This window comes from Quercus lobata, chromosome 3, assembly GCF_001633185.2.
Source record: "Quercus lobata isolate SW786 chromosome 3, ValleyOak3.0 Primary Assembly, whole genome shotgun sequence".
NCBI classification, from domain to species: Eukaryota; Viridiplantae; Streptophyta; class Magnoliopsida; order Fagales; family Fagaceae; genus Quercus; species Quercus lobata.
Window position 1 is genome coordinate 64,752,239 of NC_044906.1, and position 68,982 is coordinate 64,821,220.

General features: G+C 32.7%; 2 protein-coding genes and 2 pseudogenes across 3 annotated transcripts; 2 read left to right on the top strand and 2 right to left on the bottom strand.

Annotated features, from left to right (window-relative positions):
* The first annotated feature begins 15,146 nt into the window (after positions 1 to 15,146).
* LOC115982751 lies at positions 15,147 to 16,349 on the top strand (annotated as a pseudogene).
* Positions 16,350 to 20,760: 4,411 nt separating this feature from the next.
* Positions 20,761 to 21,797, bottom strand: LOC115981278 (annotated as a pseudogene).
* An 11,372-nt stretch (positions 21,798 to 33,169) lies between these two features.
* LOC115981279 (uncharacterized mitochondrial protein AtMg00810-like) lies at positions 33,170 to 33,750 on the top strand. The gene is made up of 2 exons (XM_031103439.1): positions 33,170 to 33,379; positions 33,529 to 33,750. Exons 1-2 carry the CDS (start codon positions 33,170 to 33,172, stop codon positions 33,748 to 33,750), a joined length of 432 nt encoding a protein of 143 aa, XP_030959299.1.
* A 6,568-nt stretch (positions 33,751 to 40,318) lies between these two features.
* LOC115982849 (F-box/kelch-repeat protein SKIP11-like) lies at positions 40,319 to 43,058 on the bottom strand. Of its 2 annotated transcripts, XM_031105572.1 has the most exons (2): positions 42,751 to 43,058; positions 40,319 to 42,185 (listed from the first exon to the last, which is right to left on the bottom strand). In XM_031105572.1, exon 2 carries the CDS (start codon positions 42,144 to 42,146, stop codon positions 40,887 to 40,889), a length of 1,260 nt encoding a protein of 419 aa, XP_030961432.1. In that variant the 5' UTR covers positions 42,147 to 42,185; positions 42,751 to 43,058; the 3' UTR covers positions 40,319 to 40,886. The 2 variants fall into 2 exon arrangements, with proteins under 2 accessions (XP_030961432.1, XP_030961431.1); XM_031105571.1 differs by lacking the exon at positions 42,751 to 43,058 and having other exon boundaries at positions 40,319 to 42,637.
* Positions 43,059 to 68,982: the final 25,924 nt, after the last annotated feature.

Below are 68,982 nucleotides of genomic sequence, written 5' to 3' on the forward strand. Positions count from 1 at the left end.
TGTTCTAAAGAATTAATGTAGAATCTATTCATTATAAGGTATAAGTTTTAGTGTTATGTTTAATTAATATCTCTACCCTATATATTTAGGAGAGTGGGGAGAGAAATACCTTGGGGAGACTCACAAAGTAGTTTATATAACATATAGAAACATATTTAACTCAAAAGGCCTAAGCCCAATAGGTATGAGCTCAACTGTGTTATATTAACCACTCTTTCTTCTCATTAGTATCCAATGTGGGATTTCCCTACTTAACCAACTACACTACTCACACGTGAATAATCCAACAAGTTACTATGTTATCAAACAAATGCATAAATCCAATGAAAGTACAAATAATTGATTATGTAATTGAACAAATAGATAAGTCTTGAATGTGGATGGTTTCGAAATTTTAACAAGGGCAAATTACAGTAAACCTACTTATGGTTTAACCCATTTTCACTTTGCATATCCATGATTTAAAACTTAACACTTTGCCCACCTAAGATTACATTTGTTAGTCTATTGTTACCTACCTCTGTTAAAAATAATGGTAAATATGTCTTTTTGTTCAACTTTTATGTCTCTCTCCTCCTAAAAAAAAAGAAAAAAAAGAAAGAAAGAGAAATAAGAACTAATAGTGGATTTGTAAAAATTGTAAACCCAAGTTCATGAACATACTTCATCTTGGTATGAACGGTCTTGAGCCAATTAATCCAATTTTTTTTTTTCATATTCACACAGATCCAAAAAAACATTTTCAAAAATTCTGTTTTTGCGTTATTATTTCCTTCCCATATATACTAACTCATCAATTGCTTTGCGAAATAATTAAATACCTTTCATTTGGTTGCTGAGGGGAAAAAAAAAAATGCAAAGCCAACTTAGAAGTTGAATTTGGTGTTGTTGAATAAAAGTCTTGGTTTTTAGTGGTCTCAATTGTGGATAATTTATCATTCGAAAGTTTGGTTTTTTATCTTTTCCATCCTTTCTAAGTGACCAAACAGAGCGTCAATATAATCCCCTAATGGATATAATATGCATTGGATCCTTCTTGGCAAATTTTTTATGCACATAATGGTATATCAACGGCTATCTTTGCAAAGGAGAACTTATTGGATAATGTTTTGAGTGTGATTCCTCAAGAAAGTAGTAGGGAAGAGTGGCTTCAAGCCCATCCTTGGACACTAGTTGCAGGTTTTATGAAAACTGACATAGAATTTTAGTAGAAAGTTAAGCACCGGGGAGTTTGTTGTTATGTTTATAGTCTAATTTCACAAAAATCCTTTTAGCCACTCTTTCAAACATTCACAAAAATCCTACACAATTAGACCTTAAATTTCAAAACCCCTCAAACTTTTCCCTCCTCTCTCTCTCTCTCTCTCTCTCTCTCTCTCCGATCTAAACCAAACCCATACCCATGGTGGAACTTTTGTTTTGTGTTTATTGTGATTTGTGGGCTCTCTCTTCGATCTGTGTCGTGTTTGTTGTGATATGTGGGCATTTGATTTGTACTAGTTTTAATTTCAAAAATTTTGATTTGTATTGTTCATCACTATTTGTAAAAAAATTCAAACCCTAACTCTTTGATCCATTTTAAATTTGTTTTAGTCTTAAATAAATGTTTTTAACGGAGATGGGTAATGAGAGACTAACAGAGGTAATCTCAGGTGGGCAAAGTGCAAATGGGTCAACCATAGGTGGGTTTACTATAATTTACCCTTTTAACCAAAAAAAAAAAAAATGCCATCTTTGATACGCACGTGCGATAATTAGACTAATCATTACAAATAAGTTTTGACAATATAGAGTTGAGATCCACCATTTTGTTTCTGGAAGAAGAAGGATCACTAAGAAATTCCTACCTAATAGTGGTACGATGTTCAGAATTTAGAGGAGTTGATAGTGAAATCGAAACACCGGTCTCTTCCAAATGTACTTAACATTTGGTGTCAAAGCAACCTCCACCTTCTTGTCCTTTTTTTAGTGATCCTTCTCGTTTCAGAGACAGATTGACAAATTTTTATTATTTGGAGGAGATGTTATTAATAGTCTCACACTTGACTCACATTAATGACTAATCTTTTGGAAAAGTTCCTACCCTAGAAAGGTGCATACCCAGAATCAGAGAGTGATTAAGAGGCTGTTTGGATTTGTTGTTTCCATAACTCATAACTCTGTTTCTATCACTCATAACTCAAAATATGTGGGTCCCACGAAAAAAAGTTTGTTTGGTTTTTGTTTTCAGTTTTTGTTTCCATCACCCAATTCTCTAATTTTTGAGTAATGAGTTATGGAAATTGAAAAAAATTTTAGGTGTTTTCAGTTTTCGTTACTCTGTTTTCAATGGCATTTTCGTAATTAAAACTACATATTGGGACCCACGGTCGGAGCAACAGCCACAACATTTGTTTTTTTTTTTTTCACTTGGTTCGGTGAGTTTTCCTTTCACACTGGCTTCTTCTTCTTTCCATTCCTTTTCATTGGGTTTTTGGGGTTTTTTTTTCCACTTCTCACGATCTTTTCTCTAGCACACAAACACAAACCCACAAACATGTTCCTCCACACAAACCCACCAAATAGAAACAAACAAAACCCACTAAAATTAAACTTAGAAATCTAAACATATGAAGTTCAAGATCAACTCAAAATTTAACATCAAGATCTTTTTTTCCAACTCAAAATTTAACATCAAGATCAACTCAAAATTAAACAAAACCCACATGGTTTTTATTGGGTTTAGGGATACTAATCAAGATCGTCTTTTCCCCACCGTGTCGGTAGCTTCGAGCTCACCATCGGAGCAAACGGAGACCAAGATGAAGAAGAAGCCGTAGTGGGATGCTTTAAGTGATCAGGTATGGGTCCCACAAAAAGGTTGAAATATTTGAATGATGAAAACTGAAAACAATGTCCAAACGAGTGGGGTGTAGGGAGTTAGGGTATTTTAAGTGATGAGTGATGGGTTATAAGTGATGAGTGACGAAAATTGAGTGAGGAGTGATGAGTGATGGAAAAAAAAAAAAAAAAAATCCAAATAGGGCCTAAAGGTTCAACTTTCACTAACCAATGAATCGGATATGAATGAGATTAAAATTCCAAGACCTAATTTCAACTAAGGTACAAACTATAGGCTTGTTGAAGTAATTTAACCATAATTATATTTCAAAGTTCTCATATTTTAAGCAATTGTGTATCAAATTTTCTAACCTTTAACTCTTATTAATAATACATTCATATGAAATGATATATGATATGGAAAATGTATTTTTAATATTATTTATTATCATTGCAAATCTTTGTATAATATCTGATAAAAGAATATGGAATAAAATATGCATAACAAAAAAAAAATAATAATTGAGTCCATCATTCCTACTATCCCAATAGATATACCTCCTGACTCCCTTGACACTTCGTAGAAAAAGACTCCTTGCTAGCCCAGCTGAGTCAATTCATTTTGTTCAACCCAAACATGGTTACCTAATTTACCTCTCACATTGGGGTTAGATTTAGTGGTTTGGTGATCTAGTCTTGCGATGAGTTGAAACAAGCAAACCAACCAACAAAGTTCACAAATGATATCAGATCAAGTGGGAGTAACGCCAGTTTCAAAAAAAAAAAAAAAAAAAAAAAGTGGGAGTAACGCCCAAAAATTAATTGGGATAAATTCAATTAGCTCAGATGAGCCAAAGAAAAGGGCAAGAATTAAAATAAAATAATTGTCAAATTGAGTGAAGTGAGGTCCCAACCAGCACAAGGGGAATAATTCCAGTAAAGTGTTCAAATTCATGACAAAATCAAGCACAAAGTACAAAAATAAAAGGATATAAAAAAATGTATTCCTTGACTCTGAAAAAACCTTCACATGAATTCTAGAGCGCCAAAAAAAAGAAAAATCCTTTTATTTGCAGAAGGAAACCATTTTCTTAGACTTCATTTCAGGTTTCAAACAATGTTTGAGGCATTTCAGGTTTGCTCAATAACTCGCTCAAACCAAATACAGTTCACTTAAGCGAAGAGCCAACCAAAAGGTCCAAAACACTTCAAGGCTACAAAATTATGCAATAAATTGTGCCTTAAGTGAGGGTTAATTGTTTTGACTTCTAAAAACAATTTTAACAATATTTTATAAGTTGTGACCTTTCAATGTTGTCTTTTTATTGGTATCTCTTTATTGTTGATTTATATAGTTAAATTTAGTTTTTATTTTCTACTGAAAATTGAAAAGAGATAATAATACAAGGAAATTTATAGAATTCTCTATAATTATTATTTGTTATATCCTGGAGACACTTGTTATGATGAACAACTCTATAATAATTAAATAATTGGATAGATATCACAGGCTATAGACTAATTACCATCGTGATTACTTTGACTTAAGCTTAAGTAGTGTAAAGGATGAGAAATTAATTGGGATCTGGTTTAGTATTTTGTTGCTTTCAAACTTGAACAACTGAAAGACAAGATCATCAGGACTGGCAAGCCCTTAGTGTAATGGAATTGCATTTGAAGCCATAAGCAGGGTGGGAAGAAGAATTTTGGAAGGATGCTACACCACAAAAACCCAGTCCACAGTCGTAGCTATGCAGAGAGCCATACAAAGTGCAGTAATAAAAGCTACACAGCTGGGATTCACGAGCATTATCAAAGGAATAGAGCATATATGTATAGGTGGAAGCAAAACAAGGAACTCCATTGGAATAACAGAACACAGTTTGCAGATATCCAACACCTAAGCCAACAAGGAATCAAGCTCATAATACAAGCTGTTCCTGGTTTCAAATTTCCACATACATCATCATTTTTGGTTGGACCCAAATTTTTGTAATAGCTCTAATAGCTAGGTAAACCCTAACTTCGTCTGTACCTTCCGGATCAGGTATCAAAAAATAAAAATAGGAGACAAAATCATCATTATGTATAGCATTGTCAACTATATTGATGTTACAACTTGAAACAAACCTAAACTTGATACTGACTATGATTTCTTTATTTATTCTTATATCTGGGTCTATCTCTACTTGATACTTTATTTATTCTTATTTCACCAAGCTCTAGTAACTAAAAATATAAATGAATAGAGCTATTCATAAATATATAAATTGTGCTCAACTCGAGTAAAAATTTGTTTACATTCGTTTATTTATCAAATAAGTCAAGTTCAAATCTAAAGTTAGGTGTGATCAAAGTTTAAACATAATATTATGTTCATGAATAACCTCATAAACACAAAGCTTAATTTGGATATATTTATATGTATGCATGTATAAAAAAATACTTATATAGTAATACAAATTTGAGATTGAATCATAAAAGTTTGTAAAAAAAGTTCATTGGATATAAATTTGAGATTGAATCATTATTTATAATTTAGTGATAATACTATATAGATAGCCTAGTAAAAATTATATATAATTTTAATAATAAATGTTAGTGAAATAATTTTAATGAGTTTATAAACAAAAATCATCGTATCTAATTAAGTCAAATTATATAATTTCAAATATGACTTAGTTATTAATAATTATTAGCATAAATTTACAAAAAGGAATTAAAAAAATTATTAGTCATCATGTTTATTACATAGGGGAAAAGAATAATTTAATTAAGTAGCTTGCAAATAAGTTTGAACTTGCTTGATAAGAACATAAGTCAACCTTAAACATGTAGTTTTGTTTGATAATGGGCTCAAACTTGGTTTGTGTTTGAAATTAAAAAAGAAAAAAGAAAAAAAAAACAATTTTGAAATTGTGACACTTAGATCGATTCCATTTATTTCCAGCCGTCGTACCAGTAGCATCATTACAAGTGAAAAGAAATTTTTATTTATTTATTATTTTTTTTAATCTCGAAAAAAAAGGAAAAATTACATTAAAAAAGCCATGGGCTTAAAGTCCATCTTGTTAAATACGAATTTCATATAAATTATTAATTTTCTTCGTTAACAAGTTCTCCACCCCTCATGTCAATATCATTTGAATATTTAATTAATGTTTAGGCAAATCTTAAAGGTTCAATAATACTTTATTCACAATTATTGCTTAAGGGTGTTAAGCACTCACAAATGATATCTTTGAAGATCTTAAAAGGTCTTTTTTTGGGGGAGGGAGGGAGTCATAGTAGGTCATACCAACAAGAAAAGCATACACACCGTTATTATTATTTTTTTTTAACAATTATAAATATGACCTATTATTATGTTTTGTGATTGGTGCACAAAAAGAAATATCAATGATAGAGCTAAGTGAAAGTGATGTTATTTCAATTATAAAATATCAAATCAACATATGTATAAAATATTATGAAATAATATATATATATATATATATATATTTTTTTTTGCAAGCAAGCCAAAAAGTGTTACTTATGTGTAAATGCCTTACTTTTTATTCCATGACAGTATCAATGTGACACCTATGATGGAATACTCGTACAAGTTCTCATATATATTACTACTATATGGTTTTCATTTTTCAATGTGGAGGGTTCCAATTTAAAGTAAAAGAAAAGTTCTCAAAGATTAACTTTGGGATAATATTTTCTAGTACTTTTGGTTTCATGAATCATAATGCTTTTGTTCTGATGGTCTTGAGGGAGACAGTAAAAGAGAAACCAAGATTTCTTTCTTTCTTTCTTTATTGTTTTTTAAAAGAAAAGAAAGACCATTCAATTAGTGCAAGTGGCCATTATACTTCATAGCCATTCTCAAGGCATCAAAAAGAATTTCAATCCATTATATGTATCACTGAAGAGTTAGCTAATAGCTGGGTGTTCACTTTATACTGGTTTATGGGCCACCTACTCTATGCACTAAAAGTCTATATAAAAAAGAAGAAGAATATATTCCTAGAAACCATGGACAAATTAAGATCAATTTAGACCAAGATTGTGTTGATTTAAGGAAACCCAAAGTCTAATAGGCAGTTCAAGATTCTTAGGGGATAAAAATTAAAATTTTATTTTGAGTTTGAGTTTGAGTTTGACACCTAGGCTTCATAATTAAAAAATGTTAACTTCACATGTTAATTTGGTGTAATAGATAGTGGAGACCACGTAAAATATACCTCTCCAAGTAAATGCTCCAATATATTGCTTTCTATAAGAAGTTAAAGAACAAAATTAATTAAATATATTGTTGTTTTTTATTATTATTTAGTGCTATATATGATTAGGTTGTATCATGTACTATCATGCAGAATAAGGGTTTGATTGGTAGCAGATAAAAGGGGATGAAAAAGTATGGACAGAATATGGAAAACATTATCTTTTAATTAATTAATTTTTTATGAAAAAAAATTATTTTATTCTAATTGGTATGTGAGTGTTAAATAACTTCATTAATTTAGTCTCAAATTCGTAGTGGCATTAGACATAATAGTAGGTAGTGTTGCCGCAGCTGAATCGAACATGACTTCCATATATTGAAAAGAAATTAATTAATAAAGAGATTTAATAATTTAATTTGCACAAAGTATGCAAAAAGTTTCATTCCCACTAGTTTTGTCAAAACATATTTGTAATATATAATTATGTTCTTCATTTTCAAACTTTTTTTTTTTGGGAATAAATGGTAGACTTCATTTTCAAACTTAAGGATGAAGATTAGACTTTTATACACATTTGTGTATAATTTGGTGCAAATATGGCCGAGTGGTTGAAGGCGTAGCATTGGAACTGTTATGTAGGCTTTTGTTTACGAGGGTTCGAATCCCTTTTGTTAGAAAAATCATACGTAATTGATGATCGTTTACTTTCCTTGTTATTATTTGTTAAGAAAAATGAAGAAGATGACAAGAATTTATGTGTATATGAACATGATAGACAAATTTAATAGTAGAAATTCTTAAAGATATAACCAGCAAAAAAAAAAAAAAAAAAAAAACACCTAATAAAAAATTAAAAATGTGAAGAGGCTTATTGGAATGACATTCTTAAGAGATTACTAGAAATTATTTTGAGTTGCATATGATGAGTTTTGTAATTCAGTGATATTATTGGGTTTCTTCATCAGAAATTCAGTTCAAACCTCCCTCCTTCTCTTCCACTTATTATAAGAAAAAAGAGTTATGATCATGTTTAACAAGAACAAAAAACCGCTGAGAAAAACATTTTTCAATTACTTTTTTAATCATTGCATTTCTTCCTTTCCAAAGTATCCAATTAAACACACCACAATTTCAAAACTATGGTCTAACGCTGTTTTCACACTTTGCACTAATGGACACAAGCATTTTAAAAAGATTGAAAAAGGCAAGGTCTACTTGCACTATCAGCTTGCACTTTGACACGTAAATTATTATCTTAATTTTGACCTAGAATTTACTGGGTCTTGTTAAAATTGAGAGTATATTATTGAATAATAACACAAATGTACAAAAGAAGTCTCTATTATATGGAAAATTGGCCTTTGCCCTTTTTAAAAAAACAATCCAATATTTTGCCCAATTTTCCAAACTAATTAGGGAAATGTCCATTTTTTTAAATTCAACTTTTTCAAAATCGAGTTGAGCCTTATAATGGCATTTTAAGGAGCTTATAGTGACGTTTTAATGAGACTATAGTAGCATTTTGTAACTCGAGCTCCATGAACTCGAGTTATAGGTAACAAAAAGAGGAAAAACTTACATTGAACTCGAGTTCATGAAGATCGAGTTATAAAACGCCACTATAGGTCCTTAAAACTTCACTATAGGCTTCTTAAAACGCCACTATAGGCCTCTAGATTTTTTTTTTTTTTTAAAAACTTGATTTTGAAAAAGTTAAGTTTTAAAAGAGAGGCATTTCGCTGATTAGTTTGGGAAATGAAGCAAAATGCTGGATTGTTTTTTTAAAAAGAGCAAAGGCCAATTTTGTCCCTCTATATATATATATATATATGGATAGTGCAGAGCAAGTAGGCACAACAAGTACAAAGAGTATAACATAAAGTATAATAATAAGTACAATGGACCCAATTGAGCTTGAATCTAATGGAAACATAATCTAACAGGTCTCATTACGAATTATTTTGTGTCAGCAAAAGAAGAAAATTAACAAAAAGTTTGGTATGCAAGTGCACTTACTACGAATCTTAACTATTTGATTTATTTTACAAGGAAAAGTTAAGAGATACCCACATAATCTAACAGGTCTCATTACGAATTATTTTGTGTCAGCAAAAAAAGAAGATTAACAAAAAGTTTGGTATGCAAGTGCACTTACTACGAATCTTAACTATTTGATTTATTTTACAAGGAAAAGTTAAGGGATACCCTAAAGATATTTGTTTAAGAAATATATATATATTTTTTAATTTTATGAGAAAAAAAAAGTAATTGATTTTTCTAACAAAATTTTTATATATATTTCTTATAAAAATGATATCAAAAATTTGCTAATATAATCCATTAACAAATGCTCTTAAAATATACGTTTACCAAACCCTATAGTTCGTATTCTAACTTCACAACGTGGCTAGAGTGCTTCTTTCTTATTTGCCTCATTGTTTATTGTTCTATTTTCGGCCATTGCATGTTTCATGCCATAATCTAGATGGGCTTGTTCAATTAAATTTGGTCATCATTTTTTTTATTATAAATATTGCACACTATGATGTCAAGTCATAATCTGCTGCCAACGGGGTTTGGCTTAACTAGTAAGGCTTGAACACTTCATCTAACCTACCTAAATTCGAGTCTTGTTGCTAGCAAGAGTTCGTTGGTGGGTATCCACATGGGTTGGCCCATGGGCCTTAACCTTAGCACCCTTCTCAGGGGTTGGCATAACCTAGCTAACCCCTATTTTATTCTGGGGTAAAAAAAAGTTCATAATTTGCTGACTCAGATGTATTTTAGGATTTTATTTATATATATATATATATATCTAAATTTTTTTTGGTTGAGATCCAGTGTTTTAGGAATATTTAAGGTGATGTAATTCAATAATTCTTCATTTGAAACAGGATTGTAATGATAGAAGATGATTATCTCTTATTTAGTGGACATAAATCTAATGATCCTTCAAGTATTATGTTGGTGTATTTTAATAAAATAAATAAATTCATAATTCTGGTTTTCTAGAAAATTTATTGCCAAATTATGTTTATGAGTTACAAATTTTATTATAAGATTATATAGATGGCAGTAACAAAGTATTTATTTCTCTATTTGTAACTTATTTGTTTTCTAGATCTATATAAAGGGCGGATCAAAAAAACAAAAATCCATATAAGGAGTGGATTTCAATTAGTTCAATTGGTACAGTCTCTTATGGTTAAATAAGAGATTTGGAATTCGATTCTTGCCTATACCAAAAATCAATTAATGTATTAGTTTGATGATAAAGAACAATCATTTCAATAAAAGAAAAGTTCTATGTAAAGGACCATACTACCCCTGGTAAGTGATATATAAAAAATGTATTAAGATATGAGATATAGAATAGTTAACATAAAAGATGCACGAGGTACTACTTTATCTTTTACTTATATATTATTTTGATGGCAAAGAAAAGTGTTTGTTCGGTGGAGTTTTATGCTCAACCACTTGTACAAAGTTGGTTTGAATTATACAACGATTTAATTGGACTATTGCATCTTAAAGGTGGATTGTAAGTTTCGCCAATCACAAAGGTTTGAATTGTCCTAAACTTTGTGAGACTGAGTTTTAATTAGGTGATTTGCCCCTGATGCTTGTTAATCTCATTAAACTTGGAGATGAAAATTCAATTCAAGACTTCATTTTTTTCCCCCTTTTATGCTCTTGAAACTTTTGGTCACAAGTAGGTGATGTATAAATTATTCACCATTAGTTCAAGTTGGCTTCTGTTTCCTTATTGCTTTTCAATCACAAAAAATGAAATGAATTCAAATTAGAATTCTTTTTCTACCACGTTAAAATAGCCGAACTTGTATCAATAGTGTTACTTTGACATCAAAAGCAGCCTCAGAAAAAAGAAGACTAGTTGGCTCCACAGATTCTTGCACGTGGGAAAGTAGATGAAGCAATTAGAAACCTTTTTCTTTATAGTAATCATCCCCGGAAATTGACTTGGGAGTTTTTGTCTGTGGCTCAGGTCAAGCAATATTATCCTCGTGTCCCTAACTTTAATTAAGCAATTAAATCCTTGTTTTATCTGAAATTCTAGGTTGAATGACGGTTGTTTTGTCATCTTTGGTCTGCATTCTTTGATGGCCTTGAAATAGCATTTTGCATGCGTGTAAGGATGGAAGACCCAAGTATAATGAGATTGTCCCCCCCCCCCCCTAAAGGATAGAATTTGAATTTTTCGTCCTTCTTCATCATAATTGATCTTTATTATTAGGTTAATGTACTAATTAGCTATTGATGTAGATGAGATTCAAACCCTAAGTTGTTAGGTTAGTGTTGGCAAATTCATGATAGTATGGTGCGTCTTTAAGTTGAAATGTTATTATTCAAGTGTAAGACAAAGTCCATGAATTAGCTCAAGTCAAGGCAGTCTATAGAATCTTGACTGCATCTTAATTGATCGAGATTTGTTTGTTAATCAACTCTCAACCTAGTCTTAATCAATCGAGGAATGTGAATCCTAATTCTCTTCAAGGCCCATTAAGTTGGCAAACAAGTTGGAATTCGAGCCCTACATGGAAAAATATATAAGTGCATATTATAGTCAACTTAAAAAAGAAAAAGAAAATAGAAAAAGCTAATGTCGTACTTCTAAAGTTCCAAAACCCTAAAATCAAGAACAAAGTCTGAAGATGATAGTTAAAGTTTGGTGATTGACAACTAAAGTCACAGAGCAATCACACTGTAGTTGTGGTGGAAGAATCTTTAAGGTGGTCCTTCAAGTCATAGGTGTGGTTTGTGCATAGATGTTCATATTATAAGAGTCCAAGAGTGTTTGGAGCAGTGTGGGGGTCACAAATTACAGCTGGGTTTGGATAGCATTGAAAAGAAAAGCAATGCGTGTTTGTGTTTTTTCTATGGGTCCCGTGCACAGGTGGTCCTTAAAGTCATAGATGTGGTTTGTGCATAGATGTTCATATTATAAGAGTCCAAGAGTGTTTGGAGCAGTGTGGGGGTCACAAATTACAGCTTGGTTTGGATAGCATTGAAAAGAAAAGCAATGCGTGTTTGCGTTTTTTCTATGGGTCCCGTGCACTGTTCACGGGACCCACAAGTATGAATTTTAGCAAATTTAAAGAGTGCACGGGACCCACAAGTATGAATTTTAGCAAATTTTTCTTTAAAATTGGGTCTTACAGTACTATTTACACATTTAAAAATTATATTATTTCGTTACAGTATTTTCAGTTTTCAGTTTTACATTTACACTTAAATTGAACCAAATTCACTTCTTTTTTCTTTTTCTTTTTTTTTGGGGGGGGGGGGGGGGGTGGTATTTGTTCTTCATGTACTCAGTCTCAGACTAGGTGGTAAATATGTTCTAGGCCTTTGGGCCAAGTTTAATTGCAGCAATATGCTTGCGAGCTCGTTTGAGGCAAAGTTCAAGATTGACTTGGGGTCCGCAGATTGAATCTCACAACTTTCAGCCTTTTGGGCCTTAGAGCCTTAAGTTTTGCACCAAACATCAGGGGCTAAGATAGACTTGTATTAATATCAGGCCATTGACTCAATTAGTTGCTCCAAAAGAATATGGTTTCATAACAAATTTTTGTATTAGGTGCAAATGCTAGCTGAATGAGGATAGATAAAAACCACCAAGAGTCATATGACTCAATTGAGAAGGTTTTTTGTCATCAAATAAAAAATTTGGGTTTCGAATTCCGCCTACACCAAAAACCAACTTGTGTCTTGGCTTGATAATAATAAGTAATCATTATAGAGCGAGCATCATTTGTCGAAATTCTATCTTATCTATCCAAAAAAAAAAAAAAAAAAAACTCAACTTACGCCTTTTAGCATTTCAAAAGGAGACTTCCTAAGTTCAAACCACCATTCCCAAACTAACAGACTTAAAAGAAATTAGAATAGATGAACATCAAAATGGCCTAACATTATATTTGTTGTATGGTCATGGACTTGTAACCCTTGGCCTAACTTCAATAAGCCCAAACAATTGAAATAGACAATTCTACTTCCGCTCGGGGGGGGGGGGGGGGTGCCACCTTGCCCGGCAGACCAGAATGATAATGGTACCGATCACAAGTATAGTATTACTTGAGCTAGTAGGACACTCATTATGGTACTCAAATCCATCTTATAAATACCCGATGTGAAACTCAACACATGCTCAAGTTTGCTATGATCACTTATAATACCTTAGAATTCCTCCGTTTGACAAAAGGAACCTTAAATATGTTGCAAGCTATGGCTGAATTGACTCACTTCGAACAGAAAGACTAAAGGCCACTTGTTAGTTGCCGACTTTAGATCGAAGGAATATCCTACTCGTTCACCACTACACTAAGTCGATCAAGGGATTTAGTTTGATTGAAGGTTCCATTGCAAGGTAACATTTTCAAAACAATTTACTAGAGCAAAAAGAGCTATTAAGACATACACCCAGGTTTGCTTTGATACCATTTTGTAATGCACCTAAAAAAAGCATCAATCATATTTGTTCTTATATCCCCATAAGAACTAGTCCAAGTATACACCCGCACAAACACACCCAACAATCAAATCCACCCAATTTGAAGTATCACAATCTAACACACCCCCCACCCCCCCCTCTTTACCCCTAAGGGAGAAGGCATTTGCCCATCCCCACATGCACCCACAAATATTTGATCTGCCCCACTTGCCCCAGTCCTGTTGAACTACAAAACATTACTAAAAATATAAAAGAGAGAGCTAAACTTGAGATTCTTTCCTCTCTTTTTCAAGTTATTTTCTTAGCAGCAAAATACAAATTTATCCTTGAAAAAAAAAAGGTTTTCAGACCTTAATTCATGTAATAAGTTAATATATTCTTATATGTTATTTACTTTCCAATTCAAAGATACAGAGAAAAAAATAGTTAAGAACAGAAAACTCTTTTATTATTATTATTATTATTTTGTGAAACTCTAATAATAATAATTAATACACATGAACAAGACGACACTATATTGTTTTGGAAGGTTAACCAAGTCTCTCTCCCTATCTGAAATTTTTCCTTGACTTCATTCATTAATCCAGAGGTTAAGGTTTGGTTTATATATATATATATATATATATATATATAGGGTTAACCAAGACATTATAATGTTTTATTTTATTTTATTCTGAAATTTGATATTATATAGTATATGCTCAGATAGATTGGGGTTTTGTTAAATTTTGAACTAACTATTCGAAATGTTGGTTTTTGGTTTTCTTTATTGGTAGGATTGTGGTGAAAATATAGGCTAATCCAAATAATTTTAGCTTTTTCCTTGTTAAAAAAAAAAAAAATGTAAAAGGAGGTGACTGGAGTGGCTTTCCTAACTGGGTGTTAGTATATAACATCCTATCCGTTAGGCCCAAACTTGCAAGTAATGGGTATTGAGCCAGGGCGTGGGGTTTTTCTCAAGCGAGGAGTCAACGAGCTATAATAGTTATCTCAACTTCACAATGACACTAACTGGCATTAAGCCAAAGATATAAGATTTTTTTTAAGCGTTTCTCATTGAGTGATTCAAACTTGAAATCTCCACTCCCCAAAACCACTTGGGAGTACCCAATAACTACACCACCACCCTTGGTGGTCCATATAGTTTTAGCTATTATCCATATGTGGGACACATGTAAATCTGTCTAAGGTTTTGATGAATCACTCCATAAGGTTTTGGCTTATTATCCATTGATCTGCCCCGACCTGCTGGTCCAGAATCCAGATCATACCGCGGCACAGTGTGGTTAGAGAAATTGAGACAAAATATCATCATTGTGGTGCAAAAATAGGCAAAATAACCATAAAATAAAAATATATGGTAGAGATATAATGCTGACTTGATTAATCAATACAAAGGCCTAAGTGGTAGTCTAAAGCTAGACAAAGCCCACAAGGAGCAAACCGAAGTGACAATACTAAAAAAGCAAGGCAAAATTATTGCGCACTAAATACTACAACTGTTAAGCCGAGCTAGTACAGACAGTAGAATCAGCAATAGATCATGTTTTGAGTGGCCTCAACTTTGGTCAAGGTTATAGCCCAAAACATTCAATTCGACCTATCAACTCTAGGTTCATTTACACACATTCCCTTCACCACTTTTTCTCGTCCTAGCCCATGCTCCAAATGGCTTCTCTTCTGTCTTTATCTTTTTCCTCTTCTTCACTTTCCTCATACTACCATCTCTTTTTCACATTCCTAGCTTTCCTTCTTTCAGCCTTAATTTTCTTCCTCACACATAAAACCAAATCGAAGAAACTCAACCTTCCTCCAGGTCCACCCGGATGGCCTATTGTTGGGAACCTATTCCAAGTAGCAAACTCGGGGAAACCATTCTTCGAGTATGTTGATGGGATTCGATCAAAGTATGGTCCAATCTTTACCTTAAGAAGGGGGACCAGAACTATAATCATTCTAAGCGATGCAAAACTAGTTCACGAAGCCTTAAGTCGAAAAGGGTCAGCTTTTTGCTACTCGACCTCGAGAAAATCCAACAAGGAACATATTTAGCAGTAGCAATGCTGGTGCCACAACTTGACACCCCTCCACCAACCACAACTTGTCACATGGATGAGTTATAGCACAAGTTATGGCACCAGCTTAATTCATTTAGCAGCAACAAATTTACTGTCAACGCCTCACTTTATGGGCCTGTTTGGCGTTCATTGAGGCGCAACATGGTCCAAAACATGCTTAGCTCGAGCAGGCTTAAGGAGTTTCGCCAAGTGAGGGGACACAGCTATGGAGAAACTCATCAATAGGCTTCGAACTGAGGCTTAAGTCCAATGATGGTATTGTTTGTGTCTTGAAAAACGCTCGCTTTGCTGTGTTTTGTATCCTCTTATCGCCGACAGACCCTGAACTAGTCACGCTTTGTTCCGAGTTGTTCAATGACGTAAACGTCGAGAATTACTTGCCTGGTATCAGTGAGGACCCGAAACTGTGGTCGAACCCATCAAAGTTCGGGCCGGAACGATTCGTTTCGGGGAAGGAGGACGCGGATATAACTGGAGTAACCGGGGTGAAGATGATGCCATTTGGGGTTGGAAGGAGAATATGTCCTGGTTTGAGCATGGCCACTGTGCATGTTCATCTCATGCTAGCAAGAATGGTGCAAGAATATTTGAGTGGAGTGCTTACCCGCCTGGTAATGAATTGGATTTTGCTGGGAAGTTGGAGTTCACTGTGGTGATGAAGAATTCCCTTAGAGCTATGATCAAGAGCAGGGTTTAAGGATGGTTTTATAATAATGTCTACAAATAATATAGATCTTATATATATACTAGATGTTATTATATGATATTCCGGGTATCCCAACTTTTTTTTTTTTTTTTGCAATTTTGTTATGAAACATGAAAGATGTGATCCTGTTTCTTCTGCTAAAAAAAAATTCTAGGTTCATTTCCTATGATGTCCAATGTTCACGAAGCATACTTTGGGCTACAATTTAATTTTTCTCTTGTCGTATTTGTGTAATTTCAAAATGAAGAATTGAAAAAAAAGCTACATTTTCTACCCAAAAAAGGAAAAAAAGCTATATTCCATGAGTGCTTTGGCTAAATATTGTATAAAATGATGTTTATTTGGAATATGCAAATTAAATTTCGGTAATGCTATTATTGAAATTCTGAAAAAAAAAAAAAAGAGAGAGAAGAGAGACATGATGTGACAAAGAAAAAGAAGTGAATTGTGGCAATACCATTGTCAAATTTATGTCAAATTTATGAGAGAAAAAATTTGCAATTGTGGCAACTGAATTGCCAAAATATGAGAGGAATAGTAAAAAGAGGAACTTGGAATTTCGGTAATTATTTGTTGAAAATCAGAAAATTTTGGGGCTCATAAGGAGAGAGAATTAGTGGAGGGAGGAGAGAAAATTTGATAACCACTCGGCTATATATGCTAAGTTTTGTTGTTTGTAATGAAAACTAATAATATTTATTCCAAATGTTGATGGTACGTAGTTAGAGTTTCTTTTCTAAGGTTTGTAGCTTTAGAAAATTGGATTTGGCTATACAATACACCACACTTTTTTTTTTTTGAGAATCATACACCACACTTTATTGTAGTATGGAAGCTAAAATTATTTATTCCTAGATTAATTAAATATTTCAACAAAAAATTTTAAATTTTTTAAAGGATAATTATGATAAAAAACAGATATGTTTGAAGTTTAAAGGTTAAATCCATATTTAATATTAACTAAATACAAAAAATATAATAAGTTTGTAAAGGATAATAACCTTAATTTAAAAAATATCCACTAAAATTTAAATAATTTTCAAAAATATTACACCAGTTAGAAAAAAGGAGATTATATAATTAATACTTCAAGTACATGACATAATTGCTAAACAAACACATAATTTCAAATTTATAGAAAAATATATCTTCTATTTTGAGAGAAGACTAATTACAATCAAAATTTTAAAATAGAACTATAAATATATTAATTATAATAAAAATTATTTACTTTATTGATATATGCAACAATGTCCATTTTTTTTTAAAAAAGCTACAAATCTTACGGTTCGTTTGATTGGAGGGGTGGAAAAGTGGGAGGATAAAAAAGATTTTAATTTCTCTCATTTTTGTTTGGTTAGTAATAGAAAAGTGGAGGGATGGAAAAAGTGAGTTTGTATATATTTACTCATACACCATTATTAAAAAATAATGGCCAATTAAAAAAAAGTGACAGACAACCAAAAATAAAAAGTCATCACCCAATTTATTAAAAAAATAAAAATCTGGTCCCAAGAAAAAATCATGTCTAGTTAAAAAAAAAAAAAAAGCAACTATCACACCCAGCTTAGGAAATCAAAAAAAGGAAAAAAAGAAACACACCCTTAGGGAAGAAATTGTAGCTACCATCAACATTTGGAAATAAATATCTTTAGCTTTCATTATTAACAACAAAGCTTGGCATAGCCTAGTGTTTGATACTAGACTTAACTTTCTTAGGTGAGATGTTCTATTCTTGCCAAAAATAATCACAACCAATTTTTTTCCAAATTTTCTCTCCTCCCTCCAAATTTTCTGAATTTTGGCAACCATATTGCCGAATTTCCAAGGTCCTTTTTTCAATGTTCCTTTCATATTTTGGCAACTGAATTGCCACAAATGCAAATTTTTTCTCTCTCCTAATTTCGAATTGCCACAATTCTTTTTTTTTTTCTTCTCTCTATTACATCATTTCTATCTCCTCTCTCTTACTTTTTCACAGAATTGTGACAATGGCATTACCAAAATTCGCATCTATCCTCATTTTCCCAAATAACATCACTTTGGCAATTGTGGTACTCAACTGTGGCAATTGAACTGCCAAAATCGGAGGAGTTAAAAAAAAAAAAAAAAAAAAAAGGCACCGGATTGTGGCAAGAATAATGCTAGAGCCACACTTTTGGAGGACTTAAAAAAAAAAAAAAAAAGAACTGTGGCAAGTGTGGCCGTAGCATTACTCTTGCCACAATTTAGATTTATTTATTTATATATATATATAAATAAATATATATATATATATATATTTTTTTTTTTTGGGGTAATCATCCACTTTAGGCAAAATGTAAGAGATAAAAAAATTTTTACAAAAATTTTTACAAACTGTTGATGTGGTGAGTGATTATTGACAAATAAAAAAATAATGCTATTGGTGGACCTTGAAAAGAACCAATAAAAAGTTGGTCATAATAACAATTTGTAAAAATATTATAAAATAGTTTGTGACCGTAGCATTACTCTTGCCACAATTCATTTTTTTTTTTTTTTTAAATCTCGGTCAAGTCAATCTCCAATTTTGGGCAAGTCAATTGGGTTTTTTTTGTCACATATTTTGGCAATACCATTGCCAAAATTCCTTTTTCTCTCTCCCAATTCCGTCACATCATTTTTCTCTCCTCTCTCTTACATTTTCTTAGAATTTTGGCAATAGTGTTGCCAAAATTGGCTTTTCTTCTCATTTTCCCAAGTAAGTTTAAACAGTATCCATATCACAAATATACTTCATTTTCTACGATATTCAACCAAAAGACTCCCAACAATATGGATGCCCTAACTCAATAGACAATCCAACTCCTCACAGATCAGGAAATGCCCCCAACAAGCGACAATAGTCATTCTAAAATAACTTCAGTTGAGCCAGGAGGTTTTTTTTTTTTTTTTTTTAAAGATAGTACATCAAAGCTAACAATAACATGTACTACTATATTTTTTTCCATTAAATCTGTCCAAAAATCAATGATTGTATGACTATCGTATTGTAGAGAGGAAAAATTCCCGACCTATTACAAGTTGACACATCATACTACTAAGTCCACAAAATATAGTCAATTACAAAGCGCCACGTACTGCTACTAGGTTTTGCTATCACTACTCAGAAACCAATAGAAATTTACCAAGTGTCATTGAAATAGAGGCATAAAATGCATGCAAAAACCAATCACACATCAGCGCGTATAAGCGATGACATAAACAGTCCAATACGTGTAAGCGATGACATGAGCGGACCAATCAGGCTGTGACATGTGTCACTAATCAGACTCCGCCATGTGTCGCTCACCCACCCCCAAACTCTTATAAATAGAAGTCTTCCTAAGGCATTTCAGAGAACCAAGACACCAAGACATCTTGGGAAAGACCTTGAAGACATCTTGAGTTCAGAAGTCTAGAAGCTCTGCTGGAACGGAGCCCCAAAGCCTCTAGGAATTTCAAGAACTTTAACTTCAAATACGAAGAACATTCGAAGAGGAATCATCCAAATCATATTCCTAGATCTCAAAATTCACTGGAATCAAGCTCAAAAGCCTCTAGAAATATCAACAAACCATAAATCAGCGAAATTATACGAATTCAAGCCTCCAAAGCCCCGAAGAACTTCCACCACAAACCTTCAAATACGAAGAACATTCAAAGCAGAATCATCTAAACTAGCTGCCTAGATCTCAAAGGTCACTAGAATCAATCTCAAAAGCCTTCAGAAACTCCAAGAAACTATAAATTGGTGAAATTCTATGGATTCAAACCTCCAAAGCCCCGAAGAACTTCCGCCACAAACCTTCAAATATGAAGAACATTCAAAGCAGGATCATCTAAAATACATGCCTAAATCTCAAAGTTTACTGGAATCAAGCTCAAAAGCCTCTAGAAATCTCAATAAACTACAAATCAGTGAAGCTCTACGGATTCAAGCCTCTAAAGCCCCAAAAAACTTCCACCACAAACCTTCGAAGACGAAGAATGCACCAAGAACATGAAGAACATGCGAAGAACACGAAGAACAAAGAATTTCTAACAAGCTCATAGCCAGAGATTCATTGTAATTTTGTTTCAAGGGTCTTCGATCCATCCCTTAACCAAATTGAAGGATATCTTGTGTTCAAGTCAAAGTCATATTACCATAATTCCAATCAACAAATCTTTCAAGGAGATCGAATCAGAGGATCACTCTTTTGTAATTGTAGAGACTTGTACCACACATTCATCAATACAAATTCACATTTGTGAAACTATTTTACTTGCTTGACTCATTTTGAATTGAGAAATTTAGTCATCCACACGTATTTTTTACAATAAACTTCATATGGTCTAGGAACGTGTACCTAGCACCAACAAGCTCAGACATTATGGATCCGTTTGGTTGGACAAAAAAGCACATGCATTCTAATACAAGAGTGAGTACATACTTCTTCTTCTCCCAGCTCTTTCTTTCTTCTTCCTTCAGCATCCCATCACAGCACAATTATAGACAAAATTAACTGAGTGCTTTCTTGCAAGCAAGTTCCATTGTGGAGGGCCTTCACTTGGTCTCCAAGAGTTAAGCTCTATGAAACCTTCAGCCAATGCCCAAGGTTCTCTGATTACTATAAGCTGGTCAGCACATGCTTTAAATGCAAGCCCCTAACCATTCATCAAACCCGCTCTTTCGGGCAATCTCCCAACTGTAACCCACACTCTCCTCCCCTTATCATACTTCCTCACTTCACTGTCAGCATAATCAGTTGCATACAGCTCATTGTTCACCGCTGCCACCAAAGGCGACGTCACGACTGCTGCTGTGGACTGGCCCTCATTATCCCCTGATGAACCATTCCTCGTCGGCGACATATTAGGAATCTCCATCCACTCCCTCATCACCAAATCATACTCTTCGCCACACGAAAGAACCTTTGAATCAGGTCCTCCAATTCCCCCAATCACATAAAACTTCTCATCCATGAACACACCAAAACACATCTTCCTCGGCTTCTTCATCGGCGGCAGAGTCTCCCAAGACTTTGGCTCCGAATTGCATAACATCACCGAATCCAATATGTTCCCTTGTGAGTACACCCACCTGCTAAAATCGCTTTCTCGCCGAGACTGGCTGACCCAAACAAACACCTTGGAGCATTCATTCTCATTCCGGAAGTCCAAGTATTTGTCAAAATACTGTGCGTGTAGATTACATGAGAGGTGACCTCCTTGCCAAACACAAGAAGCTCAGTCCTAATAGCCAATGACTCCTTATCAGACCATATGAAGCATTCATAAGGGGTCATTCTCGGCAAATGCATCCACCGATGCTAAATTGGATCAAACGCTTCCCATTCGAGCAAGTCACAAGAAAAGTAAATCCAATGCTCAATCACACCGTTCAAGCGCCGCAGCTTGTAGAGGTCTTTGCTTTGAACCAAGGATCGGAACACCTGGCTCAATGAAGCAATTGAATCGTAGTCCGACCAGAAACAACGGATTAGGCAACTAACCAAAATCATATTTAACGAATATTTAACAAAGGTGTACCTGTAAAACATATTTATAAAGAGTTTAAATTGGGTCCAAGCTTCAAGCTTGGCGTAAAAGTTAGGTTTTACGCCATGACATCACGTCATCCTCTTAACAAACACCAAATACACCTTAGCACATACAAGAAGAACTTAGATAAATTCCCAAATTTAAAAAATAAATAATAAAAAATAAATAAAAAATTGCATTTTGCGTATCAGTTTCAAAGGAGGAATCAACGGTATACCCAAACACCAAAACCAAATGTCGTCCACTCTTCATAGCACCGAACCTCCACGCCTCCGTGAGAATCGGTGTTGAAACCTAGAAAATATGTCAGAGCTGCCGTGATCGTGGTGTCATGACTTCAAGGTTTTTTTTTTTTTTTTTTTCGTGATTTGTTCTTTTACCCAATTTGGATTTTGAAATATTAATGGGTTTGGGTTAGTTTTTTGGATGTGAATCACTTGATTTGGTATAGTTTTTGCTATATTTTGATATCTTGATGTGTTTTGATTAGATTCCAAAGAGGTTGAGTTCATCTCCTAAACAAATTTGATTGTCTATTATGAGAATCTTGTTTTTTGTTCCAGCTAATTTTGTTTGGGTTCCAAATCATGATTCTTGTATGATGAAACTTTTTTGGGGTTTTCTTTGTATTTTAATAGCCAGTGCTGCACTGGTACATGACTTCTTGATTTTTTATTTTTAGTTAGCCTAGTAGTGTAACTTAAGACTTTAGTTAGCATTTTTAACAAGCAATTAGAATGAGAGTTATATACATAGAAGTGCATAAAGACTAAAATGATGTTACTAATTTTCCCTATGGCATGGGAAAAAATTATAGAAATTAACCAATTGTTGATCTTGTGCAATTTCAAAGCACTAAACGTATGGTCGCACTCTTACCTATAGTGCTGAAAGTTCAGCATCAGTCAAAAGATAGGCTAGTAAAGAAGGCAAATTTCTTACATTGTTGAACTAACAAAGATAATACCTCTTAACGAAACTTGTCTAGCTAGTTAAGTAGTTTATCCAATTGTCAGTCTCTTATAGAGCTTAGATTAGAAGAATTTAGGTCATGGACCCAAGATAGTTGGCTATGATTGGCCTCTTGCTGATTGATTAATTGGAACTGGTGGATTAAGATCCAAAATTAATTTTATTGTATATCAAGAGACTTTTGTTTTTCTTTTTGTGGAAACTTTTGTTCTTGGTTTGTTTAAATTTACTTTTTACATTTTACTAAAATTTATGTTCTTGTTTAGATTTATTTCGCATAAATTTGTAATTTTTAATACTGAAATTTTATAATTCAATGGTTACAACAGGAGGGGGATTTGAATCCTGAGTGTCATGGATAGACCAAGAGGTGCTATTCAGTTAAGCTAGGCTTCATTATTGAAATTTTACATGAGAATTAGTTGGTTTTGTTGTAATGGCTCTTTACTTCTTTTTTCTTTTTTAACCATTCTCATATTGAAGGGTACCATTTGACTACAAAGATTGATGGTACTCTTGTCATCTATGAATTGGATATGGACGGGTTGAGAATTTTTGTTGTTAGTCTTGAATGCAAGATTTCCTTGACTGCTCGTTTAGTTACATTACTTTCTAATTTATACTATTTTCAGTCTCTATATTAGTTCAACTCCGAAATGAATCTTATTGTATGAGAACTTTTTTCTTTTCCCCCGCCGCGGGGGGGGGGGGGTGAGGATTTAGTTCTTGGCTTGCATAGAAAGTATGTTTAACATGGTGAGATCGATCGGGTGCTCTCTCTCAAATCTCAGTTTCTCTCTCTCTCTCTCTCAATCTCACCTCATCACTGTTGTCACTGTCGGCCCAGATGGACTCTCCCTTCTTCCCCCCAAAATTCACAATTTAGGGCTGTGAGCAAAGTTACACAATTTGTGTTTTGATTTCAGGTAAGGGGAACGACATTGTTCCCCTAAATGTTTTTTTTTTTTTTTTCAATAATAATTTTCTTAATTTCTTTTAATTACGAAAAAAAAAAAAAAAAAAAAAAAGGAGTCAAAATGGCGTCGTTTTGCTCATTTAACGGAGACACTTAACAGATAGTTAACATAATACTGAATTGATAACAATTGAAAGTTAGAGGACTAAAATGACAAAACTAAAAGTTAAATGACTGAAATAAAAAACTGAAAGTTAGAGAGTCAGTTTTTGATTTTTGCCTTTTGAGGGACTTTAGTTCTTGGCTTGTTTAACATAGAAAGTATTGCATTTTTTTTTTTTTTTAATATTATTATGGATTTGAATTAGAGTTGCTGCTGACACAATGACATTACTGCTTCCCTTTCTGTCTTTTCCTTCCAGACCCGTAGAGGCCTCTTGCTTTGGATAGCATAGCGTAATTGAAGAATTCTACATAGGAAGGGTGCCTTTTCGAAATTATTTCTCTTACCATTGGCTAAATTAAATTACTTTTCTTAAAATAAGAATGTTATTACATCTAATTTTTTTTCTTACATGTGCCTATTTCAAAAAATTGTTAGATGTCAAGCACCAACAATTCCAAGAGAAGTGTTAGTTCGGAGAGAATGGATTACATGCTAAATTTTTTTTTGGTTATATAAAAATCATCTTCTTTTATTTTGAGTTGTGGCAAGTTTTATTTCTTATGAATGTATTTTAAATTAGAAACTTTCCAAAAAGAATTGTGATGGATTTTAAGATGGATGTCATCTATTTGTATGCTGATTTGTGACAAATTTTATTTCAAATAGATGTATTCTAAATTAGAAATTTTCAGAAAGAATTGTGATAAATTTTATCTTTTGATGTGTTTATAATCCAGTGTGATAGGTTTTATTTATGAGAAAAAAAAATTGAATTAGAAAATTTTCTATCATTGTAATGTTTCCATTTACCAATGTCGTTATCCCCGAAATATTGAATTGTGACTAGTTTTATATCAAATGAAAGAAGGGGGGGGGGGGGGGGGGGGGTGCTTTTAAGGTGGCATTTGAAATTTTCAATTTTTAGATCACCTTCTTGTGAACTAAATTGCTGAGTTAAATTGTAATAGGTATAAACAAGTATAAGAAAAACTCATTTTTGCCCTGAACATATTACAAGAGGAAAAAAAGTACCATGGAAGGAGGGGGAGGAAATGGCAAACTGCAAGGAGAAACTCACATTACAAGCTTTCCGTGGACAACAAATGAAAGAGAAGTTTACATTTGCTTTATAGATGAAAAGCTAAATTTTGAAGTTTGTTTCTATATCTTGAAAACATTATTGTTATTTTCTCTTCTAATTTTTTGCTACAATGAATAGTAGCCTTCGCTTCACTCACCTACTATTGACATCACTGCCATCAAGAATAGCTTCATTTCCATGCCTACATGGGATGATAGAGTGTTCACTAACTCTAGCCAAATACTCCAAGAGTTCAGTCAAAGACAGTATTGCAGCTTTCCTTTAAGTAGGGATGTGTAGCCAACCCGTCAAAACCGACTCGATCCAACCCAACGGTTGGGTTGGGTTACAAAAATTTTTTTTATAGCGGGTCGGGTTGGGTTTAAGTCATAAAATTTCAAATTTGCCAAACCCAACCTAACCCACTCATATATTTAATTAATATATATATTTAAAAAATATTATATAATTAATAAATTTTTTAAAATAACTAGCTCTTCCTATCCTATATAAAAGCCAATTAGTTCACACAAATCCTAGTAAATTACTATTGTTGTTTAGTCATTAGTGTTGTTTGCCTTTAAGGAGTTACATTAATACTAATATTTGGGTTTTTTTTAATATATTTATATTTTTTAACTCAATTTAATAATAATAATAATAATAATTTTGTCCAACCCATGGGTTCAACCCAACCCATGTGGTTTGGGTTGGGTTGCGTTGAATTTTTTTTGACCTACCATGGTAGATTGGGTCAAAAAATCTCCTTAATCCGACCCATGCACACCCCTACCTTTAAGTATTCAAAACTATTTGTCTACATCACAACGGGAGAAAAAAGAGAGAGAATAAGCTACGGCCACATTTGTAGGAAAAATCCATACAACAAAAACACTAAGAAACCCATTTGAATGATTGAATCTTGAGATTTTTTTTAAAAAAATAGTCATGTAAAATGTAAAAAATAAAGTTATACAGGCCAAGAACAAAAGTACTTAAAAAAAAAAAAAAAAGATTCTCAAACAATCAGATTTTTTTAAGGTTGAACTAATATAGAGACTAAAAACAATAGAAAGCTCAACCTTTAACAGCACACAATAAAAGCAGAACTTCTGTGTGATTTTCATTTCATTAAAATAGTTCCTACAAAGAATATCATCTCCATTAATGGCAAGTAAAATGATTAACCACTAAATTAATTCCTACAAAAGCCCTGTCAGAAAATTAGAACATAGTTAAGGTTTCAAGACTTCCATAGAATCCTACTATTACACAATTGTTTGTAGCAAGAATCAAGAGCCATGAGATAGCTAGCATGTTTAAGAAAGCTTGCCATCAACAACCTACAATGATATTAATTAATGGGAGTCTACCACAAGCAACTTGATCACCGAATATTGAATTTTCTTGATTGAATACCATGCAGATGACAGCCAAATTCAAATGCCTATAATAAAAAATTTGCAACAAAAAATTAAAGAAACAGTGGTACAGTACAATCAGGAAAATGAAAAGTTTAAAAAAATTTCAAATTGGCAAAACATAATGCCAATGGCAACAGTATCTGTTGAAAAAGGCCGTGTAAAATGGAATTGGAGAAAATTACCGAATATTCACTAGCAAGGTTTGGCTTGTAAAAATCATAGGCATGAGCCAGATAAGTCCCTCTAACTGTGCTTTCAAAAGTAATAGGAGCATCGGGTCCTATTAGGATGGCAATAGCCGCTACTCCTCCAATAGGTTGGGCTGGTCCTTCTGCATAGACCTGAAGGAAACTACAATCAGTAATTGATGTATAATAGACTTTATAAAATGATAAATAATAATCTATCAAAAATTCAGTGAATTATACTGATTTCAAGTAGTGGACTAAAGAACAGTAATACATCTCCAAATTCAGAAATTCATCAAATTGTTTATTCATAATATATACTTTAGTCATGTAAGAAATAAAGAAAATCTGACCCTGGACCATACAGTCTACACTCAAAGGCAAATCCATCACATGAACTGCTCTCAACCCAATTGAAGCTCCCCCATAGCATACTTCAGTTGAGTCAATGCCTTCAATGTATGTATTTCTGCGTCTCTAGAATAGAATTGCTAGAACTTGAAATACTAACTAAATAAATCCTATCAAAAGAACAAATACAACAGTGCAAGAATGGGGATTAAAATACAAAGAAAACTCCCAAAAAAAGTTTCATCATACAAGTATCATGATTTGGAACCCAAAAAAAAATTAGTTGGAACAAAAAAAAAAAAAAAAAAAAACAAGATTCTCATAATAGACAATCAAATCTGTTTAGGGTTGAACTCAATCACTTTGGAATCCAACAAAACGCATCAAGTGATTCACGTCCAAAAAACTAACCCAAACCCGTCAATATTTCGAAATCCAAATTTGGGTAAAAGCACAAATCACCAAAAAAAAAAAAAAAAAACCTTAGGTCACGATACCACGATCATGGCAGTTCCAACATATTTTCTAAGTACCAACACCAAATCCGACAAAGGCGTGGAGGTTCGATGCTAAGAAGAGCGGACGACATTTGGTTTTGGTGTTTGTGTATATCATTGATTCCTCCTTTGAAACTGATATACCATGATTTTTTGTTTAATATGTTGCTGCCCACGTAATGGAGACACCATACTGAATTAATTTTTTGTTTTTACTTTTGGGAAGTGAGTTCCTGTCTATTCAGCAGGACATATATAATATGTATAGATTGTAGGGCTGTAAATGAGCCGAGTTTTGTTAAGTAGTAAATGTGTCGAGTAGTAAATGTTCAAGTTCGGCTTGATAACAAAAGTAGAATGTTCAAACTTGGCTTGAACTTGATACGAGCCTACAAATAATGTTCAAGCTTGAGCTTGTTATAAAGTATAAATGCTTGAGCTCAGTTTAGCTTGGCTTGTTTCATTAGTCAAAACAAGCTTGAGCTCTATATCAAGCTCAATATCATGTTTTTCAGGTTGAGATCCAACATAAGTATATTATCAAATCTATATCAACTTTATTATCTAGCCTATTTGGTTTGGATGAATAGTCTTAACTTATAATTAATTAAATTCTTAAAAAGATATAAGTTTATATATCAAGCTCATATCAATTTTATTACCAAACTCATAAATAAACCTAGGCTTAACTTGTTTTGTTACTTTTGTATCGAGCCTTGGTGTTCACGAGCTTATTCATGAACAATATTTTTTACTCAGGCTTGGCTCATTTATTAAACAAGCCTAAAACTAAAGTGTAAGCTTAGCTTGTTTATAAACAAACAAACATGAACGAGCTTTTTATCGAACCAAACCTGAGCTATTTATGAACAACTTAATTCATTTATAGCTCTAGTAGATTGTGGTGATTCTTTTGAAAATTTGCTGCCAAATTATCCTTAACCCTCAATAGTTAAAAACAATTATTCACTTAAAAAAACTACTTTCTTACTCGTAGCTAAGTTAATTTGTTTCCACCTGTGTCAATTAGAAGTTGATACATCATACAACCCACATCGGCAAGAGCAAGAATAAAGAAACCCAATGAATGCAAGCTATGTATCTGCAAGTGCTTTCCATCAACTTTTCCCACATTTTATTGTTTCTAATCCCAAACAAAATACATAACAAACAAAAATAAATTATAAAGTCATCAAGTTAGAAATATAATTAGGATTTTCTTCAAATATATATATATATATATAGGAAAATGCTAACAAATGCCCTTAGGGTATTGGTTAATAATTCATTTAAAGAAAGTTTTTACGAGAAAAAAAAAAAAGTAATTAATGTTTTTTCATTTCTTATAAAAGTGGTGTCAAAACTTTCCTAAAATAGATTGTTAACCAATGCCCTAAGGGCACTTGTTAGCATAACCCATATAATTAATCAATTTTCTTTCAAGCATTTTATCAAACATTATAGATTCAGAATAAAATGTATACTTACTCTTGGGCTCTTTGCAAAGTGAATCCACTACAGAAGTTTTGCCTCCATTGGAGTTTTGATTGTGACCCAATCCATATAGATACAAACAACCCACTTCGATTTGCAAAAACCCAATAGCAAAATAAATAACAAACAGAGTTAGTGTTTTGTACCTCTTAGTTTGAATACAAAAGAAGGTTTTACCGAAGCAATTAAGTTCTGAACATAAAATCCTCATCATTTCAAATTTCTAAATGGAGGTTGGAATGAACGACGTTTCATTTTTTAATTGACTACAAAGAACTGTAATAGAGTGGTTGGGTTTTGATTCGATAATTTGGCCAACCCATTTTTATAGCTAAATGCAAAGCTTAGAGCCCAACATGACAAGACCTCATGCACTCCCGTAATGAGGTCTCTACTTATATATATATATATATATATATATATATATATATTTTTTGATGATTTGCAATTGATAATCTTTGTAATTAAGCCAGTGAGTTTTATCTCAACCAGTACCTCCTCCTTTTTTAAGACAAGGGGAAGGGTTAATTTGAGGCTCATCCAATGCATAAGTATAATAGAAAAAGAAAAGTTTTTTAATGATTAAAATCAATATATTTACTAGCTATTCTCATTATCCATTTAAATTCCTTTCTCTCCTACAACATTAGAATTTCTTCAAATCCAAGATGTTCAACAGGATATTGGTGATAGTCTGATAGACAAGCCATAGCACTATTAGAGCATTCTCATTAAGAATTGTAAATGCTAAATTTTAACATCAAGTTTGTAAAAAGCATACTCCATCAAGAATTGTAAATCCTATTAATTTTGCAGTCTAGCTATAGTGGGTTGCTATCTCTAGCAGCCCATTGTAGCAAGATTATAATAATAATAATAAAAAAGATTTGTTTAATGGTAGTTGCTGGGTATAGAAAACATAGTATGAATGGTAGTTATTTGAAAACATAAAGAAAGAATAAAGAAAACATAAAAAAAGAATATTTAAATGAAGTGGTAAAATAATAGAATCTTTGATATTGGATGTATTGTAAAGTGAGATGTTAAATGAATAAAGTAACTTTTTGAGATGTTAAGTTCTAAATTTTTTACAATTCTTAATGAGAATGCTCTTAGGTCACTCCAGGGCATCAAAACAAAGCTTTGAATCTCCAACCATAACATTTTGATGGTTTTCTTCTAAGGCTAGTTGAAGAGCCCATAGTATAGCACTTGCCTCAGCTACAATAGGTTCAAGTAGGAATAACCTTTGGCCCGAGTTTTAATAATGTTACCATTGTTACATCTAGCCACAACTGCAATGGTGGTATTGAGGGATTAATAGCAGCATCAGCATTATATATATGTGTGTGTGGGGCTTGAAATATGAATGACCCAGTGGTATACTAAATCGCCCCCAATGTTAAATGAGGGAGGCCACCAGCAAGCCTCTAAATCAACCCTTTAGGAATTAGAGGGATAACATCTATAGTCCCTACTCCTTGAATGCTGGCTAATAAGGTTAGATTAGATATAGAGATAGGAAGAAAAGGGGGAAAAGTTTCCACAGCACCCACTTCATCTTATTAATTGTCCAAAACCAAACAATCCAAGAAAGTCTTGGATATACTTAAAAGCGACTGAGGACACTGGACCATCATTAATGCGGGATTAGTTCAACAACTTCAATACCATCTAACCTGCTACAAAAAGAAAAATGGCTACGTAATGAAAAAAAAATGTGTATATTTGTTTGTTTTAAAAACAAACAAAGCTGAAATCCATATTAAAAAGCTTGAATATTAAATGAGACAAGTTTAAACATGATAATATATAAAGTTTGGTATTTGATTGTTTAAATTTACAAATAAGTTCATAAGATATGAGCATATTTTTTTTAATATATAAATAATATATCTTATAGTATAAATTAAATTTTTTATTAGTAAAAATTATATATAATTTCTCATGCAAAGGCAGCCCATGTAATCTAATGCAATAAGACCTAAGTAGTCTAATGCAATGCAAGACAGCCCATGTAGAAACTTTTAAGGTGAACTAGAAAAGAATGGCATTAACAAGAAATAAAAAATTAATTTATACATGCATGAATTCTTAAACTCATTATCTCATCTCCATTCCATTATTATGAAATTGAAAGAGTTATTTCGGTTAAGGATGGAGGTCGAGAGTAGAAACTTTCTACTCTCGACCTCAAACCTCTCAGTTCTTGGAGTCTTTAATATTCCTAACCTTTCTTACAATTTATTTTTTGTGGGACAATTAGTTGAGTTGGGTTATTGCATTACCTTTGATTATTCTGGGTGTATTGTGCAAGATCCGAGGACGGGATAGGAGCTTGGGACCAGTCCCAGAGTTAGGCGTATGTTTCCCGTGGACAACCTTCGTCTTCCACCTGTTGCTCCTGTTTCTGTTGCTGTTACAGCTACTGCGGTTTCTTCTATTCCTTCCCTTGTACTTTAGCATGCCCGACTTAGTCACGCATCTTCCTCTTGTGTACAACACTTGGCTTCTAGAGGTTTGTTAGGTTCAGTGTCCACAGAAAATTTTGATTATGTTTCATGTCAGTTAGGAAAATAACTAGTTTTGCCTTTCAATACTAGTGAATCAATATCTACTGATATCTTTGACCTAATTGATTCTAATGTCTGCTAGCCTTCCTCTATCTCTAGTATTGGTGAATCTTGATATTTTGTTATCTTTATTAATGATTATTCTTGCTATAGCTAGATTTTTCATATGAAACATCATTTTGCATTATTGCAAGTATATTCTAATTTTGCAAAAATGGTTGAAACTCAATTTTCCAAATGTATCAAAATTTTTCGATCCAATAATGCTCTTGAATACACTCAATATGCTTTCCAAGCTATTTTGCATTCTTATGGCACTATTCATCAACTAACTTGTCCAAGTACATCTCAAAAAAATGGTAGAATCGAACAAAAATTTCATCATATTCTTGACACTGTTTGTGCTATCCTTCTCTCTGCCAAAGTTCCTGCTCCTTTTTTGGGCGAAGCTGCTCTTCACGCTGTTCACGCTATTAATTGCATTTTCATTCCTGTCATCCAAAATCAAACTCCATATGAGCGCCTTTTTGGGTCACCTCCAGACTATCACCACCTTCGCTCCTTCGATTCTGCCTGTTTCGTTCTTCTTCAGCCACATGTGCATAACAAACTTGAGCCTCGATCTAGACTTTGTTGTTTTTTTGCTATGACGAAACTCAAAAGGGATATCGGTGTTATGATCCTGTCTCTTATCGTCTTCATATCTCTTGCAATGTTTTTTTTTTTGGGAACAACGCTCCTTTGTTGAGTTCTCTCACTTCCGTGCCTCCCTATCTACCTCCACTGTCTTAGATTTTTTTTTTCCTCCAAATAAGCCACATATTCCTTCTATAGTTACTTCTGATCCTCCAATAGACTTCTCTATCCAACCACCAAATATTTTTGATGTCTTTCCTAAATCAGATTCTAATAAACAGGTGGAAGATGAACAAGTCAAAGATGAGCCACCCAACCCTGAGCTTGGGTCCCCTGCTCCTAATCTGCCTAAAGATCTTACACAAAACATTCCACCTCGTCACTCAACTTAGGTAAGATCTATTCCTGCACATTTACTTGATTATCATTGTTATACTACCCTTGCTACATTGCACAAGCCTCACACCTATTGTGAGGCCTCCACTGATCCTTTATGGCATATTGTAATGAAAGAGGAACTTGATATATTATCTAAAAACCATATTTGAGATTTGGTGACTCTCCCCCCTAGGAAATTTGTGGTTAGTTGTAAGGGGATCTAAAAGATCAAGACTCGCTCTGATAGGTCCATTGAGCGATATAAAACTCATCTTGTTGCAATAGGTTTTACATAGGAGTGTGAGATTGATTATGAAGAGACCTTTACTCTAGTTGCTCGAATCTTATATGTTCGTACCCTCTTAGCTGTTTCACTGCTAGTAAATGGGACCCTTTTTCATATGAATGTCAAAAATGTCTTTCTTGATAGGAATTTAAGTGAAGAAGTTTATATACAACCTCCTCCTGGTCTGTCTATTGAATTGAACAAGGTTTGTTACCTTCGACATGCACTTTATGGCCTTAAACAAGCTCCACGAGCTTGGTTTGCCAAGTTTAGCTCTACCATCTCTCACTTGGGTTACATTGCCAGTCATTATGATTTTACCTTATTTCTTCGTCGCACCAACAAGGACACCATTTTGCTTCTCCTATATATGGATGATATGATCATAACTAGTGATGACTTCAGTGGCATTCAAAAACTCAAGGATTTTCTTAGTCAACAGTTTGAGATGAGAGATCTTGGACATCTTAGCTACTTTTTGGATCTTGAAATCACTCATTCCACAGATGGTCTTTATATTACTCAGGCCAAGTATGCTTCTAAACTTTTGTCTCAAGCTGGACTTATTGATAGCAAGACTGTTAACACTCCAGCTGAACTTAATGCGCATCTGACTCTCTCGAAGGGGGGGGGGAACCATTGTCTAATCCATCTCTTTACAGACGATTGGTTTACAACCTAGTTTATCTCACTGTCACTTGTCCAGACATTTCCTATGCTGTTCACCAGGTGAGCCAATATCTATTTGCTCCACAATTGACTCACTATGCTGCTGTTTTGTGCATTCTTCAATACCTGAAGGACACTCTCTTCCATGACCTTTTCTACTTTGATCAGTCTCCTTTTGTTCTCAAGCTATTCCTTGATGCTGATTGGGTAGGAGATCCCACTAATCGCAGGTCCACCACTGGTTATTACTTTCTTCTTGGTTCTTCTCTGATTTCTTGGTGAAGCAAAAACAAACCCTTGTGGCCCACTCCAGTGTTGAAGCAGAATATCATGCCTTTGCTGATACCACATTTAAGATCCTTTGGCTACGATGGCTTCTTAAGGACTTAGGTGTGTCCACATCCTCTGTTACTCCTTTTTATTATGACAACCAGAGTGTCATTCATATTGCTCACAATGATGTCTTCCATGAACGGACTAAACATCAAGATTGATTGTCATTTTATCTATTATCATTTTTTCCATGGTATTCTCAAGCTGTTCTCGGTCTCCTCTAAAGATCAACTTGCAAATATCTTCACCAAGTCACATCCTAAGGGAAATCTTTGTGCTTTGGTTGACAACCTTAAGTTGGTCTCATACCCACCTTAAGTGTGAGGGGGGCTGTTAACGAGTAATAAGTTGTGAGCTTTAGGCCCACCTTGTTTATTTGTACTATATACAAAGTAGAATTAAGCTTAGACCTATGCTAATGGGCTAATATCTCTAACGCTCTCTCTCAAACTCAAGATGGAAGCTTGACGAAATCTTGAGATTTGATAAGGTTGAGAAGATCCCTTGAATGAAGTTTGGCTTTGTGACTGTGGTTTAAGGAAGGCAATGGTCTTGTAATGTTGATGTGACTTCTAATGGTGGCATGAGTATACCGGAGAGTTTTGACGGCAGCAGTGGGAAGCCAAAGAAGATGATCGTAGTGGAGAAATATTGAGGAAGACAAAGATTGCTCTTAAATATACCGTAAGGACAGAAAACCATGGCCACAGAAAGATGGCTCTAATACCAAGTTAAATACTAGCATTGATACACCATGTTGAATATGGTAGTATGGATACAGAAGCAAAAGCATAAAGTATAGAACACAATAACACATAAGGGTTACGTGATTCAACCTAATGACCTACATCCATAGAGGAAACCCTAAAGGGCTACATTAATAATATATTAGAGTGTAGTATAAATCTTGTGTTACAATAAACCATAACATGTGTATATATAGTAAACTAAACCCTATACTAATAGACTTCTAGTACAAATAGGAGACTTGACTTGCACACAGAGTAGAATTAAGCTTGGGTTTATGTTAATGGGCTAATATATCTCAAACATAATGCAATAAGACCTAAGTAGTCTAATGCAATGCAAGACAGCCCATGTAGAAACTTTTACTTCATAGGTGAACTAGAAAAGAATGACATTTACAAAAAATAAAAAGTTAATTTATACATGCATGGGGTCTTAAACTCATTATCTCATCTCCATTCCATTATTATGAAAGTGAAAATTTATTTTTGGTTAAGGATGGCAATGATTGGATTTAAGGCATAGACTTACACGCAAAAAACTAGTTAAGTTACAATTAAAATTCGTTGTATAAACTCAATATCTACCTAGTAGATACCCAATGTAGGACTCAAATCCATCTTGTAAACACCTGATGTGAAACTCAACACACGCCCAAGTTTGCTATGATCACTTAGAATTCCTCCATTTTACAAAACGAACTCAAATATGTTGCAAGCTATGACTAAATTGACTAACTCAGGTAGAAAGACTAAAGGGCACCTATCAATTGCCAACTTTAGGTCGAAGGAATATCCTACTCATTCGCCACTACACTAAGTCGATCAAGGGATTCAGTTTGATTGAAGGTTCCATCACAAAGTAACCTTTTCAAAACAATTTACTAGAGCAAGAAGAGCTATCAAGACATAGACCGGGTTTGCTTTGAAACCATTTTGTAACGCGACTCAAAAAAAGCGTCGGTCACATTTATGCTTATATCCCCACATGAACTAGTCAAATATACGCCCGCACAACACACACTCAACAATCAAAATCTACTCACCCCCCCCCCCCCCCCAAAAAAATCTTTACCCCCAAATTTGCCCCACGCCTATTGAACTACAATACATTACCAAAAATATAAAAGAGAGAGCTAAACTTGAGATTCTTTCTTCTCTTTTTCAAGTTATTTTCTAAGCAACGAAATACAAATTTATCTCCTAAAAAAAAGGTTTTTAGACCTTAATTTTCATGTAATAAGTTAATATTTTTTTATATGTTATTTACTTTCCAATTCAAAAATTAGAGAGAAAAAAAGTTAAGAACATCAAACTTTTTCTTTTCTTTTCTTTTCTTTTTCTTTTTGGCAAAACTCTAACAAGGCGACACTTTATTGGTTTGGAAGGTTAACCAAATCTATCTCTCTCTATCTGAAATTTTTCCTCCACTTCATTCATTGATCCAAAGGTTAAGGTTTGGTTATATAAAAAAAAAAAGTTATGTTTTATTTTATTTTTTCTGAAATTTGATGTTATACAGTATACGCTCAGATTTTTTTTTTTTGGGGGGGGGGGGGGGGTTGTGAAATTTTGAACTAACTATTTGAAATGTTAGGTTTTGGTTTTCTTTATTGGTGAGAACGAAATTATGGTGAAAATATAGGTTGATCCATATAATTTTAGCTTTTTTATTGGGAATAAAAAGGTAGGAGAGGGCAACTAAAGTGGCTTTTCTAATTGAGCGTTACCATTGTAGCATTCTATCCGTTGGGTCTGAGCTTGCAAATAATGGGAATTGACTCGATTTGAGAGCGTGGGCTTTTTCCCAAGCAGAGAGTCAATGAGCCATAGTTTTTATCCCAACCTCACATTGACACCAGTGGACATTAAGCCAAACGTGTGGAATTCTTCTCAAACGCTTCCTATTGCATGATTCAAATTGAGATCTCTACATCTCCCAACAACTTGAGAGTAACCATACCACCACCCTTGGTGGTCCATATAGTTTTAGCTATTATCCATATATAGGACACATGTAATCTGTCTAAGGTTTTGATGAATCACTCCATAAGGTTTTGGCTTATTATCCACTGATCTGCCCCGACCTGCTGGTCCAGAGTGCAGGTTATACCGACGCACAGTGTGGTTAGAGAAATTGAGACAAAATATCATCATTGTGGCGCAAAAGTAGGCAAATAAACCATAAAACTAAAATATATCCTAGAGATAATGCTGAGTGCTGACTTGATTAATCAATAAAAGGCCTAACCAGTCTAAAGCTAGACAAAGCCCATAAAGAGCGAACCAAAGTAACGATACTAAAATCCACAAACAGAAGCAAAGCAAAAAATTAATGCGCACTAGTACTACTACTATTAAGCCTAGCTAGTACAGACAATAGAATCAGCACTAGATCATGTTTGTGAGTAGCCTTCAAATTTGGTCAAAGTTATAGCCCAAAACATTCAATTCGACCTATCAATTTCTAGGTTCATTTCCTATGATGGTCAATGCTGATGAAGCATACTTTGGGGATACAGTTTTTTCTCTTGTCGTATTTGTGTAAATTCAAAATGAAGAATTGAGAAAAAAAAAAGGCTACTTCCATCAAAAAAAAAAAAAGAGAAAAAAAGGCTACATTCCATAGATGGTAATAATGCACTATTTGCTAGCTCAAAAACAGCAACGAAATAATAATGTGGGTGGTACTATTGCTTAAGCTCGAAACAGAAACGAAATAGTAATGTAGGTGGGGTGTCGCAGGTTGATTTATCAAGGGAAATTAAGGTCCAACTTTGCCAGCTGTTTTTGGTCCAATTTTGAAAACAACAAATCATATAATATAAAAAATTAAAATAAAAAATCTGGTTTCTCAAACAAATACACCATTTTTACCACAATTTTTTCATGTGACGGAAAAAAAAAAAAAAAAAGTTCGTGTAAAAACAACATACAGCCCAGTCACAATCTGAGGTAGGAAATTTACGGCAAAAGTTATAAATTTGTTTGTGTTTTAACCTACCTAACTCAGTAGACAACCCAACTTCTCACTAATTTCCTTCTCAAAAATAAAAAAATTCTCATTAATCAGGAAATGCCATCACAAGAGACAAAAGTCATTCTAAGAATAACTTCAGTTGTGCCAGGGATTTTTTTGGGGATAAAAACGATTTACACCACAGCCAACAGTAACATGTACTATTTTATTTTTTCATCAAATCTGCACAAAAATCAGTGATTGTATGACTATCGTATAAAACAACATTCCACCTAAAAGAAAGGGCCACAATTGGGTAAATCAAAACTCTTAAACTAGTCTGCCAGAGTTTTGTTTTCCAGCTTATTTAAATTTTATACAGCTCTTTAAATTTTTATTTAGAAAATGTATTAGCTCTACTCTTTTCTTTTAAACCCAATAAACAAATGAAAGAAAAATTATCCAACGGGCACTTAACAAAGCCATTGTTAAGTTTATTGCAAGAAAATCATGAGAAGATGCTGCTCCAAGAGATCTGTCACACTCCCATTTTATATATATATATATACTGGAGAAAAATGCAACTTTGAGCAAGGGAACTCAAATCCGATAGCGCAATCAAGAAGGACTAAACACCCTAATGCTTAATGAAGCCCTTCTCCAGGAAAGTAATCTGACAATTTCATTAAGATACATACAAAGTTTATCGTTTGAAAAGGGAAAGACACAAAAATGGGTATTGGACCCATTTCCATCCCATTGGTGCCTTCACTATCACGCCCGGAGATCAGCATATTTCTTAACAAAAACTCATCTTGTAAAGAAAATGCATGCTTGCCCAACAACAAAAAAGAACATGAAGGAAAATAAAACAGATCAAGAACGAAACGAGAAGAATAAATCGAAAATTAAGGTGCATTATTTTGTCAAGAAGAGTGCATAAGCATATATCTCACAAACGACAAGGATAAAAACAAATAACAAATTCCTTCACTCTACTAGGAAAGTTATAAATGCAAATTGGAAAGCCAAACTCGTTAAAATCAGACCTGCAAAGTATTTAGGCACTGAAAACTGTGCCTTTTGGCTTATCTACTGGAGCCAAATTCTCAAGCAGTAAACTTCATATAGTATAGGTACACGTACCTAGTACCAACAAGCTCAGACATTATAAATGGTTTGGACAAAAAAGCAGATGCATAATACAAGAGTGAGTACATACTTTCCTTCTGTCAACAGGCTATACTACAATACATCAAAAACAAAGATAACACGTTCTATCAAGTTACAGCAACAACCATGTAATATCATCCTCATAGACAGAAAGAAAGCAAAAAAGAAAAGCAACAGCACATTACACATGAACAGACACTATTTTATTTTATTTTACCTTTAGCATTTGTACCATAAAAAAGTTCAAAGCTTACCTTTGTCACACTCTCCATCACCCAAATCATTCATCCCCAACACATCTATGTTAAAACCAGCCCTATTATTCTACTCCTACCAAGAAAATGGGAACCCATATAAAAATGCTTCATCCTAATGTCCTACCCCTACCAGTTATAAAATAATTGATTAATTGTTTGCATACTTTCTTCACAACACTCGATCTCTTTTCTGAGTCACTGACATAGTTTTTTGAAATATTTGCCATAGAACAGAAGTGAATTTTGATGTCTTTTCTATCACATGTTTCCTAACATTTCTTAGTAATAAGGGTAGCCCTATTCAACCTTTTTTTTTTTTTAATTAGTAATTTACACACGCACCCAATAGATTTTTAACCCATGACTCACCCTCCAACTAATTATTATGGAAGAAGGAAGTACCGATTGAACTATAGCTCACTGACAACCCTATTGAACTTCCAGTTACCCATACTAGGTCATAATGTCACTTTCAAAAAAAAAGTATGCCAAAATCATGTTTTCTTCTCCTTCTTCTTCATCACCATCATTATTTTTTTAGAAATCTGGGATTCTAAAAGTTTTTTACTCAGAAAAAATCATTAAATTCCAATTTCTTTCATAAAATCCATTTCCTTCTTAAGGACATGGGATTCATTTTAACAAGTTACAAGAGCTATTCTTTTTTCATGTTATGATAACTAATCAAGTGTATGGGTGTTTCAAGGGCCTTAATCCACAGTTGGGACTTGACAAATGACATTTATGAAAGAAAATGTAGTATTTCACCAAAAAATATGCAAACATTTAAAAAAAAAAAATGAAACTCAATTATAAATGAGAATCCATACTATAATATTCTATCATTGTCAATCATCAATGCTTCAATGTATGTCTAGGCAACTTTTAATTGTAACAGTATCTCTCTTGTTAGCCAAGAGCTATCGGTACCTTCGTTTTACATTGCTGAACAGGAAAATGTAAAACATGTCAGGAAAATCCAAACTTCAACGGCAAAATAAATGCGCTTGAAGTTAATTTTCCTGCAAAAGACTAATTGATATGAATCAGACAAATGAAAAGAAGGATGTTCTTTGGAGGGAGGGGAAGACAAGACAACTCTTTCGCTCATACGGCTCGACTAGTTGGTATAATTTACCAAATCTTTCCATCAGTGCTTTTACTGTTGAAGAAATAAATCAGATAATATCGGGAAAATAATATAAGAGAATATGCAAATCTATGTGAAGATTGCATCTTTACTTGATCATATCAGAAATGAACACCTCATGTTAATTCTATCTGGAGGAACCAAAAAATAAAAAGCACATTCTGTTCCTGAGCAAACAATAAACTAAAAATATGATCGATGAGTAACAAAGGCCTCGTGAGGACACAATAAATTGAAAAGAAGAAAGCTGAAAATATACAGCTCATTGATTGCAACAATAATTTTGATCAGTACATATGCTAATGTCCAGAATAACAACCCTCTCAGACCTTATTTTCTTCCTTGAAGACAATAGCAAGAAGATTAAGGATCATGAAAACCCATGTAACTAAATTCTGTTTTCTTTATAATAACAAAAGAAAAAAAGGATTCAGCAAACACTGATGACAACCTACCAATGTGTTGGTATTTCAAATTATTGAATCTAAAATCCTGTGCTACAAGACAGCAACTTTTTGAGATTTCTCATGTCACTAAAAATGGGGGGAAGATATAAATTCAATGGAAGAAAAGAAAAAAAAAAAAGCATAAACAAAAGTTTATAAAGAAAACATTCTATTGAATCTTGAGCAAAATCTGAAATTCTTCCCCAACCCCAAATGGGAAATGATCTTAAAAAACATATAGAAGTGTGGGGGGTGAAATTTTACCAATTAGCAATGACTCCAGTATGGAAGGACAAACCAATCTTGTACATTTTGCATTTGTGAGCCAAAAAATCCCGACTCTTTGTTCCTCCTTCAGCAACCCATCACAGCACAATTATAGACAAAATTAACCGACTGCTTTCTTGCCAGCAAGTTCCACTGTGGAGGGCCATCACTTGGTTTCCACGAGTTGAGTTCAATGAAACCTTCAGCCAATGCCCGAGGTCCTCCGATTACTATAAGTTGGTCACCACAAGCTCTAAATGCAAGCCCCCAACCATTCATCGAACCCGCCCTCTCAGGCAATCTCCCAACTGTAACCCAAACTCTCCTCCCCTTATCATACTTCCTCACTTCACTTTCAGCATAATCGGCTGCGTACAGCTCATTGTTCACCACCGCAACCAAAGGCGGCGCCGCCGCTGCTGCTGTGGCTTGCCCTTCATTCTCCCCCGCCGGCGACATATTAGGAATCTCCGTCCATTTGTTCGTCACCAAATCGTACTCTTCCCCACACGAAAGAACCTTCGAATCGGGTCCTCCAATTCCCCCAATCACGTAAAACTTCTCGTCCATGAACACACCGGAACACATCTTCCTCGGCTTCTTCATCCGCGGCAGAGTCTCCCAAGACTTCGTCTCCGAATTGTACAGCTCCGCCGAATCCAATATGTTCCCTTGCGAGTCACACCCACCTGCTAAAATCGCTTTCTCGCCCAGACTGGCTGACCCGAACAAACACCTCGGAGCATTCATTCTCATTCCGGAGGTCCATGAATTGGTCAAGATACTGTACGCGTAGATTACATGAGAGGTGACCTCTTTGCCGAACACGAGAAGCTCGGTCCCAACAGCCAATGACTCCTTATCAGACCACTTGAAGCATTCATGGGAGGTCATTATCGGCAAATGCATCCACCTCCTCTGAATTGGATCAAACGCTAACCATTCGAGCAAGTCACAAGAGAAGTAAATCCAATGCTCAATCACACCGTTCAACCGCCGCAGCTTGTAGAGGTCGCCGCTCCGAACCAAGGACCGGAATCCCCGGTTCAACGAAGCAATCGAACCGTACTCCGACCGGGAACATCGAATTAGGCAGCTGATCGAAATCTCTCGACCAAGTGAATTGATTAGCGAATCCGAACTCGCATTCGAAGACGACGACGACGAAGAAGATGAATTGTTACTACTACGCTCGTTCGGATTCGGATTGAGAGAAACCGAAGCGAGAACTGTTGAAATTGGCTCCTCGGGATAATCCAACGGCTTAGAAGTAGCCTTCTTCTTCCGGTGACGAACGTGGTCGTTACCATCACCATCACCGCCGCCACCACCACTACCACCGTCCATTTCCAATGAACGCTTTACTCCTCCGGCAGTGATTTCGAGCTTATGGTAAATCATGAAAGGCCAGTTAGTTTCAGACTCACAGCCACTCGAATACGCCCGTGAGAATATACACCGACCTTCCAACATTATCTTTCTTTTTCTTTTTTTCTTTCTCTTTCTCTTTCTTTCAATTGCGCCTTTCGAATTCTTTCAAATTCACCGGCAACAACAACAACAACAACAACAAAAATATATATATGTAAATTTTTATTTCATTTTTTTGAGAAGCTGTAACAAGATTTCGAAGAATGAATTATATTAGATCTGACAACCAAAGAGAAAAAGTTCTATTGGTTTGCACGCTGATTAGAGGAGAAAGAAGTTTTCTGAGAGAGAGTTTCTCTGAAAACGATCTGGTGATAAAAAAGAAAACGAAAATTAGATCGGTATGGTGTATGATTTGGTGTTAATGATTAAAATAATTATTCTAATTATATATATATATATATATTCTGTTGTTGTTGTTGAAAGCATGAGAGAAAGAAAGAAAAAAAATGAAGAAAGTAAAAAAAAAAAAAAAAGAGTGGGAAAAGAAAGGAAGGGAATGATAATGCAAGAGACTTACTGATTGGATAAGAAGAAAAATAAACTGAGAAAATAGAGGAGGACTTGATTGGAATTTTTCAAATTTAACAAAACTCACACACACAGACACAGACACAGACACAAACACGAAACACTCTTCGCGTTCGCGTTCGAGTTGTTCTTATTTTTCTTTGTGTGTTTCTCTCTTTCTTTGTGTTTCTCTCTCTCTCTCTTTAATTGTCTGGTCCTTTTGGATTCTCTCTGCAAATCACAGAGGGAGCTTAAGCTTTTGCTTCTTAGCTTTGGAGCTAAAATCTTTTTAAGAGGTCCCTCTTTAATATAAATTTTTTTTTTTTTATTATAAATTTTTCATTTAAGTCGTTGTGTTTTTGTAGGAGAGATGGGTTGTGGGGGCCCCACATAAAAGTTGCTGAGCTAGAGAGGTTCGCCGTTACGGGATTTAACCGGTTACCGGGAGTTGCCGGTTCTGACACGTGTTGACTTGGCACTTCTTTCCGTTATTCCTACGTTTTTTTTTTTTTTTTTTTTTTTCTTTTCCTTTGCTGATCTGTACTGTGCTTTCAACTTTTTCGTTCCCGGTCTACTTTGTTGTACTTTACCGGTTGTTCTGGTTGGACGAGGTGGGATTGGGTGTGACGCATGATGAGGAAGTAAAATTCCACCCGTTTACCTAGTAAGATAACGTGTATATCTTAATTGTCATATTGTTATTAATTTTAATTTTAATTCACACTTGAAATCATTTTTTGCCCACCAATAATAACCAATAACAAATTTTCACACAGTATTTGTTGTGAAAATATTGTTGACATAGCATTTCTTTTATTATTAATATAGTATTACCATATACTTTGTCACTACTGTCCTACATAATCAACTACCAAAAGCGTGTTGTAATAAACTTATTGCAAATTTTGAAAAATAAAAAAATTTCCCAGCCATATAGAATAGTTGTGACAAGCTGTGTTCAAAAGCGTGTGAAAAATAACCTTATTGAAAATTCATAGGCAAAATCATTCACACTTGGATCGGTGGTAGCCTCATACGAGAATCAGTAAAATCTTGCCAACTCGATTAATATGAAAAATGTTGCAAAAAATTTGTTTGTAGACTTGTTAATATTGTTCATATCTAATCTTTCAAGGTAGGGACATGTGATAGGATTGGCTCATAAAAGGGGCATCGTAATCATCCTTAATTGACTAGTCAAACTGATATTAGCAAAATAATCACTATCATTATTATTTCACCTAGTTAAGTAACGCAAAGTCAGATCAAGATGAATGTGTGTGATTGACACATTACCCAAAAAATTGATTAGCAATTGATGCATTTAAAAATGGACGGTTTAGGAAGTTGTAGTAAATTGTAACGTGAAAGAAATCAATGTGGGCATTCAATTTTTTGTTTTTGATGAAAATAACAAAAGTAAATAAACCGACAAGAAAAGGAAGATGTTAATTAATCACTCTCATCATCTCCCCCACAAGCGCGTAAACGGAAGTGGTTCTTTTTTTTTTTTTTTCATTGCGGCAAATAGAATGAATGAGATTTTGAATTCATGACGAAAACATTTTTCAAAAGCACATGCTGAAAACTATTTTATAACGGCTTTTCCTAAGTCCCATTAAACATTTTTATAAAAAGTCAAAATTTTTAATGACCTTTATTTGAAGGGTTGGTGTAACATTAATTTCTTGCTCATCCACATAAAAGAGAGAGGGACTAATGCTTCATTTGTTTTTAATGAAAACTTTTATTTGACTTTTATTTGTTAAAAGTCTTGTATTTCAACTTATACTTATTAGTATTTTTAATAAAAACATTCAATGCTTCTTAAAAATGAAAATAAATAAATAAACACTTAGGGTTTTAATACTCTCTTCCATTTAAAAAAAAAAAGTGATTCATTTCTATAAAATTAAATTTTTTTTTTTTCATTTAAGGAAAGTCATTAGTATTTAATATTTATTGCAATTCTAAAAAATTATTTTTTTTAAAAAAATCATTCACAAAAAAAAAAAAAAAAAAAATCAACAAAATCTTGTGATTGTGTGTTAATTGCCCTGCTAATGGGTAATATGTAATCAAGACAAACACTTGAATTAGAGATGGAAAAAACTCATTTTCCCGCCTAACTTGTCTTATCTCATGTGGGTTTTTCTCGTTACTTCTTCATAACGGTATAGGACTCGTTTTACTCACCTTAACCTCGTTTTGTCTCACCCCAAATACGCGTGGACATATAATATTTAAAATATTCATATATAATTTAATTTTTTTTTACATATCTTATTTATACTTTATTTTTATACATATTTCTATTACCACCTGTTAAAAAGCACTATTTTTGGTGTCTCTTAACATTCTCACAATGTCCCTCTCCTTTTAAAAAAAATGTTATTTTATCTTTACCTTAGTAATGTAAAAGTCACTTCATTAGAGATAGTAAAGATCTCCAACCTGCCTTATCCCTAGACCTACCTTGCTCCAATTCTGGAGAGGGGATGAGACACGTCTAATCCAGCCATGTACTTGCTTCATCGCCATCTTTAATTTGAATGACCATATAGTTTATTTAAATCTAGTTGAAAAATAATATTAGCATCGCTTACATACATATCTTAAGAGTTTACGATTGCCTTTTTTTGTCATAATTCATACTTATTAATTATTGGTTATACAATATATAAGTTGGACAAAAACTACCTAACCAGCATACTTCCAGTGTTTTCAATAAAAACATCTAAGGTTCAAATCCTCTGTTCGCATTATAATTACCTAATTATCAACAAAATATAATAAAATAAAATTATAAACTCCTGCAATTAGAAAGCAAAGTAGTAAATAATGGGGATTAGTAGATATATAGTAGTAAAAAGCTTTAAAAACTTCAAAGAGAATTCTCTATAAAAAATTTAAAAAAAAAAATAAAAAATAAAAAAAGACTTCAAAGAGAATCAATTTCAAGAATTGAAGTCTCTTAAACCTAGATTCCAAGCTAATAATGACCATCCTTGAGTGTCCACATGTAAACCTATAAAGCCAGTTATCAAAATGATCACGTATGAGATCTCCCAACTCCTGAGAGATATGGATTGCTCTTAAAGATAGCATCAAGATTAAATTTGGCACACCCCTCAGGGGGAGGGGACCATGAGATTCATTGTACAATCTACAAAGGAAAATCTCTCTAGTAACTTAATTAATTCAACCCCATAAATAGAAATAAAATTATAAATAGATGTTACTTCGTTTTTATTAAAAGAAAATATATAAAATCTTCCAATACGGAAAATACTACATTGATTTTCTTTTGTTTTTTTCTTCCTTGCTATATTGGAAAAATCATATATTGGTCATTAAATTCACATTGGCAGCCAAAAAAAAAAAAAAAACACAGAACAACAAAAACATTACCATTTCACTAAAGAAAAAAAGAGACCAAAAAAATCCAATCAACAAAACAATTTCATCAAACTTTCACTGTACCAAGATTCTCAATGATCATTTCGAATATTTTAATTATACATGCCATATTTATATATAGATTAAGATAGGGTCGGCTTCAAACTTTCTTGCTTATCACCAGGAAACTATAATCATCATCTCTCCGCCCACCTATAAGTTTCTCTCTTTAATTTTTTCGGCCCCCTTTGTTTGTTTTGATCATGCAATGTATTTAAAAAAAGAATAAAGATTAAAGTTGTGCTTTAGTCAATACTCTAGGCACCACTCAAACACATTAGCTAAGCTTTAAAAAGCCTAATAAAAACACGGAAGTTTAGGTCAGCTCACGCGGGCATTACACGTTGCTGATTTAAATATTCAAGACAAGAAAATACCCAAGTAGCACAACACCATAACAATAGTCTTTGAACAATGCTAAAGACGCAACAATTTTCATAATAAATACTTATTTCTACTAAATCCGTCACTGACACTATATCATTATCTACCATTTACAATTTATCATGTTATACAGTTGTAAAATTTGCCGTCAACTTTGGTGTGTCGGACTTATTGAAAGTTTCCTTAGGGTTAGTAGTGTCTTTGTGACATGACCAGCTAGGCAAATACCATGTCAACATGAATCACAGTATTGATTAATTAATTATTTTTTATTAGTTTAGATTATCTTTGAGAAGATTCTGGGAGCCTTGTAATGAAAATGACCACTATCCTCGTTCTATCTGATCCTACACGCCGAGTACCAAACAAAAAAAGTTCCAAAAGAGAGAGAGAGAGAATCAAAAGAAATTAAGCAAAATCTTTGCTGTAATACACTAAATTTGAAAGCGTTTTGGACTCGGCTCTGTGGTGGAGATATGGTTCCATCCCGTCACGCAAAAATCAGTGGTCCCACCGACTTTTCAATCAATACGACTCTCAAAATGTTCACATCACACGGCCCAAATTAGATCACTACTTTCACGAGAGTTTTGACCGCCACAATTTGGGACTTCCCCAAATATTATTCCACCTTGCTTAACATTCTCAACCCCTTCTTGTATTATGTTCCTTCGAATATATTCGAGTGGTGGACTTAGAAAACTTGAAAGATGTACCGTAAACGTAATAGTCTTAATTTCCATCAATCATATTTCCGAACCATGTGGTTTTTGGGATAATTGTTGACATAAGTGAAATAATTTGACTAAAAATTAGAAGTTAGGTCGCTACTTCCTTATATATAAAAACATAATTTACATCAATCATGTCACTGAACCATGAGATTTTTGGGGTAATTGTTGACATAAGTGAAATAATTTGACTAAAAATTAGAAGTTAGGTCGCTACTTCCTTATATATAAAAACATAATTTACATCAATCATGTTACTGAACCATGAGATTTTTGGGGTAATTGTTGACATAAGTGAAATAATTTGACTAAAAATTAGAAGTTAGGTCGCTACTTCCTTATATATAAAAGCATATATAAAATTATTGTATATGACAAAGAATAATAGTTAGCGAAATTTATAGATTTCAAATCCTATGTGTTTATAAATAAATAAATCTATACCAATACATATGTCTTTCATTTTTTAAAATACGTTGACGTTATAGGAAAACAAAAATCTATAAGCATACATTAGTCTTTCAACTTTTTAAATAAGTTGACATTATAGAAATTAAAAAAAAACAATTTATTATCTATTTCATCTACATACTATAAACTTTCATGTTTCTATTGTATACAAAATTCATTTATTAAAAGTAATATCATAAAATCAAATAAAAAATTATTGGTTATTTTCAGAGTATAATGACTTTGATACTTCACACCAATATACAAATTTTTTAGATTCTAAAAAAATACAAATTATTTAATATAAAATATGACACAAGCCCAATAAGTAACATAAAAAAAAAAAAAAAAAATCTTATATTTAGTGGCTTGTATATTATTGTAAAGTATCACACTACCTTTATTTTTTTTCATAGGAAAGTATCACACTACCTTAAACACTCCAAAATGATGTTCACACTTTTTGAAAATAAAATGTGATACTTTTTTTTTGTCAATAAACTAGATATTTCTTTAACTAAAAATCAAATTGCAATTCAAGGTAAAGTCTATTAGAATAAAATCCATTAAAATCAGCATTATAAACATCCAAAATTTCCGCGGGGTACTATTGCGATATACAATTCCAAGTCTTGACTCGTTCCTAGTCTAGACAATCCATTAGCACACGTATTGACTTCTCGAGGACAATATATATCACACAAATCAAGACAAATTAAAAAAAAGTAAGAGTAATACTCGATACTATATTCACATGGTTGTCAATTAACTTTTTTAGATATGGAGTTGTCAAAATCCCAAATAATCTTCAACTCACCGATGCAAAGTAATACTAAACCGACACACACAAAAAATAAAATAAAAAATAGTGCAAAAATTAGTAAAATTATATAAGTTAGGAAATGACATTTTTCCCTTTGACAAAAGTACTTGTGTTTGTATGTTTATATTTTAATATAATAATTTTTTCTCTTTTGGGGATAGATGTGTTTTTGCGTGTATGACTTGACGGCGTCGTCGAGACCGAAAGGTCATGGGGTACCGATGACTAACTATGAGTGTAATAAAGCCTTCAGCAGCGCATGTGATTTGATAGGAATTCGATGTTTGATGTAATCAAATCCACACTTATCTAATCCACAAATCTAATCACAAGAAAACACACATTCACACGTGCCGATGATTTTTTTCTCTTTTTTTTTTTTTGATAAGCTCGAGACCATAGATGTGCAAAGACATCGGTCTAGGAATGTGAGCCACGTGTCGGCGCACGTGGGAGCCATTAGTGGTTATTTTTTTTATTATTTTGCTCTCTCTCTCAAAAAAAGAAAAAAAAATTTAAAGTCCCTTTACATTTTATTATATTTAAAACTTAATTGTACTTATACGGCCGCCTGTAATCGTACACTAATCTAATTCTATAGGCTAAGCGGCTAAGCCGTGAATTTTGAGTTGTACTACATGAGAGAATGTCCGATTATGCCGGCTTTTGCTTCCATTTTTGTGCTATACTTTAATAATGGTGATGAAATTGGTGATTCTTTTTTTTACCATTTGAATATTATTATTATGACTAAGATTGTTAGCATCATTTACACGATGCCATGGCCTATTGGGCAATAGGGCAATAATAATCTCTTTTTTGGGTCCTCTCTTTTCTTTGGGTTTATCTATAGACTTAAAATTGATGGTGGAAGAAGCCGGATTGAATGACCTTTTGTGAATTCCAATCCATGGTCTAAATTTGTTGCTAGTCACATTTGCTAAAGGGCTTTGTTTTTATTTTTTATATTTTTTTCTAAGTGTGGTTTAGATATTATCCCACTTCTTATCTTCTTATTAGCTTTGGGTTTGTGCATTGAATGATAGTTGAATCTTTGATACTCCTATATTATATGGTTTTAATTGGAGTTACCAAACACTTTTCTATTCTACACTACGACTAAGACTGAATGTTAAGAAATGCAATCCAAAAAAAGTCTTTTGAGCTCATCTAATTTTAGTGAAAGCTTAAACCAAACGTGGGAAATATAAAAGAACAAGGTTATTTAGGCATCGAAGTTGTTAACATACTATAGATAAGTTATTGGAACAAAAAAAAATTAATTACTTTCCTTGTTGGGTTTGTTTTTTTACCCTTTTTCAAATATTGTATCACACATATCAACTTCATTGGTACAATGATATCATAGTCACATGTGATCCGTTTCTATCAAAAATTTATTAGCATCAAAATTTGTTTTCCCCTTTTTTGATATATATCATGAAATTTTAATATATAATGTTCCATCTATGATAATTATTCTTTATTATTATACCAAATAAGATTCGAATTACAGGTTTCTTATTCAAGATTTTATTAGTTGAACTTTGAACTAATTAGAATCTAGATGTGCTCAAACAAACATGTACACATCTTTATTATTATCGAACTAAGACATCAAATTAGTTTTTAATGTAGACGGGATTAAAATTCAGATGTCTTATTCAATCATTAGAAAATTTATCATTTATTGCTGACGTAAAAATTAAGTGTAAAAAATACTCCCTCCGTCCCACTTTGTTTGTCCTGTTTGAAAAGTCAAACTTTTTAAGGGAACATCATTTATTGTCTTGTCTATCTTTTAAAAATATATAAGTTTCCAAAATTACCCTTAAATAAATTTATCAAAAAATTGAATTATTAATAGGAACATTAGTAAATAGGAGTATAATAGGAACATTAGTAAATTAATAACTCTTATTTTTAGAAACATGACAATATTTTGGGACATCCAAAAATAAAATAGAGGACAAACAAAATGAGACGGAGGGAGTAGAAGAAGATGAAGAAAGAAAAAATGGAAAACATGGGCACGTGCATGCATCATGTGTTGAAGATAATAATGAAGAAATAAATGTGTAGCATAGATGAATGAATGAAAAAAACAAACTTCAAAACCAAGCAACTCCACTATCTATTCTTCTATGATCCATATATATCTCCAACCCACAAAAAAAAAAAAAAAAAAAAAAAAAAAGAAAAAGAAAAAAAAGAAAGATTCTGGCGTGCACTAACCACTTATAATAATCCCCCTCAAGAACCGAGGCAAAAACGTCCCCTCCAATGCCACTATCACACGTGTCGGTCACTTATGTAAAGACGTGTGGTCATGTGAAGCATTATTGGACGGTGAGAAAGGTGTTTAGTGAGGACTAATTGAATATTTCACAAAAACACATGTACACTCCTACGCGCAACACTAGGCAAAACCCAATATATATTTTGTGTTTTTAAAAGTAACCCAAAAAAAAAAAAAAAGGTCCTTCCTAAAGTCACCTTTCTTAACCCCCTTCATTGACTTGCTTTTTTTTTAAAAAATAATTTAATATATATTTTTTACACTATAGATGATTTGAGGTTAATTAAGGTAAGTTCTTTATCGGTTGTTTTATTTTAATAATTTGATGTTCGAGACGTTTTTGTTAGAATTGTGTAATTAAATGTTTAAATTTATCATTTCTCAATTGTTTAAGTTTTTTGGATAATCAATAATTTAATATAGTATTAGAATAAGAAATTTTGAATTCAATTTTTATCTCTTCCATTCTTACTCGCCGCAAAGTTTGAAAACGCTCATACAATGTACTTGAGTTTTACTATAAGTCAAAATATACAAAATTATTCATATTTTTTTTACTTAATTAACTTGAGTTGATGTGATTGCTACCTAACAACAACAAAAAAGTGTCATTGAGGGGCTGGTGTAAAATTAATTGTTCTTCAATCACAATTTACCATATTAATAAGTTTCTGAAGATTACGTGCCCATTGGCCAACAAGCAATCTAGTTAGTACCAAAAAAGGGTTTGAGGTGGTGGGTGTAGTTTATCTTAGGCTAGCTCTTTTTAAGTCCCAGCATGGCCGGAATAATATGTAAATAAATTTTGATAATTTTTATGAGCAAGGGTGTGTTGGGGATGTGAGTTTAGGAATTAGGATGAAACGAAAAGTCACTATTTTAAGCCCAATTATTGAGAGAAAGCGAAGGGAACGATGACAATGGAGAGTGGGGGTATTGTATAACTAATAAACAATGTTAATAAACTCTGTCTCTTTCTTTCAACAAAGCTACACACTCTCTCTCTCTCTCTCTCTCTTTTTCTTCCTTTGAGAGAGGCTCTTTAGTGGTGTTGTTCTTTGTTTTGGAGTGCAAGAGAAGTGAAATTTGTGGAGGGGGCTACCCATGTGACATGTATGGCTGTTTAGATGACATAGATTGCAATATTAGTTTGGGGGGTTTATCTGTCAAGGGCCCATTTCCAAGTTGTTAAAGTGGGTGTATGATACCAATGAACCCAAATCAATATGCAAAAACTCAAAAGTGCAAACCCTATCTTTTCTTATCTAACTTACATATTAGGAGTTCCTTTAAAAAAATAAAAATGGAAACAAAAGGAAAGCTTAGGTATTGGGGGAGTAAATAAATGGTCATAAGTGGATTCACTAATATCTTCTTCTTCTTCTTCTTTTTGCATTTTTATGTGTTTTGTTTGATAAGTAAGTTTTGGCTCTAACATCACTTTTTGCATTTTAATTATATTAGCTCTCTTATCTTGTAAAAAAAGTTATATTATCCTTTTGGGGATAATGGGAAAAAAAAATGATAGTTCATTGTTGTTGGTTGGTAATAGCCTAATACATTACTTACAAGATCAAAAAAATGTTACATGAAGATATTTAGTTTTGATGGGGCAGCCTCTCATGTGTTATTTGGCATCTATGGTAAGCAAGATTTAGATAACAAAAAATAAAAAATAAAATAAATCAATAGATTTATTTATCGTATAAGCAAGATTTACAATAATTATTTTTTGCCATTAAGTCTAGACATCAATTGGTTTATTTTTTGTGTATACTATATTCAAATAACCCAACACATTTGTTTTTTTTTTTTTAAATCAAATATACATCTATTGAAACTTGAATAAATGTTGCTTTAAGAATTGTACATTTGTACTCATGTTAGTCATGTGTATATACATACATGATTGTAACTTCATTTGTACTCCCGTGCTTATGCATACATGTAAAGATGTGTGTACATCTCTTGATGTATATGGAGAGAGAAATCAAGTTGGAAGGGACTCTTGTCAAGCTGGTGTGATTTAATTGTTTTAAATAATAAATAAAAGTCAAAAAAACAAGGACATAACAAAAACCTAAAAAGCCAAATGGAGAGGTCAACAGAAGAGACGTATTACTGTGCTCTCCCTCCAATTTTTTCCACACGAAAGAATATTATCTCAAAAAACAATGTTAGGCAAAGGTCACTTTCACATTCACATACACATACACTCTCTCTCCCTCAAGTTTCATTGATGATATTTGCACAGCAATATTGTCTAAGTATAAAGTATAAACTGTACGTTTCTCTCTCTCTAAAATGATATACATGCACAGCAATTTCGTTTAGTAGATGATATAGCTTTATGTCGTATTCACTCATAATAAAGAGGGGAACAAGAAATCCGTGAATTTCGCCTAACCAAAGCAACCGACTTTGATTAAGAAAAATACCACCCCCTCCCCAAAATGGTCATTTTAAACCACCCTTCATGAAAATGACTTTTCCCCATTAAGCAATTGGGAAAAAGAACAATAATAATGAATATAGAAAAGCATCTTTAATTTTTTTTTTTTTTTAAAGTTTCAATTGTGTTCGCTCTTCATGATTGTTCTTTATTTTCAGACTAGGATACCAATCGATTTTTGATATAGACAGAAATCAAACTCAAGATTTCTTATTTAATCACAAAATATTTTACCAGTGGGGCTAACTGGAACCCGCAAAAAATAAATTTTTAATTTTAATAGAGTTTCAACCTATGGTTCACTTCCAATAATTATAGTCTAATCGGTTTTTGGTATAAACGAGAATCGAATCCCAGATATTTTATTCAACTACAAAATACTTTACTAAATGAGCTAATAAAAACCCATTAAAAAAAGCATCTTTAATTTTATTTTTTTTAAAGCTTAGGTATGTTTGGTAACTGTTTTTCCCCTTATTTTCTGTTTTCAAAAATAATTTTTTATTTTTGAAACCAAAAAACTTGTTTGGTAATCCAAAATAGACAAAAAACAAAAACTATTCTCAAAACTCAATTTGTGAAGGAAATAGAAAACATGCAAAACGCTGTTTTCAGTTCCTAATTTTCAAAAATCAATAAAAACATGCATTTAATTAAATGAATCTGTCTTATTTAATGAGTTAGAATTAGAGTCAGTGGCGGCTCCAAGATTTTTTTTCTAAGAGGGTCAATAAGAAGATACATCTTGGGTAAAATATAAATCTTACGATTTACACAATTTCCTTATTACAAATTTGTTTATAGTACATACTAGTAGTAGAATAAAAAAAAATTACAGGTTCAATTGACATATTTTTTTTCTTAATATAATGAACATGTTAATTATGCTAAGTAAATTTTAATTCTTCCTAAAAAAAAGTAAATTTTAATTATTAATACTTAAAATACTTTTATTTATTAGTTTAGGACAACTATATGTTCACATTGTACTATCAATGCAAGATTTACATTGCAAACAATTATACTATACACATTTGTTTAGAATCAATGTAAGATTTACATTATAGATAATGATACTATATACATTTGTAAAAAATATACAATACTGTACACATTTGTTTAGAAACACTATAAATATACAAGGTAAACTATGTATTTTCTATTAGTTTATTTCAAATTTGTTAAGATCTAAATGGTTTTTTTTTTTTTAAGATTTAAGATTAAAAAAAAAAATTACTTTTGTTGTTGGGCTTACTATTTCTCCCAAATTTTAGATAAAATTAGTTTATTGTTAGGCCTTTTTTTGTGTTTAAAAAGATCAAAACATTATTAAGAGAATCATAATTAAACTTATTTCAAGTGGGTTTTAAAAAATTTAGGGTCATAGTGTTCAAAATTTTATTTTATGAGGGTAAAATAACAAAAAAGAAAATTGTATATAAAAAATAAAAAAATAAAAAATCTCCTGAACTATGCATGGCGCCGCCCATGATTAGAGTTCAAATCCTAGTAACAACATATTTTAATATTTTCTATTTTTTTCTTCAAAAAACTAGCTTTTTAATTTTAGCTAACCAAACATGTTTTTGATTTCAAAAATATAAGAAAATTATTTTTTCTTTATATTCTCAAAAAAAAGTTTTTGAAAATAAAAAACAAAAATTATTACCAAACATAACCTTAGCTTTTCAATTTTTTTTGGTATAGCCAAATAAGCGGGAATCGAACTTCATATTTTTTATTCATCCATAAAATACTTTATCAGATAAGCTAATTGGAACCCTATTTAAAAAAGTATCTGTAATTTTTTTTTTTTTAAAGCTTAAGCTTCTCGATTTTCTTTTCTTTTTCTCTTTTTAATTTTCTCATCCTTTCACTTCCAAAAAAGCCAAAGATTAGATGCTTCTCCTACTATTAATGACGTGACTTGGAACATAGGCCTATCATAATACAGAGACCTATCAATCGGAACCCAATTAGAAACAAGAATTGGGAGGATTCCAAACTTAGAGCCTCAAATCAACCACCTCTCTCAATCATACGTAGCTCATATAATATAAGTGGAGCATCTTTTAGGTGTGTGACACCACATATATTGAATAAGGTTCGTGTTACATTTTGGGGTTGATGAATTGTATTATTCCTTTCCCTTCGATTGCTTGTGCTTTGAGAATATTTGCATTTTTCATCTTCACGATTGTCATTGCAAAAATTCCCTATTTTTTTCATATAAAGGTTAAGAGGACACTTGGAGTGATTACGCACGTTGAAGATTGGTTAGGCTTGTTATGTGATATGTGAAATGGACCCCATTATATATTTGATAAATATAAATATAAATATGTATTTTTTTTAAATATATTTTATATTTATTTATTGGTGCATCAAGGAGGCATTATTATTACAAAAGATATATGGTAGAGAAACAATGATCACCAAAGAAGGCCCATCAAACTCCTTTATTAAAAATTAGGTGGATTTTTTTTTGTTTTTGATAACTTATTCCTTTTTTTTCGACAGCCCATGTTGGAATCACTTTTTTTAATTTGCAATTCTAGCCAATACTAATCACATGCTGCCATGTCATTGCACTTTGGGCCTTTTTATGCTTCCAATAACAATGTCTACTTAACATGGTCTAGTTATAATGATACCAATGGAGATAATAAGATTTACGAAATAATACTACAAGATTTTACTCTCTCTCTCTCTCTCTCTCTCTCTCTCTCTCTCTTTTCACTTTATCTCATCTCAAAATTAACTTGTTAAGTTTAATCTTTATTAAGTTACTGCATAGTTTAACTTATTTTCATTCTAAAAATAATGGACAGCAGTGAATTTTAATCAACTCAATCGATAAAGTTTTTTGTTATCATATAAAAGATTTGTGTTCAAACTCCACATACGACAAAAGGAAAATGATTGGTGTCTTGTCTATTACTAAAGTTGAATCTTTTCGAGAATACACTATATATATTAAATCTTATAATATCTATTAAAAACATATGTATAAATATATTTGTACACATTTAATTTCTTAATCAAAATAAATCGATAAAAGTAACTTACACCAAAAAAGGCTCTAAAAGATAACTAATAATCAAGGGTCCACTCTAATTTATAGAAAGTGAATGAAGATGGGTTGCGTGTAAATTGCCAATATATGATTGGTATTATTATCACGTGTAATCACATCTCATTTTCTAAATCTGTTGGTGAATTAATGGCCTATCAAAAAACCCTTGTTGGTGAATTAATGGTCTATTTGTATCTACACTTTACGTGATGTAGCATCCATTTCCAAACGTCGACCTTATGAGCTTTTTAGCCGAGTGTGAGATTGTTGGAGACCTTGAAAGTAGCATTTGAATTGGTCAAAAATGATGGGTTTAGATAAAGAGACCCTAACAACCTAAAGAGTTTTTCAGCAAGACGAAAAGTAAAATAGAACAAACATTGGATTAAGACTCAATAATAGTAACCCAAAAAGCCGCAAAGGCTTCGTTTGGAAGTGTTGTTGTGTTGCCCCTATATTCAATGAAAAATTTTGCATATTTTTCTAAAGAAGTTTGTCTGTTTTCTCAAATGATGATCCATTTTGCTTTGCAGGCCGCCAAAATTTATTCCTGCCATTCAGTATTCTTTATGATTGGGTGTGTGTTGGTCACTCGGTCAAGTACATGGTATTGGTAGCCATTTACGTGCTCTTAATAACTTACTTTTCGTTTTTTTTCCCTTGCGACTTTATAAAAGAAAACAATCATTGTTATTGTGTTTTTGTCATGGCTGGTGCAATTTGCTTTCGTTTCACATTGTAAATGACAAAGAAAAGAACTACATGCAATGCAATGCAATAATATTCAAGCCACACACACATTAAATGTAGCATTGATCAAATTGGAAAAAAAAACAGAGAGTTAATACTAAAATTATGAACAAGTAGGTGACATTTTCATTACTAGTTGTACACCATATAAGATTAAATTAAATTTTTTGTTTTCATTTTCGAAATTTAATAAGAAAAATTTAAAAGGAAACCAACCAACCAAAAAGGGTTAAAGGGAAATGTGAAAAAGAAAAGAGAAAGAGCTATATAGAAAGGCTCATTTGCGTGGACGATATAAGCTCTTTAAAGCCTTTTTTTGATAGGATTGCCTGTGGTCATTTTCGGCTGCAGTGTCTTTGCCTTTGAGGATTTGAGAGGTTATTAGTGTGAGCTGTGAGGGCACTTCATAAAACAAAATTAAACACAAAAAACAAAAAAACAAAGTTTGTGTTGTGTTGTGTAAGTAAGTAAGGGTTGGCGTTGAATTGTTGAAAGAGTTTTTTTGTGGGGTTTGCCAAGATGTGTTCCAAATAAAACAATTTTGAACCGCGTGTGTGCCTTTTCATTCTTTCCTGTTGAGAGTTGAAAAACTTTTTCCCTATTGGATGCCTAATTACATATATACTCTGTCTAAAATTCTTGCTTCTAGATGTAATGGTCGGCAAATCAGAATGTTTTGATTTACTAATGGAGGTTGTTTGAATAGGGCATGTGATAAGATATGACAATTGATTGTAAAGCGTGTTGCATGACATAGATTGAGGCACTTGAGGAAATTTTTTTTTTAAAAAAAGTCCATAAACTTGACTATATATATTTTTTGGGTTATTCTAGTGTGATTTTGGTGAGAGAGGTAAGATTAATAATAAAATAATGTTCATTCCTTCATGGTTATTGTTGAATGTCCACCACTTAATGTTATATCACAATGGGACCGATGATCGGTCTATAGTTGAACTCGTTGAAACAAGCATATTCGATTTGGAGAGAGGTAACTTTTAGGTTCAAATCGAGTAATGACACGCTATTAGCTTCCTCATGATTATTGTTGTCTACTACATGATGCTACTAGAACCATGGTGATGGAATTTGAAGTCATGTTATGGTTGAAGTCGTTTAAACGAGCATACTTAGTTTGGACTTTGAAGAGAAGTAGATTGTAAATATGTTGCATAGCATTACATATAGAGGCATTTGAAAGGAGGGAAAAAACATATATCAAGACATGTGAATTTAATTTTTTTGAATATTGTCATGTTGCTTGGTGAGAGGGAAGACATTAACTTCAAATCAAATAATAAATTAATGTTATTAACTTCAAAGCAAATAATAAATTAATGTTATTAACTTCAAATCAAATAATAAATTAATGTTAGTTCCATCATGATTATTGTCACCCAATATCGACCATTTGACATTATATCATGATGGGACTGAAGTTAGGTTATGGTTAAACTTGTTGAAATGAGCAGATTTGATTTAGAGAGATTTAAGTCCAAAGTTCAAATCAAGTAATGACATTGTTAGTTCTTTAATGATTATTGCTACCCGGCCACCACTTGATGCTACTAAAAGTCTAAAATCCTAATGGGACTATTGTCAAGCTATGGTTGAACTTGTTAAAAGAAGCATGCTTGATTTAAAAAGAGGCAAATCTTGAGTTCAAATTAAGTAATAACATGTTCTTAGTTCAATCATAATTATTGTTGTCTACCACTTGAAGCTCCTAGAACCTTGGTGATCGAGACTAATGTCAAGCTATGGTTAAATTTGTTGAAAGGAGCAAACTTGGGTTGGCGAGCTATAGGTCATGAGTTTGAATCGAGTAATGACACAATTTTGGTCTCCTCATGATTGCTGTTGTCAGATATTGAGACTTAATAAGTAAGACCGATGTCAGGTTATGGTTAAACTCGTTGAAATAAGCATATCCAGATTCCTTATATTGTGGACCTGTCTATGTCATGTTATTGGTTCCTCAACAAATAGAGACTATTACAATAATATTTAGTTAGGGTTTGTACAAATCCTCTCATCCGTTACCATTTTAATCACTTATTTTTCTTCTTATTCTTCTTCTTCCTTTTTTCAAAGTAAGAAAATAGTTCACTTTATGCTCACAGCTCTTAAAGGGGTCAAATTTTAAACGTTAGTGGCTATCGATAAATGCAACTTGATAGATCTTAAACTTTGGTTTAAGTGATCAATGATAAGATTAGAATGAAATATTAATCTCAACCAAGAACAAATAAACGAATTTTTTTCCTTAAGTGCCAATTATTTAGACTGGGCCAACCATTTTGCTCAACTTTCTTAGTGCAATGTTTGAGCCCAATTTGAGAACGGAATTCAATCCAGAATTTTAGTCAGACCAAACCGAAGAAAGAACAAAAGAATGTCACCACTAGAAATCTAGAATCTGGTTCTATCCATTATGATCAATTTGATTTTGATTGACAAAAAAACCATGCACTTCTTTGATGAAAAAAGAATTTCAACGTTGTAGAATAAACAGGTAACATTGCTGGCCAATATGTGTTCACAATTTTATTTTTTTGTTTTAAAAATTCCTTTTTTCCATCACAAAATAGCTTCATTTGCTTGCAAATGTGGAAATATGCCTTATTTGGGTTTAGCTATCGTGAGAATAAATATAGGGGCATAATAATCACATAGAGGCTACTAGGCTAGTGTGACAATGTGACATAACTATTTTTGTAGGTAACTCCATTGGAATTTCGCTAAAGACTTTGTATATATCAAAATTGTAAAGAAAGAAACTATTTAAAGGTCCACTCAAGAATCAAAGAAATAGTACTTTATTCGCATACTATGTAAGATGGGTTTATATAAGGGAATAAATATGTGGGGGATTCATCATTGATATGAATGAGACTAATCGATACCAAATACAAATTGCACTTTCTCATGCACAATGTTTAATAATCAATGTAAGTAATCATTTTTTATAAAGAAAAAATAAACCCACCTATGTCTATGAGCCCTCAAAACTTGAATCATACTAAGCAATTTGAGGGTACTATGACTAACACGTTTCTTGTTTTAGTGCCACAAAGCCATAGTTGTCGTGGCCCAAGTACATGTCGGTGAAAAATTATTAGTTTCTTGTTAGATTTTTAATCATTTGATTTTGAGACTTATCTTGTAGTACCATCTTCACCACTTTTTTTTTTATACAAAATATTCAGTTTCATGCCACACATACTTGAAATGAATGCTTGTGTGTGTGAATTTCATTGATTTTTGTGTCGCAATCTATAGGTGAGCATGGGGGGTGGGGGGGGACCATGCTATGAGAAAAGAGAAATAGATAAAAAAATAATTAGATTTGGTATATTTGGTTTGATAACTTAAATAATAATGCTTAGAATTTATACATGGACATTATAACCCTATAAGTTTAGCTTATTTCCAGTTAACTGGCAATGATAAATGGTAGTAAGTTTTAATTTTCACATTTTATTTAGTTAGTAAGTAATGTGACAATCTCTTATTAAAACAAAAAGAGACTTCTTTAAAAAAAATATAGAAGGTGTAAAACCGCAATTTAAAAGATTTCCTTAATCAATAGAGGCATATAAATTGTGCCCAAATGATTTATGGGCCAGGCCCATTCCCCGGGGAGTAGGGGTGTCCACGGGTCGGTCCGGGTCGGGTTTGTGCCCAACCCGAAACCGACCCGCTCACATTGGGACGTTGAACGACCCGCCGCCGACCGCCGGCAACCTCGGGTCTCGGATCGGGATCCGAACAACGGTCGGGTCGGTCGAAGTCGGAGTGAGTTTTACCCTTAGATCTTCGCCGAATCTTCGCCAAATTTCCAGTATTTTTTTAATCTGGAAATGGATCTTTTTTGAATTTTAAATATACAATGGTAAATGGTAGGTAAGTTTTAATTTTCACATTTTCATTTCGGAGTTACGGTAAGTCGGATGTGTCAATCTTTATTAAAACAAAAAGAAGACTTCTTTAAAAAAAATATAGAAGGTAAGTAAAATAAAATAAAACCAAGTAACCAATTTAAAAGATTTCCTTCCAAAACGCTCTACAATAGAGGCATATAGAATATTTCCTCAGATTCACCAACTCATTGAATTTGCTTCTTTCTACATCATTTGATATTGCCAAAGGTCTTGTAGCTGAATTAACACCTCCCCATGTACAAAGTGTTTGGAGGTCTAGGGGAGAAATGGTTCGAGTTACAAGATTAGCAGCATATTGTATTTCTCAACAAAAAAAAAAAAAAAGATATTGGGCTTGGCTCTCCATTTGACTAAAAATGGAAAAACACTCATTTGATTTATGTTCTTGTAATCTAGTCTACCACTCTTACTCGATCTTCGTCTTTTGTAAGCCTGTCTCTTGGGCCAAGATTTTTCATTGGGAGGTAACCAATAATTTAGAGGTCTAACATAACATGTATTAGGGTGCGTACTAAACCCACCAACTTAAGAAAATTGACCAAACTTCACACGTAAGGTTAGTGGGTTGGATTTTTTCTTTTTCTTTTTGAGTCTTGGGTTGGGTTGGGTTTAGATTGATAGTTTTTTAACTCATTTGACCCAACTGAACCCGCCATATATGTAAGTTTATTTTATCACATTTATTTTTATTTTTTAGTTTGATTTATTTTCCTATTTTAAGAATTAATTTTGATGAATTTAGAATATAATTTAGATATATTATGTGATTTGTAGTAGTTTAGTAAAAAATAATAATTAAATAATTAATGAGAGTCTAATTTTTTTATAAGACATGAAACATGTATAGCACAACTCACCAACCCAACCAGACTCATGTTGGTTTCTCTATAAATGTGATGGATTGGGTTGGGTTGAAAAAACCTTTCAACCTGACTTATGCACATCCGTAGACATATATTTTATTAAGTGTGTGTTTGACATTAGATTATAAATTAGATTTCTACTTATTTTATGCACTACTTATGAGTTCCATACTATTTTTTTTTTTTTAACTTCATTTAGATAATCTAATTTTTAGTTTATTAAAAATAAGTTAGTTTTTAACTTTTTATCTTATATTATATAAATAAGTTACCGAAAATAAACTTCAAAACATGCTTTAAATACCAGAAAACAAAAAACTTTTTCAGTTTCATGCCACATATACTTGAAATGAATGCTTGTATGTGTGAATTTCATTGATTTTTGTGTCGCAATCTATAGGGGAGCATGGGGTGGGGGACCATGCAATAAGAAAGAGAAAGAAAAAGAAAAAGGAAATTATTAGATTTGGTTTATTTGGTATGCATTTCTTTGTACTGTACCTAAAATAATAATGCTCCAAATGGAATTTACACATGGGACACCATAACTTCGAGAGGGGAAAAAAAAAAACCGCAATCTAAGATTTCCTTAATAAATAGAGAGAGGCCTACAGAATATCTCCTCAGCCTTTTCCAACTCATTGAATTTGCTTCTTTTTGCATCTTTTTGATATTGGGTTTGGGCTATCCACTCGACCAAAAAAAAGTAAAAACACCCATTTGATTTAAGTTCTTGAAGGCTGCCACTTTAACTAGATCTTAGTCTTTCATAAACCGTCTCTTGGGCCAAGATTTTTCTTTGGGAGGTAACTAATAGTTTAGAGATCTAACATAACGTGTATTGGGGTGCATACTAAACCCACCGACTCAAGAAAATTGACCCAACTTCACACGTCGGGTCAACGGGTTGGAATTTTTTCTTTTTTGAGTCTTGGGTTGGATTTGAGTAGATAGTTTTTTAATCCATTTGACCCAACCTAACCCATCATATATATGAGTTTATTTTATCATATTTATTTTAATTTTTTAGTTTGATTTATTTTCCTATTTTAAGAATTAATTTTGATGAATTTGGAATATGATTTAGACATATTATATGATTTGTAGTAATTTAGTAAAAAAATTAATTAAATAATTAATGAGAGTCCAATTTTTTTTTTTTTTAATATAAGGCATGAAACATGTAAAGCACAACTTACCAACCAACCAGACTCAAGTTGGTTGGGTTGGTTTCTATACATGTGATGGGTTGGGTTGAGTTCAAAAAACCCTTCAAGCTGACCCATGTACATCCCTAGACACATATTCTATTGTGTTTGATATTGGCTTAGAAGTTGGATTTCTACTTATTTTATGCATGAGTTCTATACTACTATTTTTTAAATAAAATTTTTTAATTTAATTAATATCAGTTTACTGGAGATAAGTTAGCTTTTAACTTTTTGTCTTACATTATGCAAATAAGTTACTGAAAATAAATAATTTCCAGGAGTTTGTATACTAGTAAAACAAAAACAAAAAAACAAAAAACAAAAAAAAAAAAAACTTTTTCATAAAAAAAGAAAAAGAAAAAGAAAAGAGGCTTGGAAAGCTACAAGGGGCCTCTCCACAACCCTACACAACAGAGAAAACTCGTTGAGGGAGAAGCCCAGGGATGGGAGCGGGCCCCTAAGCATTGCAAGTAGAAGCCCATTGAGAAATATTATGAGCAAAGCAATTAGCCTTCCCAGTCTTAAGAACAAAAGACCCAACATACAAAAACCATTCAAAAATAGTTTCTATACATATCATTAAAATTTAGAGCCATTTTGATTTTGTCTATGTAAATAAATGAGCACAAACATGCATACTTCACTTGGCCCCTAATCAAATCTTTCAGACACCAATCAATACCATCTCATATTAGCCCAAACCCTTCTCCTAATGGGCCCATTACGGAGCCCAATTTCCACATCCAATTTTTCTTGTTTAAGTGCCACTAAGCCTTAGTTGTCGTGGCCCAAGTACATATCGATGAAAAATTATTAATTTCTTGTTAGATTTTTAAGACTTATCATGTAGTACCATCTTTACCACCTTTTTTTTTTTATACAAAAATTTCAATTCCATGCCACATATACTTGAAATGAATACTTCTATGTGTGAATTTCATTGATTTTTAATCATTTGATTTTAAGACTTATCATGTAGTACTATCTTCATTCTTCACCACCTTTTATTTTTCTTTTTTCTTTTTTATACAAATTTTTCTGTTCAATGCCACATGTACTTGAAATGAATGCTTGTAAGTGTGAATTTCATTGATTTTTGTGTCACAATCTATAGGGGACCATGCTATGAGAAAAAGAAAAAGAAAAATATTAGATTTGTTTTATTTGTTATGCATTTCTTTGTACTGTACCTAAAATAATAATGTTTCAAATGGAATTTATACATGGGACATTATAACTTCGAAAAAAAAAAAAAAAGACGCAATCGAAGATTTCCTTAATAAATAGAGGTATACAGAATATTTCCTCAGCTTCTCCAACTCATTGAATTTGCTTCTTTCTGCATCTTTTGATATTGGGCTTGGGCCCTCCATTCGACCAAAAAATGGAAAAATACCTAATTGATGTAATACTCTTACCACTATGATTCGATCTTGGTCTTTTGTAATCCCTATCTTTTGGGCCATGATTTTTCTTTGGTGAAGGGAACCAATAGTTTGGGGTCTAGGTGGTGCACACCAAACACACCAACTCAAGAAGACCCAACCCAGACCAACGTTTTTTTTTTTAATTATTTTTTTTTTTTTTTTTTTTTTTTTTTTTTTTTTTAAGTATTGGGTTGGGTTGGGTTTGGGTTGATAGTTTTTTCAATCAATCTAACCCACCTAACCTATTATATATATAAGTTTATTTTAATTTTTTTAGTTTGATTTATTTTTGTATTTTGTGAATTAATTTTGATACATTAGAAATTTGTAATATAATTTATATATATTATGTGATTTGTAATAATTTATTAATAATATGTAATTAAATAATTAATGAAAGTCTAATTTTTTATGTGGCAAAGAATATGTAAGTACAACCCAGCCCAACCCAACTGGATTCATGTTGGTTGGGTTGAGAATTTCTCAACACAACAAACTCATTGAAAAAACCCTCAAACCCGACCCATGCACACCTCTAGAATCGTATTTTATAAAGTGTGTGTTCAACATTGGATTATAAGTTGGTTTTTTACTTATTTTATGCACTATTTGCAAGTCTCAAATTATTTTTTGTCTTAATTTTATTCCAAATAATCAAACTTCTAACTCTTTAAAAATAAGCTAACTTTTAACTTTTTGTCTCACAATATACAAATAAGCTATTGAAAATAAGCTACTCCTGAACGAAGTTTAAATACTAGAAAAACAAAAGGCTTAGGAGCTACAAGGGGCCTCTCCATAACCCTACACAACATACAAAACCCGTTGAGAGAGCGTGAGGAGGCAAGCGGGCCCCCAAGCATTGCATGTAGAACCCCATTGAGAAAAATTATGAGCAAAGCAATTAACCTTCTCAGTCTTAAGAACAAAAGGCCCAACGTACAAAACCATTCAAAAATTGTTTCTATACTATCAATTACAATTCATATCCTTAAAATTTAGAGCCATTTTGAATTTGTCTATGTGAAAAAAAAAATGAAAAAAAAAGAAGAAGGGGGAAAGCACATTTTAGTCTTCATATTTTCAGGCTATTCTCATTTTAGTCTCTACATTTTATTTTTACTGCTTTTAGTCTCTATTCTGAAAAACGCTTCCCGTTTTGGTCCCTACCGTTACATCAGAAACGAAAAAAACTAACGTGACAAACGGCAAGAATAAATAATACTAAATCAATGTCCACGTGGCCTAAATTAGTAATAAAAAATGTTTTTTGACATAAAAAATGCCACATCAGCATCTAAATTATAAAAAATAAAAAAATAAAATTAATTAACTTACCAGGTTTTTGTTTACAATCTTTACTAAAATGTCCAGGTTTTCCACAATTGAAACATTTACCTTTACTTGATCTTTGTTTAACATGTTTCTTTTTAGCATAAAAATCATTAGGTTTAACAAAGTTGGTTCTATATTTTTTATGTTTTTTATGGCTGTAATTTTTGTGACTTTTATCATGTTTTTTCCCTTTTTGCCTAGAGGGAGCAATAGGGGGCAAACCATATTGTTCACAGAAATTACCCATTTCATATTTAGCTTTTCTTTTATTTTTTAATTGGTGTTTTAATAGTTTTTCATCATTGCACATATTAATGCCAAGTTTTTTAATAGATATGCTTATTGGTTTCTTTTGTCACCAAAGGACACCAATAATGTGGCCTTGTCCCTAAATTTGTAGGCCTATTGCTGATCTGTACGGGGGATTTCCCATAATCTTGAGTCAAAAAGAAGAGAAATTCTCTTTTACTATTCATTTGTCGCTATTCACCTGTCACTGTTCACCCGACACTGTTCATCTGTCACTATTCATAACACTGTTCACTCCGATTTTGCCTATTTAAGGGAGGTTGTCCCTTAAGTTTAGAGGAAGTTTTTATTACAGAATTTAACTGAGTTTTTTAGCAATGAACTCATTAATATTTCTTTTAGAAAACAAGCAACATTTTTCATGAACTCTGGAAATAGAAAATGTTTGTTCAATAGTTCTCACTTTGTAAATGAGATAGAAAGTAGTTTCAACAAAACTAGTCTTATAAACAGATTTAGTATCAACTTTAGGAATATTCCATTTTCGGAAATTAGGGATCTCATGTTCTTCAACAGTGTGACCTTCTTCATTTACGATAGCAGGAGGACAACCAGTCCTAGAGCTAACAGAGGAGTTGGATCTCCACAACTTATCCATACTATCCTAGGTTCAACCCCCCTTAAATAGGCAAAATCAAAGTGAACAGTGTCATGAATAGTGACGGATGAACAATGTCGGGTGAACAGTGACAGGTGAATAGTGACAAATGAATAGTAAAAGAGAATTTCTTTTCTTTTTGACTCAAGATTGTGGGGAATCCTCCGTAGAGATCAGCAAGAGGCCTACAAATTTAGGGACAAGGCCACATTATTGGTGTCTTTTGGTGACAAGAGAAACCAATAAGCATATTCTTCAGTTGTCTTCAAATGAGCACTTATCATGACTGGGTAAATTAATCAAAGGTTTCTCGGTCTTGACAGAAACATGTTTTTCAGAAATAGATTTTTCAACATAAGCAGTTTTGTCAATAATTTTTTCTTCAAAATGGTCAAGTTGTTGACCAATAACATGCAAAGATTCATTAGTAAAATTATTTTGTTCAATAAGACTAACAATGGGTGTTTTATTATCAGCAATTTTGAAAGGAGAGGCCTTCACTTCCTCTTTTGTCACTTCATCCTTCTTAGTAATTATCAAGATTGGCTCAAGAGGAGGATGACTAGACCTAATAATGGTTTTATCTATTTTAACAAAATTTGATTTTTTTATCACATTTAAATGTTGTTTTGAAACCTCATCTTTTGAAACATAATGGTTTTCAAGAAAATCAAAAAACAAAATATGTTTTTTCAATTGATTCATCTTTTCCAACCATTTTATCTTAACACGGTCTTTTCAGACTGAGCAAAATTATTTTGGAAATATTTTCTTTTAGGTCTGTTTTTTGAAAGCATAAACTCATTGTACAAAGAATCCCAATCAATTTCAAAATCATCGTTTAAAATAATCAAAACTCTTAATTGATTTTGGTAAACAGGAGAATTTTCAATAGGAGGAGAATCAAAATTTGATGGAGTAATAGATACAAAGTCTTCTTCATCATCAATAGCAACATTGCCATGAGGAGAGGAAGATTCAGCTTTAGTAGAATAGAAAGGAATGCTAACTTGTGAGTTATCGCTGGAAACTCCTTTTAGCTTTAAACCTGTGGATTTTTCAAGATTTTTTTGCAGAAAATCATTGAGATCTTGATCTCTTTTCGAAATATTTTCGAATCCAGCAAAGGAATGCCTTCCTTCGTTGATCCTTAATGATTGGTTATTTTGAAAACTTATTTTAACAGTACCATCAAGATATTGTTGAATATGAGTAAGATCAAGTTCATCAAAAACAGGTTTAACAAGAGGAGATTCTTGTTCCAACAACCATTCAGTGGGAAGCTTAACGTCTTGCCATTGAATCATTTTTGGAACTTGAACTTTAGCATCAGGAGTTGAACATTGAATTAACATAGTTTTACCAGAAGGTTCTCTATGATTTATAGCACCAGGATTTAATTGAGTACCCAACAATCTGTAATAAATGTGGTAAATCAAAGTAAAAGGCTTACTACCTTCTTCCATGACATAACCAGATGAAGCAATATTTAAAGTTAAGGCTTTAACAATATTAGGATCATCCAAGGCAAGAGTAAGATCAGGATAATAGTTAAAATAAACAAGACCATCATACAAAGAAGCAGTAATTATACCAAGAATGGTATCTTTAAAATTTTTAAATCTAGCATCACGTAAACACATGAGAACAAAAGCATTAATACCCTTTAGGGTGAGTGGTTTAATAGCAACTTAAACCATACCAATATGCAAATAACTAAGTTTTTTTAGCAATGAACTCATTAATATTTCTTTTAGAAAACAAGCAACATTTTTCATGAACTCTGAAAATAGAAAATGTTTGTTCAACAGTTCTCACTTTGTAAATGGGATAGAAAGTAGTTTTAACAAAACTAGTCTTATAAACAGATTTAGTATCAACTTTAGGAATATTCCATTTCCGAAAATCAGGGATCTCATGTTCTTCAACAATGTGATCTTCTTCATTTACGATAGCAGGAGGACAACCAGTCCTGGAGCTGACAGAGGAGTTGGATGTTGGATCTCCACAACTTATCCATACTATCCTAGGTTCAACACTCAATTATCATGTTTTTCTCACAACCGTTGCATTTCGTAACACATACCCTAACCAACCTTATACCTCTCATGCCCTACACGCCCTCTCTTGG

Bases quoted from the DNA above. Each gene is read 5' to 3' on its own strand.
- LOC115981279 (XM_031103439.1), top strand. From the start codon at position 33,170: ATGGATGATATGATCATAACTAGTGATGACTTCAGTGGCATTCAAAAA. The intron at 33,380-33,528 runs GTTAACACTCCA...GCTGTTCACCAG, and splicing joins GACTTATTGATAGCAAGACT to GTGAGCCAATATCTATTTGC.
- LOC115982849 (XM_031105571.1), bottom strand. From the start codon at position 42,272: ATGTTGGAAGGTCGGTGTATATTCTCACGGGCGTATTCGAGTGGCTGT.